Raw genomic sequence first — 72,089 nt, forward strand, 5'->3', positions numbered from 1 at the left:
TAAATACCTGTGATTATTTGTACTACCTTAGTATGTATGAGCCCCAGTTATGGAGTAGGACCCTATATGCTGGGCACTGTATAAACAGAAGCCAAAAGAGTTCCTTTCCCCAAAGAGCTACAATCTAGGACAAGAGATAGACCTAAGGGGGAGTACAATGAGACAATAGGGGTCAGCCTGATGGCCTGTGGTCACAGCTCACCAGCGACCTAGCCGTTGTCAAGTCTTTCACAGGCATCATGTCAAAGAAGTGTTTTAAGGAGGACAATGAGTTAGTTTTATGGCTGTTTAAGGGGAGGTCTGAGGGGCAGCATAGGGAAAAGCACAAAGGAACTTGTTTGAAAATGGAAGAAGTGGGTGGTGGTGGGGCTAATGCTATGGGCCAGTTGGAGGTGGGAGTCAACATCTTTGTTGGAAGGTGCTCGGTAACCATGGTGATAGAGGGCCTATAAGGACCTAAGATGTATAGCTCGATTGTTCAGTAGAGCCCTAGCTATAAGCAGTTTCCTTCCTCTTCCCCGATACCCTTGCTATGCAGCTGTTGCAATGTCTGTGCCTATCGAAAAATAGTAGTCTCTCTCACAGTTGGTCTTTCTCAACCATGACTTTTAAGTGGATGTGTCTTTGGAAACTTTTTTTATCTATATCTTACTCTGAGGTGCTGCAGTCTCTGGCTTTACACTCAGACAGGGTAATGCAATTTAGGTGGAGAAAATTGTATTACTTTTTACAAGATCCTCTTCCCACCACTAAGTGTCTGCCCCTTGTGGGGAATATGTTTTCACTTCCCTGTTCTGAGAATGCTGCAGGCAACATTGCCAAGCCAGATTTTTCTCTGTCAAGTTTTTGCCTGTTTGTGAGCTTCTAGATGGGTTTTGACACTGGGTGTCCAAGGGCACAAATATCAAACAGCTCTTTCCTCTCATGGTGACTTCAGACGCTTTCCTTTGTTGGTAAGTACAATCTGTTGGCAGAGTATTTGCACAGTAAGCACCATGTTGAGTGAAGGTTAAAACAAGTCAGTCCCAAAGCACAGTGCATGTTGTATGGAAATTACATTTGAACCAGCTGAGTGTATGGGCGGGGGGGATGACATTTTACCCCTGGTTAGCATGGAGCCAAGTGCCAAGAAGATGCCAGGTTCTGTAATGGGCAGCATTTTTCAGGTCTGTGAGATAGTTTGTTACTAGTCCCCCTGGGGTACCCGTTTAAACTTGGAATATGTATCTGTTGTGAGCACAGTTCTGTCTTAGATGCAACCTTTTTATTCTTTCCAAGGATGGTTTCCAAACTTTCCCCAGTGCTGGTTCCAAATGGGTGGAGCAGGTGGCAAATGGCTTCTTTGCTTGGAAGTGAGTGAGGGGGCAGTGCTCCTTTGCTTGTCTAATTATTTATTTACCTCACTATGCACAGCATTTGTTTTCTGCCGAAGTGATTCAAGCATATCATAGCCTTTTGCTTTAGCTCCTTTATCAATTTGTTTTATTGCTACGGTTCAGTGAGAAATTTGTCTTGGCCTTTGCAGAGCAGTGAGGATGTCATCTAATATTATTGAGCTCTGGTGTGCCTCTCCCATGTGTTTTCAAGATTCCCGTTTATCATGTAGAAAGCAAGTGATGAGCAAGTCTGCACCGAAGGAAAACCGTATTCTATGCTCTCGGCTGGGCAGAATAGCCTATACCATTCTCATGTGGCAGCTTGAGATAAACGTATGTGGAGGCTGACATTGGCTGGGGGTAACTGGCGTTCCACAGCACACCATCATAGGGGGTGCAAATGCTCTTGGGTTTTTTTTAAGGGACTTTTTTGAAGGTAACTGAGCTTCAGAGAGATTTTAACCAAAATGTCCACTGATTTCAACAGGAGCTAGAGCAGGTCCTTTGCATGTGCTCAGACCCCTGTCCTCCTGGAGACACACTCACACATGTAAAGCACTAACAAATGCCACTGCAGTGTCTTGGGGGCTTCTTAGATGATAGGTTTTGTCAGCCCTAATAGACTCTAAGGCCAGAAGGGACCATCATGATCATCTAGTCTGACCTCCTGCACATCGCAGGCCACAGAACCTCACCCACCCATTCCTGTAATAGACCCATAATCTCTGGCTGAGTTACTGAAATCAAGTCATGATTTAAAGACTTCAAGTTTCAGAGAATCTACCATTTATACTAGTTTAAATCTGCGAGTGACCTCTGCCCCAGGCTGCAGAGGAAAACAAAAAAACCCCAAAAGGTCTCTGCCAATCTGACCCAGGAGAAAATTCCTTCCCAACTGAAGGACATAAATCCACACCGTGTAGAGGTCAAGCACAGGAGTTTATTATGTACAGCGCTGAAAGAGTGTCACCTTGCTTATTAGGCTCAGAGACACTGTCAATCAATTGATTACAATGGAATATATGGATTTTCCATGGGTGGGGGAAAGTGACGGGGTAGGCAGTTTCACTTCCCCAGATAGGTCTCGCAGCAAAACCTGATAGCACAGTAGCCAATGGTCAAAGGTTATATAATGTTTCCACCCGTGGTCTCACATTGACAAATTAACATTTAACAGTTAATTAGTACTTTAATAAATGTATTGGTATAAAATATATATATATATGTTGAATTCTGATTTGGGGTCCATAGGAATGAAGTAGCTCCTTTGATTGTCCGACAGATACATATCTAGGGGTAAAAGCAAAGAAACAGTAAAAGTATATAGCAATAAAGATTGTCTTTCAAGTTGTTCATTTGTGTTTTAAGGCAGGCATTGGTCCCTGGAAAAGGGAGGTGGGAGGAGGCCATATCTTATACTGACATGCTTGAACCTTTCATAAACTCAAGGTTGGATGTGTGGGAAGAACATCTCCCTACAGAAGAAACTGTCACAACAGAAACAGGGCTTCTTTGTTCTATTTGCAACTTTGAATAAGACACAATTATTGCCTCCAACATCTGGCGTTTTGCTGACCAGGCATATCTTAACAAAGCAAGGTTTTCATTGGTTATTCTGCTTTCTCTTAGCTATTGCTAGGCCTCTGACCTCTTGACCAAACTTTGGGCCTGTACACAAATCCATATACCAGGTTATTACATCAGCAATGGATTTTTAACCCTTTACCAACCCCAGATATGGCAATCAGTTAGATCCTGAGCATGTGGGCAAGACTCACCAGCCAGACACCTGGGAAAGAATTCTCTGTGGAAGATCCATGTGGCTAAATTCTGCTCTAGGCGTCACCACTGCAAATACACAGTGCAAATACACTGCAGTTAGTAGAGCTACTCTAGATTTCCCCTCATGTGTCTGAGAGCAGAAGCAAGCTTATTCCCCCACTCCCACCAGCCTACCTGATATCCGTCTGTCTCGCAGCACCCTACGCCTGCTAACTCTCATTACACCTCAACATTTCTCATGGGGACTGGCGCATCTGTTTTATTCGTCATCAGGTCCTTTAAATAAAGGACTGCTAGATATTGTAACTCACTGGTGGGTGCGTGTGCCAGGTCCCCACTCTGTGCCGCTCCACTGAGGGAATGAGTTGCTACAGGCCAGAGCCAGGGATCTTTGGCTGCTCATGCCATTAGCTCTGGCAGTTCCCTGGCTCAGTCCCTGTTGTGTCATTCAAGATGGCAGCTGTCAAAATATTCCTGCTGAACTGCACTTTCGATTGGCTGCAGTGACCGTTCTTCCCTGTTGGTTGGTTGTTTGTCTGGCAGTAGGGCCCAGCAGCCCCAGTCAGGATTGGGAACTTACAGCCCAAAAAGTGGAGAGTCATGAGGGGGATATAATATAAGGAAGGGGAGGAGAGGCAGGATGGGCCAGTGGTTAGTGGGCTAACCTGGGACTTGGGAGACTGAGGATTGATTCCCTGCTGTGACACAGACTTCCTTTGAGACACTGGACAAGTCACTGAATAACTTCCCACGTGGATGTGCCCTACACGGCAAGCCAGGGAGCGACGGTCCTGTATGGCACTGCTGCAGTGCACTGAAAATCCTTGTGCCTGGCTCGATTTGCACACTCCAGGCCTACTTCTGGGTGATAGTAGTACCATCTGGGACATCACTGCACAGCAAGCTGGTGTGCTGTGCATTTCCACCCTGGCTTGCTCCACGGTAATGGCCTGCATAGACAAGCCTCTAGTCTGTCTGCACCTCAGTTTCCCATTGGGAAAGTGTGGATGATAACCCTTCCATCCCTCAGAGGGGTATTGTGAGGGTAAATTCACTGAAGATTCTGAGAGGCTCAAATACACCGGAAAAAAGGGCTGCATACGTACCCACAATAGAGACACAAAATTGCATAGAGTGGCAGTGTGAAGGCATCATAGCCTTCCCTCAGATGAGCGAGCAGGAGACTGTGATGAATTCAGAATAACAATTTCCTTGGGAGATGATGAGCATTTGCTAGAGAGGGCACAATGAAGCTGTCAGTGTGTGTATATGTGTGCTCATTTCAAATTCCGAGCTACACTCTTGATTACAGCATCCTGTGTTTTCTGATTTGCCAAAGATGTCCTACCTCTGTTCCCAGAGTTGGCCCTGTCAACAGGCATTTTCAGTCATGTTTCTGGTGGGCAAAGGAGGCAGAAGGGGGAAAGGTATCAGATTTGTGCTTTTGCTGACCATCTACGCTAGGGATCTCATTTTAAAGCTCCCCAGCTAAGAGTTGGGGAGAGTTGATATCTCCCTCTTTGCACATCTCAGACTTGAGGCAGCAAAACTGATTTAATTTCAACTCCTCTGCTTCTAACGAATGAACAGTAATATTTGCTAGTTCTCAGCAGGAAATGTGAATACTGTGTAACTTTGCAGATATAGGCGGGCATATGGCAGGAATGTCTATAATTCTAGGCATTGTGACAAGACACCCATACAAATGAAACTGAACCCTGGGCAGTAGTTACTGTAGCTTAAAGGAATGTTATTTAATACTTATTAATGGAACTGTTGAAGCATAAACATTCACAGCTTTCAGCTTCTGAAATCACAGCACAAAGCGTTAGGGCAAATCATTCCTAAGGGTCCAGCAGAGGATAGCACCCACATCTTTAATCGAAGCCTGTGTGTAGTCAGGGACAGTATGATGCGGCACATAGACCGGGGGGAGGTAACCTGGGCTATCCAGGCAGGAGTAGGAATCTCAGGAGTTTCCAGGCAGCCTGTTGCCAAGGCTGAGGGAAGGGGGAATACCAGTGTGAGGAAGGTGTAGACACCACTTGGTACAGACTCGATCCTCAAGTCCCTTAGGGTCACTGACATCAGTAGGAGTATATACCAAGTAAGGACTGCAGGATTCTTTCTGGCCAGGTTTCTACCTGGCCCCATCACCATAGTATATGAGTGTCTACAGCTGTGGAAGGGTATGTGGCGCTGAATCCATGAATGTGGCATTGTAATGTACCAACGCTAGGCCTGAGCCCAGGGCAGCCAGACTCCCTTGAGTGGAAAAGCCACACTCTGGTGATGGATGTCAATGGTGGGACTATTTAAATTTAGAAATAAGGGGTGTGTCAGAGGAGTCAGGGCCCAGCCTACCTCCGACAGCTACACAAGGGGGAAGGAGGCAGCTCGGGTTCACCTGGGTGTCGATAGCACTGAGTCACTGGAGGCAGTTAAGTAAGCAGGGAAGAACCTGGGCAAGATCAAAGGACCTCAGTTAGTGGGGGAGCTCCTGAGGAGACAGGAATCTGGCAGAGGGATGGCAGAGAGAGGATCCCTCCAGCAGAGTGGGGAGAAGCTGCCAGAGAATCCAACCCTCTGAAGAGGGAAAAGCAGGGCGAGAGGCGGGGAAGCCTACAGAGAAGGAGAGGTCGGAAGTAGCTCAGGGAGCAGTGAGGGACTGTGCAGGACTGGTTCTGGCGGGCCCAAACAAGGGCCCTGAGTTGGAAGGCCCCTGTGGAGCGGGTGGCCTGTGTTCCCCACCTACTCCAGCCAAGGACTCTGGAGAAGAAGGCTCTAAACTCAGGAGAACTTTGTGGATCAAGATCCCACCAGAGCCATGGGATTGCCAACTCTCCATTGCCCTGAAGGGGGAAAAGACTATTAAGGACCTGGCTGGAGGGTCATAACAAGGACTAGAAGAACACAGAACTGAGTGTGATAGCACATGGGTGAGAGTCAGGTTGGTCTATTATCCCATCCTGCCACAAGGGGGCACTAACAGACAAAGGCCCCATATTACAGGGAGTTGAGAGAGTCTCAAGAGTGGAATCTGAAAATAGCTGTGACGAAATTTGCCAGAAAGACTAATTCACCAACGTGAGTCTGCTGTGAGTGCCTAGCAAATCAGGTGCTCAGTCTGCAAGTGTAAGGAGGGACAATGCAGGGACCAAGTGAAAGCATTGGCATGATTTTAAAATACAACAGATTCTCATGTTTTGTCAACCCTGGCACCCCCAAAATGGAATCCCTCCGAGACACTGGACTTTACGCCAGTACCAGATGTTGTGCCAAAGTAGCCATTTATTTGAATTTTGACCAAGTATTTCCTCTTTCCTTTTACTCTTAAGCTCAGTATTACCAACCTCAGACATTCAAACAAACGTGTCAGGCCTCCCAGAATCATGACATCGGCTTAACAATCACATTAAAATACTTTTGGGGTTTTTTTTTATTTACGTTCTAGTTTCTGAGCCTTTAGGGTGCACTCAGGTCACATTTTCATGGTTTTCTTTGCACCTGTGAGAGCTAGAAACTTTCTTTGTTTACAAAACCAACAACAAAACACATGAACAATGCCCCTGCCAGATTCTCATTCAATAACAACTCCAAAAGTTGGGGATTTAAGAAAAACACTAATTATGGTGAGATTCCTGATAAAATCATGATTGTTAGAAGCACTCTGGAGGAGAATTGTTATGCCACCTCAATTGCCCCCCCCCCCCCCCCCTGCAATCTTAGGCTAGGTAGGGACTGTTTTACCCCTGGTATAATGTAGAGCAGTCTAAGGGCTTCTCTAAGTTGTGCCTGGCTGTAATTACACCCAAGAGGCTGTTCTGGCAGCTGGGTTCATTGGAGCACAGTGGTGATCCATTGATACTCCTGTTTTTAACATTCTCCATACAACGGGAGGTGCATCTGGGCTGTTTTGCCAACTCTATGCCATTGGGGAGGAACCCACAGGGAGCAGGTTATGCAGAGCAACTGGGGCCTTAGGAATGGGTGGTGAGGGGAAGGATCTAGCTTGCCATGTTTAGGTTGTTTGGGGACACTCATGCTTGCTATTTTCTGGAAAGTAATTGTGTCTGGCCAGTATGGCCTCATCTATGCAACATGCTTGCTCTGCCAGTCAGCACAAGTCTGAGTTGGACAAACTGCAAGGCATGATTTAAGGCTCATCTGTTCTGTCTGGCTTTTAATTAGCTACCAACTATTCCTGTTGCTAAGGGGTTAGTGTTTGGTTTCAGTGAGTTACCTACTCGAGTGATTCACGTTTATTTGAATGCATTCGTTTTAGATTGGTTTCCGAGTAGCAGCCGTGTTTGTCTGTATTCGCAAAAAGAAAAGGAGTACTTGTGGCACCTTAGAGACTAACCAATTTATTTGAGCATAAGCTTTCGTGAGCTACAGCTCACTTCATCGGATGCATTCAGTGGAAAATACAGTGGGGAGATTTATATACACAGAGAACATGAAACAATGGGTGTTACCATACACACTGTAACGAGAGAGTGATCACTTAAGATGAGCTATTACCAGCAGGAGAGCGGGAGGGCGGGGGGGGGGGGGGAGAAAACCTTTTGTAGAGGTAACCAAGGTGGGCCATTTCCAGCAGTTAACAAGAACATCTGAGGAACAGTGGGGGGGGGGAATAAACATGGGGAAATAGTTTTACTTTGTGTAATGACTCATCCACTCCCAGTCTCTATTCAAGCCTAAGTTAATTGTATGCAGTTTGCAAATTAATTCCAATTCAGCAGTCTCTCGTTGGAGTCTGTTTTTGAAGTTTTTTATTGTAATATTGCGACTTTTAGGTCAGAGATCGAGTGACCAGAGAGACTGAAGTGTTCTCCGACTGGTTTATGAATGTTATAATTCTTGATGTCTGATTTGTGTCCATTTATTCTTTTACGTAGAGACTGTCCAGTCTGACCAATGTACATGGCAGAGGGGCATTGCTGGCACATGATGGCATATATCACATTGGTGGATGTGCAGGTGAACGAGCCTCTGATAGTGTGGCTGATGTTATTAGGCCCTGTGATGGTGTCCCCTGAATAGATATCTGGGCACAGTTGGCAACGGGCTTTGTTGCAAGGATAGGTTCCTGGGTTAGTGGTTTTGTTGTGTGGTATGTAGTTGCTGGTGAGTATTTGCTTCAGGTTGGGGGGCTGTCTGTAAGCAAGGACTGGCCTGTCTCCCAAGATCTGTGAGAGTGTTGGGTCATCCTTCAGGATAGGTTGTAGATCCTTGATGATGCGTCAGAGAGGTATTAGTTGGGGGCTGAAGGTGATGGCTAGTGGCGTTCTGTTATTTTCTTTGTTGGGCCTGTCCTGTAGTAGGTAACTTCTGGGTATTCTTCTGGCTCTGTCAATCTGTTTCTTCACTTCCGCAGGTGGGTATTGTAGTTGTAAGAACGCTTGATAGAGATCTTGTAGGTGTTTGTCTCTGTCTGAGGGGTTGGAGCAAATGCGGTTGTATTGTAGAGCTTGGCTGTAGACAATGGATCGTGTGGTGTGGTCTGGATGAAAGCTGGAGGCATGTAGGTAAGCATAGCGGTCAGTAGGTTTCCGATATAGGGTGGTGTTTATGTGGCCATCGCTTATTAGCACTGTAGTGTCCAGGAAGTGGATCTCTTGTGTGGACTGGTCCAGGCTGAGGTTGATGGTGGGATGGAAATTGTTGAAATCATGGTGGAATTCCTAAGGGCTTCTTTTCCATGGGTCCAGATGATGAAAATGTCATCAATGTAGCGCAAGTAGAGTAGGGGCGTTAGGGGACGAGAGCTGAGGAAGCGTTGTTCTAAGTCAGCCATAAAAATGTTGGCATGCTGTGGGGCCATGCGGGTACCCATTGCAGTGCCGCTGACTTGAAGGTATACATTCTCCCCAAATGTGAAATAGTTATGGGTGAGGACAAAGTCACAAAGTTCAGCCACCAGGTTTGCCGTGAGATTATTGGGGATACTGTTCCTGATGGCTTGTAGTCCATCTTTGTGTGGAATGTTGGTGTAGAGGGCTTCTACATCCATAGTGGCCAGGATGGTGTTATCAGGAAGATCACCGATGGATTGTAGTTTCCTCAGGAAGTCAGTTGTGTCTCGAAGATAGCTGGGAGTGCTGGTAGCGTAGGGCCTGAGGAGGGAGTCTACATAGCCAGACAATCCTGCTGTCAGGGTGCCAATGCCTGAGAAAGCTTATGCACAAATAAATTGGTTAGTCTCTAAGGTGCCACAAGTACTCCTTTTCTTTTTTCGTTTTAGATTGAATTTCAGGGCACTCAGATGCCACCCTAAGAAATGAAAAGTAATATAAAGAACAAGTGGAACCCATTGGTCCGAGTGCGTTGTGTCTCCATAGAGGATGTAAATTTGTTACAGCCCCAGTCACAAAGCCTGGCTGTCTGTCTGCAGCTACAAAGGCTCATGATTTTAGCTCTGGAGGTCCCCTTTGTGGCCCAAGATGGCATGTGGCCCACACACGTGGTACAAATGATCCAAAAAGAACATAGGCCCGCATTTGCAAATGTTCACATGCAGTTTTGCCCAATGCATGTGTGTAACTGGAGTTGCAAATACACATAAGCGCAGCACCCCAAATTGCAGCAGCCATGGCTCAGACACACCAGCAGGTATGCACAGATGTACATGTGTGTTTTGCTCGCATGCATGCATCCAAAAGATTGGGCCAGAGATCTGAAACACAACCCAGCGAAAACAAATCCTACCACACCAGAGAAACAAACATATCACAAAACTTAGCACCCAGAAACACTCCTGGTTCTCACCTACAGTGGTTTAACACCACTGTAAGTCAGGAGAATCAGACCCCAAATATAAGCCAAACAATATTGAAAAGAGAGAGCCATCTAGTCACAATCAAGGAATGTCATATGTGTGTTGCTGGATGAAATGGTTCTAATGAACCTTGTGCCGCCATACAAGGATCTGTACATTTTGTTCCCCAGAAAATCTGTTACACAGAAGGGCAAGATCCGCAGCTTGTGTAAATCAGCATAACTCCATTTGATAGAGCAACTGTAATTCACACCAGTTCAGGATCTGGACCCAGGGGATTTAAGAATTCTTGCAATTCCTTCAGAAAACGTTGATACTGAAAACGGGCTGCAAGCTCCACCACCCTGGGAAAAGATTTGCTTGCAAACCCATACTAAATCCCCTTCAGAGGTTTGGCGTTTGGCGAGGTGCTTGAATCTGGGGCTGTTGGTTTCATTTCTTATAAGCAAACTATATTTCTGCAACTTTGATTTCAGCACAAAGGTGTCCCGCAGCGCTGCTGTAAAAGCAGAATGAAGGATTCAGCTGGGCTTTAAAATCTTTCGAGGCTCTTCTTTGTCTTGTTGGGATCAGCAGGTTCCTTTCAAGCCTAGCTGAAAAGCCTGATGGAAACAATAGGGGATTATTCCAAGACTTTTTTTTTTTTGTTAAGGCCAGTACCATTCCCCAGCTCATGACACCCTAGACAGCTGGTAAATATCATTCTCTATCAGCTAACTAATCTTTTTCAGCAGTGATCGACCACCTACATCTGACCACCAAATTTCCACTCTGCTTGCCCTGGCTGACATTTATTTAACAAAGAGCTGCTAACTGCTCTTTTATCAGCTCACGAAAGTTTAACGCAGGAGGGGACAAATGTGATGGGCACCATAGGGCAGACACTCATAGCTTACTCAGTACCTCTGGGCAGCCTCCATAATGGTTATACTGAACAGGAGCTGAAACAAACGTCAGGAAGCCTGTATGAATTTGTGAGAGAGGAGTTGTTGAACTGCTGTGTTGCTGGAACAAAATCAGTCGTGTCGTGCCTTCAGACCCTTTCTTGATGGATGGCTTCATTTTTTTTAAAGAAATTTAAAATATCCTGTGCAATGAAGGAAATATGATTTAATTTGGGCCTTTGGGTTTAGTTTGTATTTTGGTTTTTTTAACCGTATCTGCCATCCATAAGGGGAAAAGCCTCAAACTTTGAGGCGCATCATACTAGTTCAGTGCCAGTGTGTTCTTCTCCCTGGAGATTACTTGTCCCTGCTCTACAGTGTCTTATTGACAAGGTAAATGATACAGTATATATTTTTTCAGATATGCTGTATCAGCTGCAGTAAGGCCGTAAGGGGGTGGTCTAAAGAGATTGCAGAAACTCTCTAATTTTCTTTATCAAGTTCAATTTAAAGTTGCTTTTCTAGCTTTTATAAACACAGCCAGTCAGGGAAAGTCAGGGAAGAATGAAGCAATGTGTTGGTGTTCTCTTCTTCTCGTCTGTCTAATCACTGCGCTGGGGAAGCGTTGAATAGGCCCCTTAGCTTCAGAAGTCAAGATTTTTATTTTAAATCTACTGATTAGTTTAAATAAGTCTCCTTTAGCTCACACCTTTCCAGCCCGGGGTGTCCTAGGCAGAGATAATGGATGCTGCGGGATCTCTGGGTTGGTGGAAAGAGCCCCAAAGGTCTGTGTGGGCGTTGCATTCTCACAGCCTCTCTCCACAAGGATCATCGCTACAGATGCCTCCCTGCGAGGCTGGTGCACGCTTTCTGAAAGTCACAGCTGAGGGCAAACAGTCCCCACAGGAGGTGACCCCCCCCCACATATCAACATGCTAGTGCTCACTTGCCACTACTTCCTTCCCCAGCCTGGGGTCACCCAGTCAGAGCAATGCTGGGCTACTGAGCAGCAATGGATTGTATTGGTCAACGGGAAGGAGCAAGATCCCAGTCCTTACATGCTGAAGCCACAGGGCTATGGAACTGGTGCACATCTCCCCACATACAGACCTCAGCGGGTTATCTACCAGGACTGCAGAACACAGTGGCGGACTCCCTCAGCAGGCATTTCTGCCTCGACCATGCGCGGGAGCTGAATGAGGTATTTGGAAGGGTATGTCCCACCTGGGGTTGTCTGCAGATAGATCTCTTCATGACACCATCCACTGTGAAGAGCAGATGCTGCTGCTCAGGGGCAGGACTGCAATTCAGTGGGAGATGCCTTCGTCATCCCTCGGCCGTGTGTATTACTATATGACCATCTCCCGGTGCCATTACTCTTCGAGGACCTGAACAAGTTGAAACGGGAAATTACTAGCCATCCTCATAGCGCTATTGTGGCCAAGACCACTTTGATTTCTAGAACTGTCTTGCATGTCTCAACAGCTGCCTCGCCTCTTCCCCTTCCCCAGACACTGGATCTCATCACTCACCACGACTGCTTGTCACTTCATCTCAAGGCCCAGTGACTAGATGATTCTCTGGCCCAGAACCAGACAGCTCTACAGAGGTGCAGACAGCACTGCTCAATAGTAGGAAACCCACTACAAGGAAAATCGACCGACAGCAGTGGAAACACTTTCAGGTTTAGTGCAGCCACTGGTCTATACCTCCTCTTGAATCTCGTCTGACACACATTCTCAGTTTCCTGCTCAATAAAAGAAAAAAACTATAGAATTATTGCTGAGCTCAGGTAAGGTTCCCCTGGCTGCCACCACTGCCCCCCTTCCATTGAGAGGTGTTCAGTCTTCTTTCACCCATCCACTATGAGGTTTGTTAAAGCCTGTTCAAGCTCTTTCTTCCTGTCAGAGAACCTATTCGACCACATGACCTTAACTTAATCCTTAACATGCTGAGGAAAACCCTGTCTGAACCTGCGAGGAGCTGTTCCCTCCTCTTGTTGTCCCTCAAGACCTCGTTCCTCATCGCCATCACCTTGGCCAGGAGGGGAGCAGAGCTGGGAGTCCTCATGGCTGACTCACAGCGTTCTGTCGCGGCAAGGTGACTCTACACCCACACCATCGTTTCCCGCTCAGAGTTTCTTCAGAATGCCACGTTAGTCAGGTGATTCATCTACTGGTGTTTTATCCCAGGCCCCACTCTTCAAGCGATGAAGGGAGCCTGCCGACACAAGGTGTAAGAAGAGCACTTGCCTTTTACCTTGACAGGACTAAGCCCTTTAGGGCTTCTCCCTAGGCTCTTCATCTTGATTGAAGAATGAATGAAAGGGCACCTGCTCTCGACTCACAGACTCTATCAATGGGTTTTGGCGTGCATCCTAACTTCTTATGAGGGCTTTGGGGTTCATCCCACTCCCAGGGTGATTGATCATTCCTCCAAGGCTCAGTCTACTTTTCTCACCCTATTGAAAAACGTGCCCATCCAGATAGGGGCAAGGCAGCCACTTAGGCCTCTGTGCACACCTTCCCCCAGCACCGTGTCCTCTCATCTGCTTCCAGAGCTGATGCAGCTTATGGCGATGCTATTCTGTGGTCCATACTGAATCTGTCTCCTCAGCACCCTTCTCCATAATTGAGGTACTGCTCAGGAATCTCCTGAAATCGGAAGGAGAGTTACTTACTCCAGTTCCTGAACAAGGTTCTTCAAGATGTGTGTTCCTGGAGACAGGGGTCTCCAAACTTTTTGAATCGTGCACCCCCAGGGCCAGGTTTGGGGAAGCCAAAAAAAAAAGAGCGGCTGCCGGCGGGCCGCCCGAGACGGAGTGGGGGAGAGCCGAGCGGCCGCCGGCGGGCCGCCCAAGACGGAGCGGGGGAGAGCCGAGCGGCCGCCGGCGGGCCGCCCGAGACGGAGCGGGGGAGAGCCGAGCGGCCGCCGGCGGGCCGCCCGAGACGGAGCGGGGGAGAGCCGAGCGGCCGCCGGCGGGCCGCCCGAGACGGAGCGGGGGAGAGCCGAGCGGCCGCCGGCGGGCCGCCCGAGACGGAGCGGGGGAGAGCCTAGCGGCCGCCGGCGGGCCGCCCAAGACGGAGCGGGGGAGAGCCGAGGGGCCGCCGGCGGGCCGCCTGAGACGGAACGGGGGAGAGCCGAGGGGCCGCTGAAGAATCAAAGGTCCAGGAGTGCTACTGGTGCCGTGCCGGCGGTGGTCCTTTGGCAGCGCTCCTCCTGCCACGCACCCCCACGGGTGGTCTTGCGCACCCCACTTTAGAGACCACTGCCCTAAGAGATGCTCCATTACCTGCCTTCCTTGCTCTCTGCCTCAGTCTTCTGACTGGACTTCACGTCTGAGAAGGAACTGATGCGGGGTGGACCCACTGCCACTCATGCTCTTGCCCTGGAGCGCAAGGGTGTGTAGGGTGCAGGCGCAGACCCGCTAACACTGCTAGCAAAACTCGCCAAGAGCGCCTGGGCAGTGCATGTCCGCAAGGGGAACCCCCATGGTGACACACATCTCGAACTCCAGTTACTATACACGGTAAGCAACCTCTCCCTCGTCCCTGGGAAATCCCGAGCAAAGAAGAAGTGCCTCCGAAGAAATATTGGATAAGGCACAGCAGGAGTTACCCAGAATTAGCTGAATATCTAGAAAGGTTTTGGGTTCAGCTGGGGCCGAGATTTAGACCAGTTCTTCATGTTTACTCCAGCATTGGTTGCTCATTCTTAAAGGCAGAGATTTGTGCCCACCCAGCCGGTAGCAGCTGTACAAGGAGGGTTGGGTTTTTGGCAAACACAAAAAGGTAAACGCTCCCCTTAGGCCTATCATGAATAATAACAGGCTTGCCTGGATACAGCGCTCTCCTTGTAAAAATCCTTTCAGAGCGGGAGGGGTCAGAGGGGTCAGGCTGTAAAATAAACAGATAAGTGATGGTGCTCTGACATGCTCCACCCCTCTCATGGATGCTGCACGGAGATGCCACTTGGTAGATCAGACAGATCTTCCTAATATCACCCTCCAGCTTCTTTCTGGTGTGCTTTGATCAGAACTGAAAGAGTCTGCCATGCTGACGGCTGGGTTCAGAGTGAACGCCCCACTGAGGTAAATGGGGGAGTTCATGCTCTCCCCAGAGCTATTGTCTCAGCTCCCTGCTAATTCAGGCAGGCAGCTCTTCACCCTTTGAGATTTGGCTCACATTCTGAAGGTGACCTTTGTAATCAGAAGGGCAGGTGACTGATTATTTTTTAATTTGATAGCATACATTTTGAAGCACAAGAAAGCAGCTACCATGGAAAACGAATGGGTCATGGACAAGTGTGAGCCTCCTCTCCCCAGCTCGTGGGCACACACAGAGGTTTCCGAAAACTCTGGTGCTTACGTAGGTGGGTGGTAGATATCCTCTGACATCTTTCAAGTCAGTGGAATGCTCATGACATTGGAATCATTGTGAAGCAGCCAGCACGTGTGGGAAGTGCAGACAGAGGTCTCCAACAGAGATTTGCAAACGTGCCTCTCATGTAGCTATTTGAAATGCTAATTACTTCTAAATTATCTTGAACAGCCTGCATGGCCTTTACCCAGGAAGGACTCCTCCTTCTTTACATATGGATGCTTTTTTCATAATGAGATTTGTTTTTATTTCAGATTTCCAGGGCGGATGCTGCATTATCGTGATGGGTCATAGCCATTTACATCACTCGTCTTATTACATAAGTGCATGGCACCATGTGGATGATGCATCAGCCAGAGACTCTGTTAAGAGCAGTTTTCAAAAAAATACAGGGGAAGAAAAAAGCTTCTTTCAGAAAAAGCAACTTTTAAAATATTTGACTAAGGAAACATTATTACTTGCATGTACCTCCTAGGGGCCGATTCTCGGCCCAGACAACCTGCACTCGGTGCAAAACCGAGGGGGCCAAAGGTGACTTAAGCTTGAAGTTGGTACTCAGAGGGGCTCAAAAGAGCTGCAAAGATTCTATTCTATATAGGTTCTAGGGCTGTCAAGTGATGAAAAAAATTAATTGCATGATTAATCACGCTGTTAAACAATAATAGAATACCATTTATTTAAATATTATTGGATGTTTTCCACATTTTCAAATATATTGATTTCAGTTACAACACAGAATACAAAGTGTACAGTGCTCACTTTCTATTTATTTTTATTACAAATATTTGCACTGTAAAAAACGAGTATTTTTCAATTCACCTAATACAAGTACTGTGGTGCAATTTCTTTATCATGAAAGTTGAACTTACAAATGTAGAATTATGTACAAAAAATAACTGCATTCAAAAATAAAACAATGTAAAACTTTACAGCCTACAAGTCCACTCCGTCCTCTTTCTTGTGCAGCCAATCACTCAGACAAACAAGTTTGTTTACATTTGTAGGAGATGATGCTGCCTGCTTCTTGTTTCCAATGTCACCCAAAAGTGAGAACAGGCGTTTGCATGGCACTGTTGTAGCCAGCATTGCAAGGTATTTACATGTCTGATGCGCTAAAGATTCATATGTCCCTTCATGCTTCAACCCCCATTCCGGAGGACATGCATGCATGCTGATGATGGGTTCTGCTTGATTAATGATCCAAAGCAGTGCGGACCGACACATGTTCATTTTCATCTGAGTCAGATGTCATCAGCAGAAGATTGATTTTCTTTTTTGGTGGTTCGGGTTCTGTAATTTCCACTTTGGAGTGTTGTTCTTTTAAGACTTCTGAAAGCATGCCCCATACATCGTCCCTCTCAGATTTTGAAAGGCACTTGAGATTCTTAAACCTTGGGTTGAGTGCTGTAGCTATCTCTAGAAATATCACAGTGGTACCTTTTTTGCGTTTTGTCAAGTCTGCAGTTGTGCAGAATATGTTCTTAAATGAACAACATGACAATATAACATGAAATATATGGCAGAATGTGGGTAATACAGAGCAGGAGACATACAATTCTCCCCCTCAGAGTTCAGTCACAAATTTAATTAATGCATTATTTTTTTAATTAGTGTAATCAGCATGGAAGCATGTCCTCTGGAATGGTGGCCAAAGCATGAAGGGGCATATGAATGGTTAGCATATCTGCCACGTAAATACCTTGCAATGGTGGCTACAAAAGTCCCATGCGAACGCCTGTTCTCACTTTCTGGTGACATTGTAAATAAGAAGCGGACAGCAGTATCTCCCGTAAATGTAACTTAGTGATGGGCTGAAGAAGAAGTAGGACTGAGTGGACTTGTAGGCTCTAAAGCTTTACATTGTTTTGTTTTTGAGTGCAGTTATGTAACAAAAAAACCCCTACATTTGTAAGTTGCACTAATTTTTTTAATCACAATTAATGTTTTTGAGTTAATCGCGTGAGTTAACTGCGATTAATTGACAGCCCTAATAGGTTCTTGTACCACATTCATGACCATAGTATCTGAGCTCCTTCCAGTAATGCATTAAGCAATGCGACTAACATTGTGATGTGTTTTTTGTTCTCTCATCCTTTGCTCAGGAGAAGAAGCATGTGGAGTGTCTTATCTTGGTGGGTTTTTATTTTATTTTTTAAATAAATATACCTGTTGCTCTGTGTTAGAGAAGACATAAAAAGAAGATGGTGAGGTTTGTAGCAGTCCTTAGATCTTGGGAGAGTTCATTCCACAGTCTCGGACTGCCCCCGGAGAAAGTTCTGTCTCCCGCACCAATGAGCTTTAGTCTCACTGGTGAGCGTTCCATTGTGCCGGAGGAGTATACTTGTTGATCATGGTCTTCATCCTGGAGCGTTAGATGATCCTAAAGACATAATGGGCCCAGGTCATGGAGTCCTTTGAATATATGGGCTGAGGCCTTGAACTTGTTCAGAAATTCTATGGGAACCCCTGAAAAGAGCTGAGGGCAGATGTGTGGTGTGCACAGTCACCTGTGTTGTTGATGAGATGGCACCGCCGTATTTTGTACTAGTTGGAGTTTCCTAAGTGCTGAAGGATTCCTGCCCAGATATATTGCGTTGCTGTAATCTGGGCTGAGAGGTGAGGAAGCCATGAATAACTGTGGCCAGGTCATCATCTGTCAGAATGGGACAGAGTCTCCAAGCCGAGCAGAGGTGGTAGAAAGCATTACTCACAGATGCTTCTGTGTGTGAGCTCAGCATCAGCAAGGAATCCAAGAATACTGTGACTGTACACTCTTCAAAATACACTCTTCTGCCTTGTTCAGGGTCTTTTTTGAGATAGGGAGACCAGAACGCCATGTTGTAGTCAAGGTGTGGGCATGCCATAGATTTATATACTGGTATTATGATAGTTTCTGGTTTGTTTTCATCCCTTTCCTAATGGTTCCTAACATTCTGTTCGCCTTTTTGACTGCCGCTGCACACTGAGCAGATGTTTTCAGAGAACTATCCACAATGACTCCAAGATCTTCTTGAGTGGTAACAGCTAATTAAACCCCATCATTTTATATGTATAGTTGGGATTATGTTTTCCCATATGCATTACTTGCACTTATCATTGACATACAGAATGGTAAGTAACTTGTGTAGTTAGTTTCATGTCAAGTATCGTATCAGTGGAAGTGAAGTTATTTCCATTCAAGAGAAAGTTTCTTGTTTTCCTGCCCTTTCACTAATGGCTCAGGAATTGTCATATCTTCAGGCCCTACATTCCCATTGTCTAACATACTCTGTCCCCTTATGAGCTGATTCAATGATCACTGAAATCAATGGGAGTCTTTGGTGGGCTTTGGATCAGGCCCTTCATGAATTTAACCCAAAAATCTAGTAAAGGTCAGGTTGGTTTGAATAATTCTCACCCCCAGCCCCCAACACCTCAGTAAACCCCTTGCCTTCCAAATTCTTGGTGGGCCTTTAGTCTTCCCATCCATCTCTACGTTCCTATCTCACATCACTTGTGGGGCCTGACTGAGGCCTCCTGTCACTTCATGGTTGAAAAGAGATGTAAGAAGCCTTCAGTTAAAAAAACCTGAGAGTGCACCAGAATTGAACCAGAATCTGGCTTTTGGCCTACCAGATAGACTGGAGATCTGTTATACTCCATGTTGGAGGGTGTAGGGATGAGAACCTGTGGGGAGAGAATTCTGAAGTTCTATGGGAGCTTTGAGAGGAATCTGTGTGGGCCTTGTTGGAAAGGACAAAGGATCATGGACGTGCAGCACAGAGGATGTGGAATGTTATAGCCCTGGTTCCTCCACAAGATGCCCTGCTTTTCAGACATGCTTCTGTGCAACATGCATCATGTGTGTATGATGAGTGTTACCTGCCATGCCATGGATGCTGAATGTTACATAAAAATACGTGTTCCATTTCCCAATCAATAGCAATTTAAATCAGCTTCTTTCTTTAACTTTAGGATTTTTTTTAAATAAATGCCTTTATTTTGTCTTCGATGAAGAGAATCTTTAATTCTGTGAGCTACGGTGGATGTTTATTCCTGTGGCTTCCATGTAATCTAGAAACTATAGAGAGTTTATACTTATGTGTATAAATAGAACATTTGTTTGTGAGCTGTAGTGCAGTGGGAATTCATTTTGGAAGGATTCTGTCTTTTGTAAGTTCTCTAAAAACAATTTTTTTTTAATTTTTATTTTTTTGGTATTGCAACGATGCTAGTCGCTCCAGCTGGGGCCCCATTCTGCTAGGTGCTGTGCTCATCCATAATGCACTGAACTGACTCCATAGCATAATGTGGTAGCCTGTGTAGCCCACACAGGTGGTGAAATGGTTAATGTGGGCCTGAAAAGCCACTTAACCCATCTGGCTGCACCTGAAGGGTGGGCCAGACCTACTTAAAGATAAAGCCCATCTGGGTGGGTACTATAAAGAGAGGAAGCACCGAGCAGAGTAGGCTGTGGGGAAAAAGGGAAGGAACTCCGCAGTCCCTCACTTGCCATGAGACAGTGGAGAGACTGGGAGGGATCCTTCAGGTAATCTAGATATGGACACAGGAGTTGGAACTAGAGGTGCTGTTGAACCCCCTGGCTTGAAGTAGTAATAACAACCCAAATGCAGGGTTTCTGCCTTCATCACCTGCACTATAAAAATGGTTCCAGCATCACTAGCAACGGAGCTCGTTTACTGGTGTGACCCCCGGGGTACTGAGTGCTGTGGCGTTGTATCAAGGCCTGTGGTCATCATGTTGAGCCCACTGGAGTTGTTGTAGTAATGGCTATGAAGATCTCCTCAGAGCTCTGGTTTTTCTTTCTAGTTTTGGGGCTAGTTGTGGAAAGTACCATGATCATTTCTCACTTGACTTCTGATGGCACTGAAATGTGGCTTTTTATTAGAATTCTTGTGCAGTGCCAGCTTCAGGGAGCTGAGGAATTTTAACAAGTTTTGCCATGATGGATATCCCTCTGGGCACAGAGCTGCCCTAAGAACTATAGATGCTGAATATTTTAACGTTGGATTTGAATTTCCACAGATACATGGGTTTTTCTGGAGTCAGAGTGCATATCTGTGACCTCTTGCCTGGAAAGTGGTCAGTATTATTATGTTACGTTGTGCACTCATCATGCAGAACAGTGCTTCAGATGGTACCTCCATGGCTAGTTAGAGATGGTATTTATTAAAGATGAGTAGAATTTTGCTGAGATGTTAGAATAATGTAAAAGGAATTAAAACAAACAAACAAACACCTCAATGCAAACACTAATGCGGTACCTGGAATTAGCTTGAATGGTGGGGTTGAAATTCTCCTCTGCTGTCGCAATTGTCTCTGCATGAGAGTGAACTCTTGACGCTTGTTTCATTTCATAAATATATTGTAATTAAACAACACTCATAATTGCTCAAGCAGGCTGGCATCCTGTCTTTTGTGCAACATCTCTATTTGATGTGGGTTTTTTATAAAAATAGCCATGGAAGTAATTCATTTTGAAATTAAACACGCCAATTGTGACTGCGTTCAGTGAGGAGTAGGTGTCTTTGAACACCCACCACCTACATATCTCCCAAATAAAGGCATCTCTCCCTGATGGTGGCAGCATTATCCTCATGGAAAAACTGTTACTGTCCGAAAGAAGCATTTTGGGGAAGGATGAGGAAAATGCTATTAAACCTGCAGACACCTGGTGAAATAATGGCTCCATTAAAGTCTGTGAGAGTTTTACCCCTAGAATCATAGAATATCAGGGTTGGAAGGGACCTCAGGAGGTCATCTAGTCCAACCCCCTGCACAAAGCAGGACCAATCCCCAACTAAATCATCCCAGCCAGGGCTTTGTCAAGCCTGACCTTAAAAACTTCTAAGGAAGGAGATTCTACCACCTCCCTAGGTAACGCATTCCAGTGTTTCACCACCCTCCTAGTGAAAAAGTTTTTCCTAATATCCAACCTAAACCTCCCGCACTGCAACTTGAGACCATTACTCCTTGTCCTGTCATCTTCTACCACTGAGAATAGTCTAGAACCATCCTCTTTGGAACCCCCTTTCAGGTAGTTGAAAGCAGCTATCAAATCCCCCCTCATTCTTCTCTTCTGCAGACTAAACAATCCCAGCTCCCTCAGCCTCTCCTCATAAGTCATGTGTTCCAGCCCCCTAATCATTTTTGTTGCCCTTCGCTGGACTCTCTCCAATTTTTCCACATCCTTCTTGTAGTGTGGGTCCCAAAACTGGACACAGTTCTCCAGATGTGGCCTCACCAATGTCGAATAGAGGGGAACAATCGCGTCCCTCGATCTGCTGGCTATGCCCCTACTTATACATCCCAAAATGCCATTGGCCTTCTTGGCAACAAGGGCACACTGTTGACTCATATCCAGCTTCTCGTCCACTGTCACCCCTAGGTCCTTTTCCGCAGAACTGCTGCCTAGCCATTCGGTCCCTAGTCTGTAGCGGTGCATTGGATTCTTCCGTCCTAAGTGCAGGACCCTGCACTTATCCATGTTGAACCTCATCAGATTTCTTTTGGTCCAATCCTCCAATTTGTCTAGTTCCCTCTGTATCCTATCCCTACCTGCCACCGTATCCACCACTCCTCTTAGTTTAGTATCATACACAAATTTGCTGAGAGTGCAATCCACACCATCCTCCAGACCATTTATGAAGATATTGAACAAAACCGGCCCCAGGACCGACCCTTGGGGCACTCCACTTGATACCAGCTGCCATCTAGACATGGAGCCATTGATCACTACCCGTTGAGCCTGACAATCTAACCAACTTTCTACCCACCTTATAGTGCATTCATCCAGCCCATACTTCTTTAACTTGCTGACAAGAATACTGTGGGATTTCACCCATAGTGGGAAGAAAAACTACCCAGGGTTTGAGGAGTGAACACATGTTTGGAGGTGCTGAGAACTTGTGATAGGGACCTCTGTATCTTTAGAGAGTTTGTGCTATTGGACACCCAGGGGTTTGTCTTGCTATCAGTGTGCCTCACTGTCAGAATTGTATAATGTATAATAATAATTGCCTAGCTGCAGAAGTTTGAGTGTGCGGGAGACTTGCAGGAGACCTAGTAAGTTGCAGCTGTGTCCTTTGAGTGCTCTAGTTTCTGATGACTTGAAGGGGCTGGGGCTGGGGTTAGAGAAGGGCCTGCCTGCTCAATGGGGATATTCTAATTCCAAGGACCTCTAGGTTGAGCCTGGTGATGCTGATTAAATCATGTCAGAGGCACAGCTCTGCCAGCAGGAGCAAATTAAGCCAGTTGGGTCCCAGCCTACACATTGGTTGCTCTACAATGCCCACACTGAACTGATTTAATTACAAACCCCAAACACACAGGAAAGCCTGGGAATGGGACTTTCTGCTCGTTGCAGAGTGAGCAATTGCTAAGGATCTGGGGAAAATCTGTGGGGGGGTCTGGAGGTTTGCTCATTTCCTGGGAGCAGGGGAGCACCAGCCACGGGCTGCAGTGTGCTAGGGTGGTGAATCTCAATGCAAGTGAGGGAGAGGGGAAGCAAGGTAATCTTGTCCTGGCTCAGAGGTGGAGGAGATACCAGCTGCCTGGCAGTTCTGGCTAAATTTTCAGAAGGCTTCAGATGGTGGGAGAGGGATGTGGGATATAGGGAAAAAGAGACAAGGGGAATGAAAGAAAAGGAGAGGAGACAGGAACCCTGCAACAGAGCCTTACTAGTTGGAGATCAGAGGGGCTATAGACAGTTTGTTGCAGAGCGACATCTAGACCTATGCATACCTTGGACTTATAGGGAACTTTTCATTTTCTAAGAGCAGAACAAATATTGAGGGCCAGTCAGTGAGATGATGCATGGAGTTAGGAATCTCTCAGTAGGAGAATCTGGTCCATTGAAATAAAGGGAGCTACCTGTGAAGTCAGAGGTACTGCTTATTGTGAATAAAGATGGCAGAATGTCCCCCTTAATGTTCATAGCAGCCCAGTGAGGAAGGCATAACAGCACTAGACTCATAGTCTTTACAGCCAGAAGGGACCATCATGATCATCTAGTCTGACCTCCTGCACATCGCAGGCCACAGAACCCCACCCACCCTCTCCTGTAATAGACCCCCAACCTCTGGCTGAGTTACTGACATCCTCAAATCATGGTTTAAAGGCTTCAAGTTACAGAGAATTCACCATTTACATTAGTTTAAACCTGCAAGTGCCCTGAGACCCATGCTGGAGAGGAAGGCGAAAAACCCTCAGGGTCTCCGCCAATTTGAGCTGGAGGAAAACTTATGGTGATCAGACTCTGAGCATGTGGGCAAGACCTCCCAGCCAGACACCTGGGAAAGAATTATCTGTAGTGACTCAGCCCTCCACACATGGTGTCCCATTACTGGCAGTTGGAGATATTTCCTGCTAGCAGTCACAGATGGGCTACATGCCATCATAGGAAGTCCCATCATCCCATCCCCTCCATAAACTTATCAAGCTCAGTCTTGAAGCCAGTTGTTTTTTTTGCCCCCATTCTTAGAAGGCTGTTACAGAACTGCACTCAGGTGATGATTCGAAACCTTTCATAGAATCATAGAATATCAGAGTTGGAAGGGACCTCAGGAGGTCATCTAGTCCAACCCCCTGCTCAAAGCAGGACCAACCCCAACTAAATCATCCCAGCCAGGGCTTTGTCAAGCCTGACCTTAAAAACTTCTAAGGAAGGAGATTCTACCACCACCTTAGGTAACGCATTCCAGTGCTTCACCACCCTCTTAGTGAAAAAGTTTTTCCTAATATCCAACCTAAACCTCCCCCACTGCAACTTGAGACCATTATTCCTCGTTCGGTCATCTGCTACCGCTGAGAACAGTAGAGATCCATCCTCTTTGGAACCCCCTTTCAGGTAGTTGAAAGCAGCTATCAAATCCCCCCTCAGTCTTCTCTTCCGCAGACTAAACAATCCCAGTTCCCTCAGCCTCTCCTCATAAGTCATGTGTTCCAGTCCCCTAATCATTTGTGTTGCCCTCTGCTGGGCTCTTTCCAATTTTTCCACATCCTTCTTGTAGTGTGGGTCCAAAACTGGACACAGTACTCCAGATGAGGCCTCACCAGTGTCAAATAGAGGGGAACGATCACGTCCCTTGATCTGCTGGCAATGCCCCTATGTATACATCCCAAAATGCCATTGGCCTTCTTGGCAACAAGGGCACACTGTTGACTCATATCCAGCTTCTTGTCCACTGTAACCCGTAGGTCCTTTTCTGCAGAACTGCTGCCGAGCCATTCGGTCCCTAGTCTGTAGTGGTGCATGGGATTCTTCCGTCCTATGTGCAGGACTCTGCACTTGTCCTTGTTGAACCTCATCCGATTTCTTTTGGCCCAATTCTCTAATTTGTCTAGGTTCCCCTGTATCCTACCCCTACCCTCCAGCGTATCTACCTCTCCTCCCAGTTTAGTGTCATCTGCAAACTTGCTGAGGGTGCAATCCACACCATCCTTCCGATCATTAATGAAGATAATGAACAAAACTGGCCCCAGGACCAACCCTTGGGGCACTCCGCTAGATACCCGCTGCCAACTAGACATGGAGCCATTGATCACTACCCGTTGAGCCTGACAATCTAGCCAGCTTTCTATCCACCTTATGGTCCATTCATCCAGCCCATACTTCTTTAACTTGCTGGCAAGAATACTGTGGGAGACTGTGTCAAAAGCTTTGCTAAAGTCAAGGAACAACACGTCCACTGCTTTCCCCTCATCCACAGAGCCAGTTATCTCGTCATAGAAGGCAATTAGATTAGTCAGGCATGACTTGCCCTTGGTGAATCCTTGCTGACTGTTCCTGATCACTTTTCTCTCCTCTAAGTGCTTCAGAATTGTTTCCTTGAGGACCTGCTCCAGGATTTTTCCAGGGACTGAGGTGAGGCTGACTGGCCTTGTAGTTTCCAAGATCCTCCTTCTTCCCTTTTTTAAAGATGGGCACTACATTAGCCTTTTTCCAGTCGTCCGGGACCTCCCCCGATCGCCATGAGTTTTCAAAGATAATGGCCAATGGCTCTGCAATCACATCCGCCAACTTCTTTAGCACTCTCGGATGCAGCGCATCCGGCCCCATGGACTTGTGCTCGTCCAGCTTTTCTAAATAGTCCCGAACCACTTCTTTCTCCACAAAGGGATGGTCACCTCCTCCCCATGCTGTGCTGCCCAGTGCAGTAGTCTGGGAGCTGAGCTTGTTCATGAAGACAGAGTCAAAAAAAGCATTGAGTACATTAGCTTTTTCCACATCCTCTGTCACTAGGTTGCCTCCCTCATTCAGTAAGGGGCCCACACTTTCCCTGACTTTCTTCTTGTTGCTAACATACCTGAAGAAACCCTTCTTGTTACTCTTAACACCTCTTGCTAGCTACAACTCCAGCTGTGATTTGGCCTTCCTCATTTCACTCCTGCATGCCTGAGCAATATTTTTATACTCATCCCTGGTCATTTGTCCAATCTTCCACTTTTTGTAAGCTTCTTTTTTGTGTTTAAGATCAGCAAGGATTTCACTGTTAAGCCAAGCTGGTCACCTGCCATATTTACTATTTTTTCTACACATCGGGATGGTTTGTCCCTGTAACCTCAATAAGGATTCTTTAAAATACAGCCAGCTCTCCTGGATTCCTTTCCCCCTCATGTTATTCTCCTAGGGGATCCTGCCCATCAGTTCCCTGAGGGAGTCAAAGTCTGCTTTTCTGAAGTCCAGGGTCCGTATTCTGCTGCTCTCCTTTCTTCCCTGTGTCAGGATCCTGAACTCGACCATTTCGTGGTCACTGCCTCCCAGGTTCCCATCCACTTTTGCTTCCCCTACTAATTCTTCCCGGTTTGTGAGCAGCAGGTCAAGAAGAGCTCTGCCCCTAGTTGGTTCCTCCAGCACTTGCACCAGGAAATTGTCCCCTACACTTTCCAAAGACTTCCTGGATTGTCTGTGCACCGCTGTATTGCTCTCCCAGCAGATATCAGGGTGATTGAAGTCTCCCATGAGAACCAGGGCCTGCGATCTAGTAACTTCCGTTAGTTGTTGGAAGAAAGCCTCGTCCACCTCATCCCCTTGGTCTGGTCTACAGCAGACTCCCACCACGACATCACCCTTGTTGCTCACACTTCTAAACTTAATCCAGAGACTCTCAGGTTTTTCTGCAGTTTCATACCGGAGCTCTGACCAGTCATACTGCTCCCTTACGTACAATGCAACTCCCCCACCTTTTCTGCCGTGCCTGTCCTTCCTGAACAGTTTATATCTATCCATGACAGTACTCCAGTCATGTGAGTTATCCCACCAAGTCCCTGTTATTCCAATCACATCATAATTCCTTGACTGTGCCAGGACTTCCAGTTCTCCCTGCTTGTTTCCCAGGCTTCTTGCATTTGTGTATAGGCACTTGAGATAACTTGCTGTTTGTCCTGCTTTCTTAGTATGAGGCAGGAGGCCTCCCCTCTCGCACTCTCCTGCTCCTGCTTCCTCCCGGTATCCCACATCCCCACTTACCTCAGGGCTTTGGTCTCCTTCCCCCTGTAAACCTAGTTTAAACCCTCCTCACTAGGTTAGCCAGCCTGCTTGCCAAGATGCTCTTTGTTAGGTGGAGCCCGTCTCTGCCTAGCACTCCTCCTTCTTGGAACACCAACCCATGGGCAAAGAATCCAAAGCCTTCTCTGCAACACCACCTGCGTAGCCATTCGTTGACTTCTACGATTCGATGGTCTCTACCCAGGCCTTTTCCTTCCACGGGGAGAATGGATGAGAACACCACTTGCACCTCAAACTCCTTTATCCTTCTTCCCAGAGCCAGGTAGTCTGCAGTGATCTGCCCAAGGTCATTCTTGGCAGTATAATTGGTGCCCACGTGGAGAAGCAGGAAGGGGTAGCGGTCCGAGGGCTTGATGAGTCTCGGCAGTCTCTCCATCACATCGTGAATCCTAGCTCCTGGCAAGCAGCAGACTTCTCGGTTTTCCCGGTTGGGGTGGCAGATAGATGACTCAGTCCCCCTGAGGAGAGAATCCCCGACCACCACCACCCGCCTCCTTCTCTTGGGAGCGGTGGTCGTGGAACCCCCAACCCGAGGACAGTGCATCTCATGCCTTCCAATCGGCGGAGTCTCCTTCTGTTCCCTTCCCTCAGATGTATCATCTAGTCTACTCTCCACATTAGTACCTGTGGAGAGAACATGAAAATGGTTGCTTACCTGTGTCTGCGTTGCTGGTACATGGACGCTCCCCTTTCTTCTGCTGGAGGTCACATGCTGCCAAATTTCTTCACCGTCCTTCTGTCCCTGCTGCGCAGCCTGCTCTGAATCTTCAGAACATTCTGAACATTCTTTGCCTAATTTCAACCCTAAACTTGTTGATGGCTAGTTTACGTCCACTAGTTCTTACATATATCTCACACTCAATAATAATTGATAGCTTCCAGTTGTTGGATCCAGTCTGTCAATGGGGCTGGGGTACTGAAAGCCGTCACAGCCTCCATTTAAATACTCACAAGATCCGGAAAATAAACACCTTGGACCTACAGGACAGTGCCCTGCTCATTCACACAGTTTTGTTACTCTAAATTGGTATGTTGCCTACCTGGATCCTCGGGACCTGAACTGTGACACATTTTTACATCTGTGTAGAGCACCACGCACTTTGTAAGCACTACACAAACAATAATAATAGGTTACCTGCATTCCCTACTGGGTCTTTTTGTGAGCTTTAATGAACTTGCACTTCTTCTGGAGCAGGCTAAGATGAACGCAAAGCAGTATAAACATTTGGAATGCTGTATTTTCAAAACAACCTGGAAGCTAATTTACTGCAAAATATTTGTCCGGTGAAAACATAATTTTCTTGGGAGAATTCTGATGGTGGGATCTAGAGACTGGAATGACCTAGACAGGTTCTCATTTTTTCTTCTAACAGCAATAAAATACTTGGAGCAAGTTCAATTTCAGTGAAGAAAATCTATCCAAGGAAGCTGCCTTGCTTGTCTTTGGATGAGGTATTGCCCTTCAGCTAGCTTCAGGATGTGACCAAAGCCCTTTCCCTGCAGGACCCAATGGATGAAGACAACATGTTTAAGGAACACTCTGTAATCATTCCCATGAGGCCTCAAACTGGGGAATGGGAGAATGGTGACAACAGCTGTTTTGTAATGGTCTAGAATTGCTGTCTTCGTTTCCCATAATTTCCCACATAACGAGCACCTTAGCATTGACTGTGTTTTTGGAAGGAAAGTGTCTGTATCTATTAAAAACAAATGGACTGCTGCCAGGAGTGGGGGCAGACTGTGACTGGTAAAAGATGATCTGATGAGGAGTGTTAACTGCAAAATGAGATGTGAATTTCCCTCTAATAGTTTATGAGACAGGACCGTTGTGAAAGCTCTCAAGTGTGCTCCCAAATCCAGCTCTCAAAGCAAGGAAAGTAATACAAGTGCAGTTATTGTTAATGTTGATGATTTCTTGTTAATTATCTGGTATCTGAGCAATTGTTTGAAAGGCACAGGGTATTGTTTGAGACTTGCTTTGTGTTCGTGTGGGTTTTTTGTGCTCCTTTTTTACAAATACCCTGACTCAATGAAAGTCTGCATCTCTAAGATAGACTCTAAAGGGTACATTCTCTTCTTGATACATCCAGAAAACACTTTTACACACTGAATACAAATAGAAAACATACTCTTAAATGTTGTGTGCCTTGGCTGGGACTTCCCAAAAGATGACAGAATTTGAGTGCAGCTATTCCACAGGCAGTTATTTTGTCAGCATTTTATTTTGTCTATTTTGTTCTAAATTCCCATTTAAGTAACCTTACAATTCTTCTAATGCAGGGGTGGCCAACCTGGGGCTCCGGAGCCACATGCGGCTCTTCAGAAGTTAACATGCGGCTCCTTGTCTAGGCACCGACTCCGGGGCTGGAGCTACAGGCGCCAACTTTCCAATGTGCCGGGGGGTGCTCACTGCTCAACCCCTGGCTCTGCCCCAGGCCCTGCCCCCACTCCACCCCTTCCCGCCCCCTCCCCTGAGCCTGCCATGCCCTCGCTCCTCCCTTTTCCCCTCCCGCTCCGAGCCTCCACGAAACAGCTGATAGGGAGGGATGGGGAGGAAGGGGGAGGTGCTGTTCCGAGGGGCCACCAGTGGGTGGCAGGCGCTGGGAGTGGGGAGCTGATGGATACAGTATTCTTGCCAGTAAGTTAAAGAAGTATGGGCTGGATGAATGGACTATAAGGTGGATAGAAAGCTGGCTAGATTGTCGGGCTCAGTGGGTGGTGATCAATGGCTCCATGTCTAGTTGGCAGCCGGTATCAAGTGGAGTGCCCCAAGGGTCGGTCCTGGGGCCGGTTTTGTTCAATATCTTCATAAATGATCTGAAGGATGGTGTGGATTGCACCCTCAGCAAGTTTGCAGATGACACTAAACTGGGAGGAGTGGTAGATACGCTGGAGGGGCGGGATAGGATACAGAGGGCCCGAGACAAATTAGAGGATTGGGCCAAAAGAAATCTGATGAGGTTCAACAAGGACAAGTGCAGAGTCCTGCACTTAGGATGGAAGAATCCCATGCACCACTACAGACTAGGGACCGAATGGTTCGGCAGCAGTTCTGCAGAAAAGGACCTAGGGGTTACAGTGGACGAGAAGCTGGATATGAGTCAACAGTGTGCCCTTGTTGCCAAGAAGGCCGATGGCATTTTGGGATGTATAAGTAGGGGCATAGCCAGCAGATCAAGGGACGTGATCGTTCCCCTCTATTTGACATTGGTGAGGCCTCATCTGGAGTACTGTGTCCAGTTTTGGGCCCCACACTACAAGAAGGATGTGGAAAAATTGGAAAGAGTCCAGCGGAGGGCAACACAAATGATTAGGGGTCTGGAACACATGACTTATGAGGAGAGGCTGAGGGAACTGGGATTGTTTAGTCTGCGGAAGAGAAGACTGAGGGGGGATTTGATAGCTGCTTTCAACTACCTGAAAGGGGGTTCCAAAGAGGATTGCTCTAGACTGTTCTCAGTGGTAGCAGATGACAGAACAAGGAGCAATGGTCTCAAGTTGCAGTGGGGGAGGTTTAGGTTGGATATTAGGAAAAACTTTTTCACTAGGAGGGTGGTGAAACACTGGAATGCGTTACCTATGGAGGTGGTGGAATCTCCTTCCTTAGAGGTTTTTAAGGTCAGGCTTGACAAAGCCCTGGCTGGGATGATTTAGTTGGGGATTGGTCCTGTTTTGAGCAGGGGGTTGGACGAGATGACCTCCTGAGGTCCCTTCCAACCCTGATATTCTATGATTCTATGATTGGGGGGGCTGCTGACGTATTCCTGTGGTTCTTTGGCAATGTCCATTGGTAAATTCTGGCTCCTTCTCAGGCTCAGGTTGGCCACCCCTGTAATGCTTATGTATCCTCTATTCCCGTAGTGTCATTCTATGGCCTCTTTATAATAGGTGAACAATAATCATGTTCTATATGTTTATTGGATAGATTTTTTTCCTGTGCCCTCTTCATAAAACTGCACTCCTTTTGCACCCAACCTTCAATGTAGTCATAGTCGTAGATCAATGCTTTCCTGCTTTTGGGTGCTGGTACATTTCTTCGGGTTCTGTTCCTGGAGTGGTTCCTTTCATGGACAGAAGTCGGAGTTTTCCATGTGGTCCAAGTTAGTTGCTTTGCAGGCATGGAAAATTTTCTTCATCTGCAACCAAACCCTATAAAATTATAGCCAGTACCCGTGTATCTACTGGAGCTGGTAGAAACTTTTACAGAAAAATATGTTTGCTATAAAAATAATCTCTGTGATCAAAATGTAAATTTCCACTGAAAATGTTCAGTTTGGTCAAAACTTCCTTTTGTTTAAAAACAGCAGCAGCAGCCTGGAATACCTTCATGGCGTTTACTCCCCACCCCTTCACTCCCTTTTGCAATGGGAAAAGGAAAATATGGAGGGGAGGGAAGAGACAAAAAACCCCAGGGCTTGCACTTTAAAAATTTTCTTTAGTCAAAACACAGAAAAAAATTAATGGAAAAATTGGATGGAATGAAATATTTTAATTTCATTTGAAATGTTTCATGGAAAATTATAGCATTTCCCCTTGCACTGTTCTCTCCCTGGGGGGATGCCTGTTTAAAAGTGCTTTTAGCGGAGTAATTTACATGTATCTTTGGGTTAAAACTGTTCTGTGAGGCATCTCTCAGAACTACTTAACAACCCGTGGTCTCTGCCATCTCCTCGGGCTATATCGTTTTTTTCCGATTGCTTGCTTTCTTTCTGTTCCTGGCCTGCTGCGCACCATGCAAACTCAGGGTGCTCACCGAGTGCTAGTTCTCATGCTAGGCAATGGACACCACACCCAAGGTGCTAATTGTTTTAATGGCAACGTGCTGCAGCACCCGTGCCTGGCCTGCCATGGAAAGGAGGCACAGGTCCGTAAGAGCAGGTGTTCAGCTGCTTAACGCTCTTAAGTCCTGCTCCGGGAGCCCTAGGATTTCATACGTTTTCTGTGACTAACATGCTGTAGGTAGCAGTCACAGAACCTGGTCTGCGAGAATGCACACTGTATTAGAGCCATTCATCTGGGGCGTGGTGCGTGCAGGGTAACGATGTGTGCAATGGGGTTTAAAAGGTCCTTGTTTCATCTTAGAAGCCACGATACGACTGCCAAGAAAAGGAATGTTCACGGAAGCTCAGGTCAAGATTTTTCAAAGACAGGAACGTAAAATCCATAGTTGGTAATTACCTGATTTTTCACAAGTGCTCAGCACTACCCGCTTCCATTGAAGTCAGTGGAAGCTGATTTTGGAAATCTTGGCCTTGGTGTGTCTAACACCACAAATAGGAACCACCGGCGTGTTTGCCTAAGGAACCCCCCGGGAACTTTCCAGGTTTTGGAATGTTTCAGAAACGAGCAAGAGAAGACGCTCAGCTCCCCGAGTACTTCAGAGGGGCACACGCTAGTCAGGTTGTGGAAGAGGCTCGCTTTGATGCAGCACAGGGGACTGATTTCTCTATTGCCATATGTTAGCTTTGCAACAGGTACCACAGCAAGACAAATTGCTTAAGCTTGTATTGGTGGCTCTTCCTTCTCCCCTGTTTTGACTAATAAAGCCTGCAGGTATTCAGGATTGGAGAACAGAACCAGAAGGAAAAATTAAAGGAAACAATTGCCTGCCTGGAGATAGCTGTCTGAAATTCAGAACGCCTGCCTGGCAGAATGCAGCCCAAGTCAGTCTAAATGCCACTTCTCAGTGTTTTCAGGGCAGCTTACCAGCCCTCACCCATCGTAGCTACAATTCTTTTCCCTGGCTGCTTTGCCATTAGCCAGGTAAAATAATGACCAGACTCTCGCATCAGTACTCAGCTGGGATGAGGAGATGGGAATTTCCCCCCTCAACCCTTATAAACACAATTCACTTTACATATGTAGCTAAAGAGATGATTGTGGCGGGACAGCCGTAAGGGAATGAGTCACGCCTCCGCTAGGCTCCAGCCAATCCACGAGCCAGGGACTGGCCTTGTGCCTCCCAGCTCAGGCGTATAAGCCTAGCAGGAGCAACAGCAGATCAGGCTGCTCAATTTCACTCCACGGCTTGGAACTTGCTCCTGACTGTGGCACCAGATTTCCTGAGCCTTAGCCTGCTTTAGCCTTGTTCTTGCCCCAGCCCTGTTCCTGGTCCTGCGCCTGTTCTTGTCTCGTTCCATTTCCACCCTGGACTCCTGATTCTGACCACTAGGCCTGACGATCCCCATCCCAGTTGCTGATAACAGCATTCTTATTCCTCTGAAACACCAGACACTGGTGGAGGCAGGATACCAGGTTAAATAACTGACCAATAAGCACTGCTCTGCTCTGGTATAGCAATTCCTGTGTTCTAGCTCTTTGCTTCAAAGAATATTGAAGTATTATGATGCAGAACAATGCACATATGACCCATTGAAGTCGATTGCTCAGTATTCTATTTCGTTCTCCCTGCCCCTCCACTTCTGTTTTATCTTTCTCTGGTGAGGATGTTGGTATGTCTTGCCACACTGGGCTTAGCATATATTGCTTTTTCTTATTTTTCCCATGCAGAATTAAAATATTAGTACATTTCTTAGGATGTAATAATATAATAGTAGACTCCTTTGTCTGGAATGTGTTCTTAAGTATTACCTTGGTCAGTAATTTAATTTAATTGGAAGTGCCAACACTCTGACATTGTTAAAGTTAATGACCCAAATGCTTTACAAGACAAGGCACATTTACTGGCAAATGGATCTTAGTAATTCTTCCACTGAACAATGAGAATAACAGGTTGCACATTGATCCACAAAGCCCTACTGCAGGGTCTTTATTTTGGCTTTCGCAAAACGCATGATGTCTCTCTCCATAAACTCATTATTGCTCAGAGGTTTTTTTCTCAGTTCTATCATATTGAAACTGTATCATACTGAATTTCAAGTGATTCTTTTCCATATGGTCCATAGATTTCACTCCCTATACGGAAATCTGTGGCACCATGGAGGATGACTGGGAAGGGTAGAACAGGGCACGATCTTCCTTTCAATTCTCTAAATGTTAAGCAGGATTGGTCAGCAGCTGTCTGGGTGCCCCGTAAAGCATTTCAGGTAGAGGTATGTGTGGGCTGAAATTCAGTACTGATGCAGTAAAGATCAGCTGTACAAATGTCAGTGAAAAATTGTATGAAAGGGGAAGAGGAGATGTATCTATTGCCAGTCACGCCACGCAGAAAGGGCCAGATTCAGTAGGGTTGAGTAGGGCCTAAGGTGCTGACCCCAAAAGATGCTGCTGTAACTTGGAGCAGCAGGAATTCCGTGGCTTTTTGTCGCCGTTGGAATCCTGACTTTTGCGGACACCATGCCGCTGTGGCTGGGGAGCGATAGGCAATGTCTGTGTGGTGGGGGTGCCACTCCCGAATGGTGCAGGGAACCAGTCGGGGAAAGGAAGGGGTGGCACTCTCAGTGCACATTGGCAAGAAGCCGTCACATTTGTTTGAGAGCCAGGAACCCTCATTGCAGGATGTCTCCTGGTGTCTGAAAGAAACGGGGAAAACCCAAAGCAAACAGTGAAGAGAGGCAGGGAGATGCTAGAGTGGAGGAGTGGCATAATAAGAACATCACAGCTCTTCTATCGGCGCGGCTCTCCCCTTCCACTCCAGTGCTACCTGCATTTACCAACCCAATGCTTTGCTGCCGCAGGGTGGTCCTAGCCCTCAGAGGGAGCAGGGACCGTCCATTTGTGCTAGGTCAGCTGACCCCAATTAGATTTAAAAGAGATCAGCTGTGGGGAAGGAGTAAACACAGGACAGGACACCTGGTGAGTCAGAGATAGGGAGCTGCAAGAAGCAGGAGCAGCTGGAAGTCCCTCGGTGAGGGGAGGGGAGCGGAGAAGAGAAGAGAGGAGAAGACCTTGGGAGCTGTACCCTGGGGTGGGCTGAGGAACTGTTCTTTGTTTGCTCTGCCTGTATTTGGGACACAAGCCTCCTGGAAAGAGATGCTGGGCGTGGGAGTGGGTCCTTTGGGGAGAAGGGCAACTTCTCACACCTGTAAAAAGAAAAGGAGGACTTGTGGCACCTTAGAGACTAACCAATTTATTTGAGCATAAGCTTTCGTGAGCTACAGCTCACTTCATCGGATGCATATTGTGGAAAGTGTAGAAGATCTTTTTATATACACACAAAGCATGAAAAAATACCTCCTCCCACCCCACTCTCCTGCTGGTAATAGCTTATCTAAAGTGACCACTCTCCTTACAATGTGTATGATAATCAAGGTAGGCCATTTCCAGCACAAATCCAGGGTTTAACAAGAACGTCTGGGGGGGGGGGGAGAAACAAGGGGAAATAGGTTACCTTGCATAATGACTTAGCCACTCCCACTCTCACAAATCTTGGGAGACAGGCCAGTCCTTGCCTACAGACAGCCCCCCAACCTGAAGCGAATACTCACCAGCAACCACATATCACACCACAGAACCACTAACCCAGGAACCTATCCTTGCAACAAAGCCCGTTGTCAACTGTGCCCACATATCTATTCAGGGGACACCATCACAGGGCCTAATCACATCAGCCACACCATCAGAGGCTCGTTCACCTGCACATCCACCAATGTGATATATGCCATCATGTGCCAGCAATGCCCCTCTGCCATGTACATTGGTCAAACTGGATAGTCTCTACGTAAAAGAATAAATGGACACAAATCAGATGTCAAGAATTATAACATTCATAAACCAGTCGGAGAACACTTCAATCTCTCTGGTCACACGATTACAGACATGAAAGTTGCTATATTACAACAAAAAAACTTCAAATCCAGACTCCAGCGAGAAACTGTTGAATTGGAATTCATTTGCAAGTTGAATACAATTAACTTAGGCTTGAATAGAGACTGGGAGTGGCTAAGTCATTATGCAAGGTAACCTATTTCCCCTTGTTTTTTCCTCCCTCCCCCCTCAGACGTTCTTGTTAAACCCTGGATTTGTGCTGGAAATGGCCCACCTTGATTATCATACACATTGTAAGGAGAGTGGTCACTTTAGATCAGCTATTACCAGCAGGAGAGTGGGTTTGTGTGTGTGTGGGGCGGGGGGGTGAGAAAACCTGGATTTGTGTTGGAAATGGCCCAACTTGATTATCATACACATTGTAAGGAGAGTGATCACTTTAGATAAGCTATTACCAGCAGGAGAGTGGGGTGGGAGGAGGTATTTTTTCATGCTTTGTGTGTATATAAAAAGATCTTCTACACTTTCCACAGTATGCATCCGATGAAGTGAGCTGTAGCTCACGAAAGCTTATGCTCAAATAAATTGGTTAGTCTCTAAGGTGCCACAAGTCCTCCTTTTCTTTTTGCGAATACAGACTAACACGGCTGTTACTTTGAAACTTGTTACACCTGTGCTATGTTGTTTGTGATGGAGTCAGATTGCAAGACTTTGCCCCCTCAGGGGCCTGATGGACGTGAGATATGTATCTCATGCAGCTCCTGTACCCTGGTGAATGATGTTTGAAATAACTAAACAGCACCATTCTGAGAGCACATTAAACATCGATAGGACCATTAAAAGTAAAAAGCTGAAATGCAACAACAAACAAGATTCTTGAAGGGTGGAAATTGTATCCCAAGAATAAAAACAAGGAGTTTTGTTGGCTAAATAGAAATGACTGTGCCGTGACTGATTTTTATTGCTAAGAATGATATTCTAACGATAATTAACTCACAAAATGCTGAAGGTCATGTCCTGGGAAAGTACTTAGATACTAGATTTTATTGTCTTTATCTGTCAGGGCAGGAGTTGTCTATGAATATCATAGACAAGCATAGGTTTTCATTTCCTTCAATTTAGATACAAATCAGCAGTTCAGGATGACTTGTGTGCCAGAGGCTTAAGGCAATTAGCAAACTAACTGGCTAAACCACTGACCATAATTTCTGAAAGATCTTGAAGAACATGGGAGGTATCAACCACTGTGGAGGATGGGGGGAATGCCACAAGAGAAAGGTAATTCTCGTGTTGGTCACTGGGAAAATATTGAAACAAATATTAAGGGAAAGCAAGCTGTAAGCATCAAGAGGTTAATGGCATCAGGGATAATAAACAATACTGGAGTATAAAGAACGAATCAGAGTGGACAATTACAGCAGTACACACAGAAAATGCACTTGGTGGACTAAGAATTTAATATACCGTAGTGCAGTGGTTCTCAGCCAGGGGTACGTATATCTCTGGGAGTACTCAGAGATCTTCCAGCGGGTACACCCAGTCCTCTAGATAGTTGCCTAGTTTTATAACAGGCTACATAAAAAGCACTAGCAAACTCAGTACAAAGTAAAATTTCATAGACAATGATTTGTTTATATTGCTCTGTATACGATATTCAAATTCATTTATTTTATAATGAGATGATAAAAATGAGAAAGTAAGCCATTCGTCAGTATAGTGTGCTATGACACTTTTGTATTTTTATGTTTGATTTTATAAGTTTTTAAGTGAGGTGAAACTTGGGGGTACACAAGACAAATCAGACTCTTGAAAGGGGTACAGTAGTCTGGAAAGATTGAATCATAGAATATTAGGATTGGAAGAGACCTCAGGAGGTCATCTAGTCCAACCCCCTGCTCAATTGGTAGGACCAATCCCCAACTAAATCATCCCAGCCAGGGCTTTGTCAAGCAGGGCCTTAAAAACCTCTAAGGATGGAGATTCCTCCACCTCCCTAGGGAACCCATTCCAGTGCTTCACCACCCCCCAGTGAAATAGTGTTTCCTAATATCCAGCCTAGACCTCCCCCACTGCAACTTGAGACCATTGCTCCTTGTTCTGTCATCTGCCACCACTGAAAACACCCTACCTCCATCCCCCCTTCAGAGAGTCACTGCTGTAGTGTATAGAAAAAAAGAGGGAAATAACGGGAAGGAAAAAGATAGGAAACACAGGAAGGAGAGTGCGGAGCTGTGAGAACAGGAGGCAGAAGGAGACATTTACTTACAATAAATGTGAAGCATTTGGCTCAGCCTGAATTAGGAGGGGATCCTGTCTATGAAAATCGTCAATAAGGCCTGTTTTCTGTAGCGGAGCCTTTCAGATAAGGCACTTTCTACAAACCCAGCTCTAGTTTCTTTGATTAATTTTTAAACATTATGCTGTCAGCTTTTATTTCCAATAAACTTGAGCTTTTAATTGGACTGAAACTTATTAAAATGGAATCTTTTGTCAGTCTGACTAGTTCAGATGTGCAGGTATTGTTAAAGTAGGACAGAGCTGAATATTGCACTAAAGCAACATCTCATTTGCTTGTGTGCTTTGAAAATATCAGAAGATTTGCACTTCAACCTTGCTGAATTATTGCTCTTCAGAATCTCTTGTCTCTAGTTATTTTCACATGACATTTGCATGGTCATTAATTTTCAGTTTTGTTTTTCCAATTAAATGGTCTTGCTGAAAAGCACAGGTTAGGGGTCTGTTCAGAAGTGCTAAGCAATCAGCTGCACATCTGTTCATTGTTAAGATGACTTGCCTGAAGTATTGTACTAAAAAAAGTTAACGGCCAAGTGTTAGATGCAGAAGATGGTTACTGTGGAGCTAAGCCTGGCTGCAAACTCAAAAATAGAATTGTTTACAAATTTAATAAAGTTTAGAACTCTGAGAACATTGGCATAACTAGCATACAACGTGAGGAAAAGCCTCAGAAATAAGGATGTATAATTAAACTGGTGGTAGTAGGTACCAATTCTACTGCCACGAAAGTTTATGCTCTAATAAATTGGTTAGTCTCTAAGGTGCCACAAGTCCTCCTTTTCTTTTTGTCAGATGAGTGTGAGCAGACCCTGGTCCCCATGCACAACTCTACTGAAATGAGAACTGGGATAATTGTGGCTGCCCACAGAAGCTTGAAGTGGATCAGCGATTTTTAAATACACTAGACTTCAGGGTGTTCCACATTGGGGGCTTTCTAGGGATAGGAGCCAATTTGAAGTTTGCATGTGGATCTACATTAGGATTCTTAATTCTCCTCCAAATTCAATGGCCATGTTTTGCTTTGAGTCTATAATCTCTATCAGATCCTGGAAACTGGTGACAGGGGATGGATCACTTGATGATTCCCTGTTCTGTTCATTCCCTCTGAAGCATCTGGCGTTGGCCGCTGTCAGAAGGCAGGATATTGGGCTAGATGGACCTTTGGACTGACCCAGTGTGGCTGTTCCTATGACCTAAAAGAAATTCATCATTTTTGCTTGGTTTTGCTGAGTTTTTGCATAAAATCTTTAGCCAATAGGGGGTAACTTGTGTGCACAGGAGAACAAGCTCTGAGCATGATAATAGATGGCGTGCTTCAGGTAAGCTATATTAAAATTCTCCTGTAACATCCCCAGTGTTTCCAAACTAGATTAGGTTTTCAGTGCCAAAGAAACCATTGTTTCAGAGCTGCCTCTTAAGAGTGGGGAGTGTTTTGATATTGGTACAATCGGAACTATAAAACTCTATTAATAATCTTCAGACAGGACTGAGTGGCAGGGAAGTCCCAGGGTCCCTGAGCAATCTGAACTGAGCAGAAGCCCCAAAAGAACTAAAGAAGTTAACTCTTAAGGCTTCACTTTATGTGCAATACTTATCCTGAATTCGTTGTGAAATTTGGCCACCCGGAGACAATAATTTAATATAGTTCTCTGGGGACCTGACATATACATCTTAGCTATTGAATGGCAAATCCTGCCCCTGCCTCTGCAGCCCTCTGTTCAGTATCACTGCATAAGGGGAATAGGCTAGGGTGGGGCATTGCACACGCCCTGCTTGGTGAAGAGTTCTTCTCCAAAGGGGCTCCCAGCGTGGCCTTGTTAGGAGTACTGGAGTGGAGCCAGGGGGTTCTCTGGTATCTAGCTCTCTGTCCCCTGCCCCACTGTAGGGGTATGTACAGGGCGAGGCATGACCGCTCCAAGGAGGCTCTGTGGAACATGAAGGATGGAATTGTTCCCCAGATATGCAGGCTGGATGCTGACATGAAGATGCGACCTTAGGAGCTTGATCCAGAACTCACCGAGGGAAGTAGAAAGACTCTCAGTGACTTTAGTGAGCTCTGGTGCCGACTCTGTGCACCAGAATGAAAACAGCAGTGTAACTTAGCTTTTTTTTTTTTGTATTTAGCATCAAATACAACTTGCACACATCAGTGTTTAAATATCCAGGTGCATGTACCCCTGGTTGTTCCAAACAGGGTGCATGGACTTTGCATACATTATGGGCCAGGACATCTGGCAGAGGGCTTGGAGTCAGGACACCTGACTCACTTTGTGACCTCAGACCAGTCACTTAAACCCTACACCTCATCCAGGGTGGGCTGAAAACCTTTTTTGCAAAGGCTAGTTCGGGTTTTCAATTAAATGGCCTTTTGTGGTAAAATATCTGTTTTGTGTATTTCATTTTAAATCTACCTTTTGTCAACAGACATCCTCCCCTCCACCAAAAAACCTGAGAAGTTTTATCTGACAACCAAAGAATTTTGATTTGGAAATTTCATTATGGTAATTGGGTGCCTCACACTACTATTATTTGTAATGTGTTAGTGGCTGGGACCACCCTGTCACAGGTCAGAGCCCCCTTGCACTAGGCCAACACAGAACAAAAAGACTGGTCTCTGCCCAAAGCTTACAACCTCAGTAGAAGACGAGAGACAACAGATAGATACAGACAGATGGGGAGAGCACAAAGAAACAGGGCACTCATATAGGTTAACATGAAGGGCTGCGGTCTTAGAGCACCAACTGCCTAACTGTTAGGTTTTTTTTTTTAAGGCACCACTGCAAAGGAGAATTCTAAGGAGGGTTTTGAAGGAAGACCATGAGGTCGCTTTGGAGCTGTTTAATGGGAACTCTTCCCAAAGGACAGCATACTAGGAAGCATGAAGGTGATTGTTTGAAGATTTAACAAGTCGGTGATGGAGGCTGGCATCATGGGTAGGGAGGAGGAGGGAGACATTGCAAGAGTGAATGAGATGATACATAGCTAAGGGATTAGCTGTGAAGGGCCGTAACTGAATGTAAGATGTAATAGAGAAAGGGGGGCTGCTGGAGGGGTGCAAAGAGAGTGGGGACATGGTCAAAGCAACAAGCTTGGGAAATGCTCTTTACGGCAGAATTTGAATGGGTATCAGTGGGGCCAGACTGCATTTGTGAAGGCCAGAGAAGAGAAGTTGTCCCAATCAAAATACAAGTTGATGAGAGTCTGGACATGAGTTTCAGCAGTGTGGTTGGATAGGAGAGATCACTAAAATTACACTATGCTGAAAGAATAGGCTAAGTTTAAGCACAGCTGGGGTGTGAAGATGTAGGGAAAGGGCTGAGTTGAAGAGGACACCCAGGGTATGGGCCTGAATGGCAGGCAGGAAGAGCTCTCTTTTAGCCATGTTGAACTTTAGCTGACTGCTAGATGTCCATGAGGAGATGTCAGAGGCTGAGATTTTTAGTTTGGACAGAAGCAGACGGGTCTGGAGCAGAGCTGTGAGTTGTTGGCATAGAGACCATATTTTGTTATGAATTTGTAGTTGCAGATGAGATGACCCAGGGATAAGGGGTAGAAGGGAAAAGAGAAGGGGACCAAGGACAAAGCCCCTTGCAGCCCCCACAGAGAATTAGTTGGGAATTGGTCCTGCTTTGAGCAGGGGGTTGGACTAGATGACCTCCTGAGGTCCCTTCCAACCCTGATAGTCTATGATTCTATGATAGTGTGTCTTTGTGTGAACATGCTGAAGGCGCCATTAGAGATGTAGGAGGAGGGTCATGGAAACCAAGGAAAGACAAGATCTCCAGAAAAGGAGTAGAATCAGCAGTATGAAGGCACTGACAGCTCACGGGGAATGAGCATGGAGTAGTGGTTTTGGCCAGGAGGAGGTGATTAGACTTTAGCAAGAATAGTTTGAGTGGAGCACAAGAGGTAGAAGCTGGATTGGGAATTGAATGGAACTGGTGGAGAGGAACTCCAGATAGCGTGTTCAGTGAGCTTAGAGATGAAAGGGAGATAGAGCAGTAGCTGGAGAGTGAGTAGGGTCAAGGCTGTAGGTTTTTTGTTTTTTAAGATGGAAGGGACTGAACCATGTTTCTATTGTGCGGGGTAAGAACTGGAGGAGCATGAGAGGTGAGGGAGGGTATGAGAGTGGGCAAGAAGGAGATCAGGGGAAGGGATGGGGTCTTACTGCGGCAAGTGGAGGAGTTACAGGAGAACAGCAGCTGAGAGACCGTCCGTGACTGGTGAGAAGGAGGGGAGAGTTTTAGGAGGGGAAGGTCACCTCACATTTTGTCAATTTTTCTTTGAAGGAATAGGTGAGCAAGAGTAGAGGAAGCAGGTGTTGGGTGTGAGTCAGGTGGCTGGCAGGGCAGACCTTACGATGGGGGAGAGGGGCATGTAGCATGAGGAGAATAAATAACCATACCAATGGAAAGAAAGGGAGAGAGAGCATTCCCCCACTCCCTTCTATGGGCTGGATTCTCCAGCCAGACTACAGTTCCCACAATGGCCAGGGACTCCCATGACGCACCATAGGGGTAGTACACCAGGGAGACCTTGGAACATGATGGGAGATGCAGTTCAGCCGGGCAGCTCCGCTCTTAGGGGTGAATGGGGCACGAGGCACTGAGACAGCATTACTAATTTGAAATTTTCAGTTTTACCTAAACTTTTTGGCTGAAAATTTTCAGTTTTCATTTTTTTCACTGAAAACTCAACATTTTCCAGGGGGAGAAGGGATGGAGGTGAGAAATTGTGGCCAGCTCTAAGTTTAGCTTCTCCATCTGTAAGTTAGGAATTACATTTGCCCAGCTACAAAAGGTGCTTTGAGAGCTTTGTCTGATGAAGCTCTGTGTAAATCCAAAGTATTGCTCCAGGACATGTGTAAACACCTGTAGCCGACACAGCAGAGGCCATATGTTGAGTTGCAGAAGTGCTTATTTTCACAGAAACAAGCTAATTTGTGATCTACTGACACTGTTAACCAACTCTTCTTCCATGTACTGTTCGTTTCTCTGCACAAATGCTCAGATGAGATACTGAACTCTCCTTTTGACATCTCCCCTCCACAAGAAAAAAGCGTTGCTGCTATTTTGAATCCTCCGGAGCTCAGTCCTAGGACCCTGTTATCCAACAGGCATGTCCAGACTTATGCGGGAGATTGAGAAGCCAGGGACTGCAGTTGCACCAATATATGGATGACGCCCGGCTATGCAGCTTTCTGCTACAGTACAAGCAGTGCTGTCCCGGCCTGCAAAGAAAATCAAATGTCGATGAAAAAATAAGGGGCTTAATATCATTCCAAGTAAGATGGACGTGATATTCACAGGAAGGCAGAATGTTTGAGTCCTAAATGAGTCAAGTTTGTCAGTTAGTTATTATGCAGCCTCTATATGCCAATCTAGTGGGGAAGATCTTGAAGATGTAACTGGGCCATAGTGCTATCAACATACTGATGATGGCTCCCAATAACAGAACAGCAAAGATGACTCCTTAAATTGTTCCCTGTTAGGACATGATTTAAAATGAGGGCTCGGGGGGAAGGCCCCTGGTCTCTTTAAAGTCCATGGAAGTTCTCCCCTCAAGTTTAGGGGAGCCAGGGTTTCACCTTGGGTCTTTTTACTGAAGAAACTAATGCTCTTTCTTAGTGCATCTGTCTTGTTGTGCATGAATCCACAAATATGAGGCCACCAGGAGTTCTGGGTGTTCAGGAGTACAGAAAGAGGCCCAGAGTTTGAATGAACACTTTATGATCTTTCACTACAGAAGGCGCAGTACATAAATAGTGAGAGGCTGTTTTTATGAGTGGAATCCAGCAAGTTATACCTTCATAGAGACACATTTGTCCTGGTTCTTCCTGGGTTATAACTTTGCGTATCTGCACCGATAATCAGCTCGCTGTCTCTACAGAGGCTTTACTAGGCTTGTCATCAAGTAGTGCAAATCAAGAGATTCTGTAGTTGGTCGATTTTGAATTAGTGAGCTTGACAAATGTTTTCATGCGAGAAGGCAAGCTGCCACATTGTGCTTGGTTTAACATGAGCACATTAGAGTGACAACGCTGGATTTAGCCTTAGTTATCAACACTTTCCACCTACGTTGGTCTAAGTAATTGTCCTGTTTATGTTCTGACAGGTTAAAATAATGTATGCTAGAATGAGAGTGAAGATGAAAAGCCGCCCAGGAGGGTTAGCAATTGTTCCTAGCAGTGACAAGCTGGGTAAGCTAGATGTATGGATAAATTGCTGTTGCTCCAGAGGTTATTCCTATTAGCAGGAGACCTGTAAGAAACCCTAACAAGGCATTAATACAGTACAGCTAGTAAAATAAGCTTGTCTGTCCTGTCCAGAGCTCAGGATTAATGGTGCTTTCCAGCGTTTTCTTGATGCTCCACTGACAGGTTGTGATAGACCTTTAAATGAAACGAAAGCTCCACGAGGCGGTTGGAATGAGTTGAGCAACTCTGAAGATTTAAAAGCTAATTTAAAAAAAAACATTTCTCTGAGTTGTAAACAGTCTCTTGGAAAGGCATTCTTGGGTTCCTCCCTGCATGGAGTCCAATAATACCATAGAGACTGGATCTCAGGAAAGTCTATATTTTCACATCAGATTTTCTCACAGAATAAAAACGTAATTTTCTTCTTTAAGCCATGCTATTGGGGCTCAGAAAGATTCATTTATACAGGGGAGATGCAGCATCCTCTCCCCCCTGAAAACTGGTGCCATAAATGTTAAGAAAAATGGACGTAAAGTGCTGCCCATGAGCTCAGTCAGACTGGCCCTCAGGACACAGAGGTATGCTCATGCAAGAGCTCCTGGTAGAACTGGAGTCTAAAAATGTCACTCATCTTGCTACCTAACTCCCAAATGCATGGTCTGTGTTTAAGAACTAGAATGAGGTTTGGCTCCTTCTTAGGCTAGTACAAGAATTAAAAAACCCATTATGCGCCTCCTACCTTTGCAGCAGGCATTTGTGAGTTTGGAGGAGATGGCTCCATGGGGTGTGATAAGTATCCAGTCTGGATTTTCTGGAACTGTTAGGGGGCTTATTTCTTTACCCACTTCCTTCCCTGGTCCTTTTTACATGAACAGAGAGCAACAATACCCGAAGTCAAAGGTGCAAACAATTCGATGTTTATTGGGGTGAACTTCTAGCATGCATGATTCCAGTTTCCTTCCTTAGTGTCCTCCTTTCCAGCTCTCACACCACAGAGCCTTACACCTGTGTCCTTGTTCCCATTTCTGCCCTTAGCCAAACATGATTCCAATTTCCTTACCCCCATTCCCTGTTCCCATCTCCCCCTTTAGCAAAACATGATTCCAATTTCCTTACCCCCATTCCCTGTTCCCATCTCCCCCCCCCTACACCCCCACCTCCACACCCACCCCCTCACTTCCTGATTGGCTGCAGACTATATAGTAAAACTTGAGTTCTGCTTAGCTATTTTCTAGGCACTTCCCTTTCTCTGGAGGTGATAGGCACTATCAGGACAGGATTGTATTCCTAACAGCCCAATAGCACCTTCTTTCAATGTGACTAGTTTGGAATGTGAGGAGGTGACCGGTCGCTTCCCAGCTTATGGCTGCCTCTGCTGCTTAGCCAAAGGCCTTAGCCTAAGCACAGGGCCTCAGACTGTCACAGTGAGGGAAGGCCCTTACGCCGGCAGGCAGTGATTTTGATTCTTTCTTTTATATCCCTAACTAGCCAAGTGATAAGAATACACCTAAATTCTTAAAGTACAGGCCTTTGCAAACAGGCCTGAATATCTATATCCTAACAGGAACCATGCTGAATTATCCTGGTAGAGTTGACTCTGCTCTTTGCCCGTCCAAGACAAATATTTGCAAAAGGAATTCCATTTGTCTCTAGGACTCAGTTGGTCTGACCTTTGTTTCTGCGCTTATCGGAGAGGAGAGAAAAAATCAGTTTGACCATATTTTTTTCCTGTGCATTGAAAACTGGCAGAAGGAAACAAAGGGGCATGGGGAATGGCTGGTGAGCAAGGGGCCTAATGGGGTGCCGTGGCAATCAGTGTGAAGGCCTGTTGTAATTAATACTTTCATTATTGATCTTGAGGAAAACGGTATGCTAAAATTTGAACTAAATCGGGAGGTGGTGTGAGCAGCAGTGAGGCTGGAGAGTTTGCTGGAGGGATGAGAAATGGGTGGAATATTTAAAAAAAAAAAATAAAACTCTGCCTTGGGGAAAAACCCTCAATACATCTGGGGAAAATACTCCTGAGTGGGCAGGGGAATCCTGAGAAGCAGTAGTGCTGACAGAGACCTAGCGGTGAAAGGCCACATCTCCAGCTCGTGGAAATTACTACAGCTCTTCTGATTTCCATGAGGTAAGGCTGATTCACATCAAGGGAGGATCCAACCTGCAGACTGTTCTGTATCCATATTTTTCTTTTATCCAGTGGAGAGAAAACAGTCCAGGAGGGATCGTGGGGAACAGACAGGTGGACAAGAGATGAGAAACATGAATGGGATGGTGGGCATGTTACTAAAGGCTCCAATTCTGCTGCCTTTACTGATGTAGAGGAGTATCTTCCTGTGAAAGCAGCCCCACCAACTTCACTGGGACAACTTGGGGAGCAGCATGAGTTAAGGAGGTATAACTGAGCCTTTGCCTCTACCTACAAGTTGAAAAGAAGTCCAGTTAATGACACCGCCTAAAACAGGAAAACGTATTTAGTTTGATAACTTCTTGAATCCTCCTTGCAATAATTAGGGTACAAAGCTCTTCTCCTGTGAATTGGCTGTCTCTGTGGCACTCTTTGCAGCCAAGGAACCCTTATGAATGTAGTTACATCGTTATTCTGACATCATCTTAAAAGGCCTTTCTGCAGATGGTGTCTTGGGTTGGACAGAAAGCAAGGAGAGCTGAAGCTCGTGCAATTGTGTCCATGAGCATGAAATCAGGGAGAACCACACAAAAATAAAAATGTTAAGTGGGGAAATTAGCATTAAGGACTGTCATCTGCTTTAGTTTTATTCTTGTTTTGATCTATTGTTTTCTTATTTTTGAAATAAAAACAATGAGCAATTTAAACGCCATAAAGTTAGGAGGAAGATTCTAAACTAGATGGCATAGCTGGCGCAGGGAGGTGACGAGGGGTGGGGTAAATGGACACCGTGCTGCATCCGGAGCTGAGGGTTAAAATGTAACAGACGGGAAGCTCTCTCCCCAAAGAGCCATGTGCTTCTACTTTCTGTTTGGGTGCTGTGGGTTGGAGATACTTTGAATCCCCATTAGCAGATTGTGGCCAAGTGTCATAGATTAGAAGGCCTGAAGGGATCATGTGTTGACCTCCTGCATAACGCAGGACATAGAATGTCTCCAAAACAATTCCTAGAGCATATTTTTTAGAAAAACATCCAATTTTGACTCTGAAATAGTCAATGATGGAGAATCCACCACGACCCTTGGGAAATTGTTCCAATGGTTAACTACAATCATTGTCAAAAATTTACACTCTATTTCCAGTCTGAATTTGTCTAGCTTCAACTTTCAGCTATTGGATCATGTTAAACCTTTCTCTGCTAGATTGAAGAGCCTGTTTTTAAATATTTGTTCCCTGTATAGGTACTTATAGATTGTAATCAACTCATCCCTTAATCTTCTCTTCGTTTGACTCAGAGCTCAGTCTGTTTAGTTTACCACCGTAAGACATATTTTCTAATCCTTTAATCATTCTCATGGCTCTTCTGTGAACCATCTCCAATTTATCAACATCTTTTTTGAGTTGTAGGCACCAGAACTGGACACAGGATTCCAGCAGCAGTTGCACTAGTGCCAAATACCGAGGTAAATTACCTCTCTACTCCTACCCAAGATTCCCCAGTTTATGTATCCAAGAATATCATTAGCTCTCTTAGCCACATTGTCACTCCAGGAGCTCATGTTCTGCTGATTATCCACCATGATTCCCAAATCTTTTTCAGAGTCACTGCTTTTGTGCCGTTGTGTAAGTATGGCTGACATTCTTTGTTCCTAGCTGGGTAGTGTTTCCATGGAGAAATGCAAAGCCCACACCTCATCGCAGATTGATTGTGCAACTCTTAATCAGATTAGTGAGCATTTATGAGTACAACTTTTTTGTGTAATGGTTTGCACAACTGAGCCCACCAATCCTGAACAGGGAGTGACAGGAAAACAGGCTGTCTGTAGTGTTCAGGACCAAAGAAAGTCCATCCCCCTGTAAATTCTGACTCTCTGGCTGAGAAAAATGTTTTTCACATTGGTGGCTTGGACTAAAATACCCTAAGGGCGCAGGGCTGCTAGGTTGTACAGAAAAACCAATGCGCAAAGTGAGATCGTACACCCAACTTGAGGGCTTTTCTCTGTTTGTCTGGATATAATGTGATAACTTTGAACACCACAGCCAATCAACCCCAACATTTCAGGAGGGCACATTCTAGGCTTCAATGAGCAGAAACCTATAGAGTCTGGTGAAAACTGGAAAAGCCACTAACACTTAAAACCTTGCTCCTCACGCTCCCTGCTAAGACCTGCCTAACAGCAGGGCTCCCCTGCTGGCAGACGGAGAGGAGCATGAAGGAGGCATTATACCTTCTTGCCTCTCTTAATGTGCTGCCTTCCAAATGCTTGCCCTCACTCGGTGTCTCCTCCATCTGGGGGGGAAGGCAGGTACTTTGGGGGCAAATACAGAGCCCCAGACATGGAGAGGAAGAGAATGTGGGGCACACTGAGTCCCTTGTATGGGGGAGGGGGAAATTTAGGGAAAAAGAGCCCCAGATAGTGTTTAGATGTCCCGATATTGGGGTCTTTGTCTTATATAGGACCCTATTACATGTTAGACCCCCCGATCCCAATTTTTCACACTTGCTATCTGGTCACCTTAACCCCAGGCATGGGGGAAACATACAGAGCCCCTAGTGTGGGGGAGAGGGAATGAGACCCTGACATTGAGGGAGAGTGGGGGACCCTTGTATGAGTGGAGCAGAGGGGTGCATACCCATCAGCTTTAATCCGGTCTGTGATTGGCTGCCATTAATAGCTTCCAGAACAACAATGCAAGCGGAACTATGTATATATTTACATCGTGCTTTTCTGTCAGACATTTTCACATCACTCTCCCAATCAGTTTTACTCCCATCCAAATGCCCTTGGAGAGTTCTTCTGTCTCCTTTCCTTTCAGCCAGCTGGGGCAGGCCTCTTTCAGTAGGCTCCCGATGAGTGTCTGTCATTGCTCTCTCTTCTGGTCCAGTGGGGAATGATGGCCACAGTTTTTCTAGCCTCAGCCTCCACAGCTCCATTCTCCGTTCCTGGGGAAGCCAAGCTAAGATTCTGCCCCCTGAATAGCTTCTCAGATATGGTCTTTAAACCCAGGAAGCCACTTGCACGTACAGTTGGATAGCACACAGGGCCCAGCCTACCTCCGCTACGAAGGGTGCAACGTTCTAGTAAATCAGCCACCCCTTCCTATGCAGAGCCCTTGGACTAGCTGCCACTTTTCAAAATGGGCTGTCACAATGGATCTAGCCTCCACAACAGCGACGTAGATGAAAATACATGCCGAGGCACAGCATAATCTTAGAAGTGTCTTAGGGCATCCACACCAGTAACATCCTGCCTTTTCTCCCCCTCTCTACCAGCGGAGAGAAGTTCGATTCTGACCTTGGAGGAACCAGAACTAGGACTGAGTTCCAGCATGAATAGAGGCTGCAAAGTAGGTTGCAGCCTTCACATTAGGACTAAGTGTGGAAGCCGATAGAATCACAAAAAGCTTTGAGTCTTGGTCCATAACTCAGCCCCCAGATTGCTGCCAATGCAAGCAAGGAACACAGAGACACATGGAGGGATGAGGAGAGCCTCTCTTGTGAGGCAAGGCTTGTCCCTGAATTATCCATGAAGGAGCTCGCACAAGCACTTGTGCAGCAGCTAACCTCAGTGAGGAGAAAGCCCCACTTACAAATAAATGTAAGACATCAGGGGCCTGATCCAAAACCATGGAAGTCAATGGGAGTCTCTCCATTGACTGCAGAGAGCTTTGAAGGAGGCCTGAACTGCTGATCAAAACCCTAATTTCCAGATTCAGGCACCTGTATATTCATGGAGTTAATTTATGTAGACACTCCATAGTGAGAATGGAAATATGGATCCCAAGCCAATGCAATGAAATAGCAACTAGCTATAATATGCGATGCTTATCAAAGACTCATGGACAATGGATTTATTTTATTTCTCTGGTATTTTAATATGTGTAATGTGCTATAATACCTTCTACCATGTGAACGGTGTTGGTTTGCTTGGATATTGGTAGGATCAGATACTTCCTGCTGTTAGAAAATGCTGAAAACTAGTGCCAAGCAATGGCTTCTTTGATTTTAGATGCTTGCTGTGTTGAATATCACACTTAAATAGGAAGTTAAACTGACTAGGTCAACTGCACCTTGTGTTTCACTAAAAGCAGAAAATTATTAGTCTCATGTTTATTCACGTGCAAGTTTACACCTATAGGAGGCACACAGTGTAAATATTTAAAATTATCAGCAGAGGAGGAAAATATTGTTGGAACATCCGTCAGAAGAAAAATAGGGGCGAATATTTTTATTTTATTGTGAGTGATCACAACTAACCGCTCTCTGAAATCTTTAGAGAAGCCATTTCCATGCAGCCCAGTGCTGTGGCTCCCGGGAGAGTGAATATCAATTGAGAAGTACATGGTACCATTTATAAAGTGAGAGAAATCATTCTGTCAGACAGGATATAGGTATCCAGATTAAGCAAGTGTCAAAATTATATGGTCTCTCCAACAGCAACTGACTCTCAAGAACAGACGAGGGATCGGGGTTATAAGAGCAAACCACAGTAGGTTGTAATTTAATTTTGACAGCAAGTAACTACAGTGCCAGTCACCAGACTAGCAGAAATGATTTCCTGTCCCTCCCCACCCCTCGACTTTTATGCAGTGAACACAAGAGCTCTGTCTAGAACTGCACTGCACAGAAACTCCTCCCAAAGGCAGGTACTGACTAAAGTGAATGTGTAGGAGGCAACTTTGAACCCTCACAAATAAAGAGAAATTTCTAGCCCCAAGAGTATTAGTAGAATTAGCTTATTTCAAAGTGACCAAGTGGGTGGGGCAATATTTTTTTAATGGATTAACTTCTGCTGGTGAAAGAGACAAGCTTTCGAGCAACCGAGCTCTTCCTCAGGTCTGGGGAAGGTTCTCAGTGTGTCATAGCTAAGTACAAGATGAAACAGATTGTTACGCATGAGGAGTTAGCCCATGATGCAAGAGACCCTTCAAGATGAAGTGGGCAGCTAACATGTCTGCAGTCATAAGACCAAGGAGGGTTCGTGGGTTACAGATTGTTGTAATGAGACATAAAACCAGTGTCTGAGTCCATGCTTTTTAGCATCTAACAAAGTTACGAATTTAAGCTCCCAGGCTTATCTTTTGAAAGTGTTGTGCAGGTTTCCTTTGAGGACAAGGACTGAGAGGTCTGATATGGAGTGAACTGTGTGTGAAAAGTGTTTGCCCACAGGTGATAGGGTGTCTTGTGTGTCATCACTTTTGTGTGTGAGTTCACAGGGGCACTGATTCAGAGCCTGACCCCGTGCCCAGTAAACGACTCAGCGGAAAGACTCCTGTTCCAGTTGGTGCTGGTCAGACTCAGCTGGGCCAGGGAGCACTTTGACTTGGAGCTTTCGAAATAATGGCGTGTGGGCCTTTGATTTAATCCAGAGCCTGAGCCTGCAAACGCTCACTATTGAGCTCATAGCACTGGGCTCTACACCCAGCAGTGTTCACAGAATCTGGTCCATGTTTATTAGTGTAACCAAAAGGGCCGTGCTGTTTATAGAGAATCCCAAAGCCCTGAGCTGGACTTTAAAGTGGGGCTAACCAACAATTTTCTATCAAAACTTTTTTTTTTGTTTTTTTTGGTTTTTAAAAAAAAGAAAAGAATTTTAATGGGAAGGGTTTGCTGTGATTGAAACTGTTCGGTTTCCCATTGGGAAAACCCCCTTTTCTGAGGGGGAGGGGAGGGTTGGCCAAAAACTTCTGCCTTGGTTTTTGCTTTTGCTTTTGTGGCATGTTGATGAGCAGTCAATTTTCTGCTGCCAATTTTGACAAAACATCTTTACACTTTCTTATAAAGTTTTCCATTTAAACCCTTGCGCGCCCCCCACCCCTCCCCCCGCCTGCACGTTTTCTGGCCAGCTCTGCTGTACAGGCCAATCGGTTGCGCCATGTCCCTCATGCGGATGAAGGAATCTACCTCTGGCCTTTGGTACAGAAAGTAAGAAGGTTTACTAGAAATTCGCTCTGGTGCAGAGGCCTAGTACAAGGCCTCGGCTCTGCTTAAATCTCTCTGAAGTACTATTTTGTGCTAACCCCTTTCCAAGGTGAACTTCCCTCTAGTGCAAATCAGCAAGGTTCCACTCCTATTGTTCAGCACACTTGACCTTTAACTATGAATCTTTTTTTTTCTTTACACACTTTATTGTTCAAGAACTTCTGGTTGAGAGATACTCTTGATACCATTCATCCCGTGTGTCTCGGTTTGGAGTAATAAGAGCTCGGCAAGAATCAAAAGGTCCGTGTGACGCATTTTTTGACACTTAAAATAAAATGCTACATTTCTTATTTTTTTTTCCACCTTCCTTGACAATGTGATCTGTGAGCAATTTGGTAAATGGATTGAAAGTTTGTCTGGCTGCACTGTACTTTCTGTAACCTCTGCTGTACTTGCTATTTTGTAACTTTTAACAAGTGCAGTAAATGACAAATGACATCCCTGGAGGTTCACTCATTCCCACTCTCAGAGACTCATGAAGTACCGTTTAAGTTGATTGATTTTTCAACACCAGCTGCAGCACTGGAAGACGTATCAGACACCACAAAGGACCCAATAACTACAGAATTCAGCAATAGCAGAAAAGGTGAAACCAGCACCACTTGTTTGCACTTGATCCTTCTAGGGTTGCCAATCTTCCAGGAATGTCCTGGAGTCTCCAGGAATTAAAGATTAAGCTCTAAAGATTGTCATGTAATTAAACCTCCGGGAATATGTCCAACCAAAATGGGCAACCCTAGATCCTCTCTTCTAACATTCTTCTAATGGTGAAAGCTTAGATTATAGAAACCCTGCAGCTCTGAAAACATTCTAACCTGGATTCTCCTTTTACTTGCTCCAGCATAGCTCCAGATCAATAGTTACTCCTGATTCTCACTAGTCAGAGTGAGAGCAGAATGAGAAGCACTGTGCTGCACTGCGGAACCTCGTGGGCATGCAGAAATCAGGACAGGTTTGCAGACCCTGATGCCTGCACAGAATCTCGCTGAAGGCGGTGAGGCTTCACATTGGCTCAGCGGTCTGACCTCATGCATTCGATTGCAGGTTCGGGGTGTGAGCGGCGGATTCTGCCCTGATGTGAAACCTCCACACTTCTGGACAAGACTTGAAGATTACACTTCAGCAAATGTTAATCACGGCAGCATTTGCACAACACTAAATTGAATATCCTTTCCGAGACAGTCACACCAATCAAAGCCCATTGGCATCCCCACATCGTATTAGCTCAGTGGTTCCCAAACTGGGTTTCATGAACCTCTGGGGGTTCACAAAATATTGCAGGGGGTTCTGGGGAAAAAATTCCTAATAGCAGACAGAGCTGTCCCTAGGGACTCCAGGCAACACGGGTCCAGCAGCCGGAGCCCCTGGACTTCCAAGAGCTAAGCAGAGCAAAGCAAGCATATCTGTTACACTGAGGAGATTTAAACTTTAAGACTCCTTAAATGAAATGGATAGGGAGGTGGATATTTTGCTGTTTTTAAAATTAAATAGGCAGCTAGTATTTGTTTTTAAAATGATTATGAAGAACAAGTTTAAGCTTTGTTGTAACGTGCGTTGTTTACCTGGACTGCTCAAGACCTGAGTACTTGTGTAGGAAGAACAATTTGAGTTGGTATCTTAAATACCTTCATGCTGTTCCACATCTGATACTCCTTAACGAAACACAGGAGCCTAGTCTTATAACAGGCTTATTCAAAGTGATACAGGCCTCGAAAGCGAGATCTTGGAAGAGTGTTGCTGTTTTCATAATGTAATACAAATACTGTAATGATAAATAATAATAATAAATAGTGTGTAATAAGCATGCCATAAAAACAAATTTTATATTTCCAAGATCACTGCTTTTATAATTTATACTCAGGTAAAGGAGAAAATCCCTGGAAATATTCATTTTTAGGAGGGGGTTTGTGAGACTTGACATTTTAGTGAAAGGGGTTCACAGGTTGTTAAAGTTTGGGAACCACTGGGTTAGGTGCTCTGTATGACCCACTACTTACAACTGTGCATAATAGCTAAATAGGAAATGTTTAACTTTCCCCACATCGGAAGGATAATGGAACTAGAAATGAATATAAAATACTCACATTTGTCTCTGATCATATTAACATGGGAGTAGACAGGACCTCTTGGGTCATCAAGTCCAGTCTCTGGCTACTGCAGGCAGCCCTGTTATATAATCCCATTCTAAAATATATCAAGATCTATTTTATCTCTAGTCTGGTTGTTTGACCCCACTCCTCCTATTGGAAGGCTATCAAGTAGCGTCGGCATCATTCACACTTCAGCAAAATACAACAGTAATAGACCAGAACCCTAAAGTATCACTAATGTAAACACTGACGTTTTGGACTGTAACTGTAGGATGCTGTCGCATTTCTTATGGAAGACACCACTCTTCAGCATTGTGTAAATTTGGGACAGGGAAAACAGCTGTCTTCAGGGGGCTACCCTGCACATCTGATCAGTTTAAAGATCGCCCGTTCTCCTGCAGGCTGGAGAAAGCCTGCACAATTTTGATGGAATTTGATAAGCAAGGGTGTGTGCAAGAGAAGTGTATACAGGTTGCTTATTTTAGGGCTCAATTATGCAACCCCCGCTCCTGTTGGAATGCTTGCATGAGCACCCCTAGGTAGTAATAAATATAACCCCTTAGGCTGGAAATGTGATGGAGAAGGCTAACAAAGCAGGACATGTTTCTCAATATGATTCCTATTGTTTAGCCATCTAAATAATTTTCTTTGAGATGGATATTTTTTCCTTCTCAGTGTTCCTGTTTGAATTTATGATTTATGAAAGAGAGACTTTTCCGATGTAAGAATATTGCTTTGAAAATTGATTCATTTGCAGATAGAGTTGGAAGGATTATTTTGACTGTTCAGTCCCTCATTCTTGGAGAATTTCACCTCAGTGAAAGGCCTATGCATCACTTATGGTCTTGCTTTGGCCCTCTGCCCAGTGGTGAATGTCATCCTTGAAGTCCCACCCTGTATTCGCTGTGCACCACAAACAGCCAAGCAATCAGGGAGCTTGAGGGGCGGTAGCGGATCCTGCATGTTACAAACAATCCAGACAAAGGCCAGGCCATGAGAGGACTACAAGCATGCCGAGATTCCAGAAGCTCTGGAGAGCTGTTCATTACAAACAATAGCCCTGATCCGACACGTCAGCAATTTAATAGAATTATACATCTGAATAGTCCCATGGAGTTGATGTAAACTGTGTTCACAGATTTCATGTCAACACTTTACAAAGGGTTCAGAGAAGAGCTATAAGAGTGATTCATGGCCTGGAAAATTCACCTGACCATGTGAGACTTAGAGTTGAATCTGCTCTAGCTTGTTAAAAAGAGACTTAAGTGACTTGATCATGGTCTATAAGTACCTACAAGGAGAGAGGCTTGTGAGTCCGAAGGCTTGTCTAAACACACACATTGTATGGCACAGCTGTACCAATGCAGTTAAAGCAGTACAAGGCTCCAAGTGTGGATGCAGATACTGATATATAGGTGCTTCTACTGTGTAACTTATTCCTATAAGGGAAGGGGAATACGCTTCAGTGATACAGGGCACCTTGATGTAACTGTGCCCTCACAAGGGGTTATACAAATACATCTATTTGGGTTAGAATCATGCCCAGTGACCAAAATAGTCATACTGTGTGTAGACCAGGTTTCATACAGGAGGGCGCTTTGACATCACACAGACATAACTGTGGAAGTCAGCAAAGATCATCCTGGAAATATGATGAATGTTTTTAACAGAGGGGGTGTCTACATGCCAATGTAAGCCTAGCATTTGGATGCAGGCTCAAGCCTAATCCTGCTTTTGTCTACACACAAATCATGCTAACCCAGGGGTCAGACCCAGGACCCCACAGGGATGGAGGCTCTGAGTCTAAGTCAAGCTGGGACCCAGGGTTCAAGCTATATTGCTTTACAGTGTAGACATAGCCCCTCTGGACTGGTGCTCTGGGACTCCACCAAAAGTATTCTGTGATCCTATGGGCCAACTTTTTTGTTCTCTGGACAGTCAAGTTCAGTCATGGTCATGGTTTCTCCACACAGCACCACAGACAAAGGGCTAGTGTGGCCACAATTTGGGAGGGCTGTAGGAGGTCTGGGGTAGGGGTGACTGGACTCCAGGTCACATAATACCGTGTAGTCACTGGAGCTCCAGGTGGGGACCCAGGATTCAACGATTCCTAACCTGCAGTTACAAATGAGGGTAGATGCTCAAACCCTAGGTTAACAAACCCAGGGTCTGCTAACTCGAATTCTGCTCGCCCTGGGCTCATGTTGCAGTGCAGACATATCCAAAGAGGGTGATTAACCCCTGGAACAACTCACCAAGGGATGTGGTGGATTCTCCATCTCTTGGATTCTTGAAATGATGGCTGGGTGCATTTTTTATTTAAGATTAAGCTCAGTGGAATACTCAGGAGGTGAAATTCCATGACCTTTGTAATGTGGGAGATCAAACTAAGTGATTTCAGTGCCCCCATCCAGCCTTCAGAATCGTCACTGATACTCGGGATTCTGGGAACTTCAAAAGATACCCTTACAGCTGTGAAATGTTCTGCACTGCTTGCATTTCTGTGCAAAACATTGTTGTGATCTCTGTGCATTTTCCCTATTTATGTATATTTTTTTCCCTTGCATGTAATTCTTTTTATAGCTGCCTTTTTTATAATGGTCTCTTTTGTATCCTTCCTACACTGTAATCATTTCTTCATCATTTCCTCTTGTTGCTATGTGATGTTCCTGTGTTTTTTCTTTGGTTTTAGCTGTTAGTATTGTTTTATCTCTTTCTGCATTTTTATAAGTCTCTCTCATTTGGGCGTTCGCTCACACTCGCACAGAAAAAGACAAGGGATTTCATTTTCTCAAATAACAAGGAAGACTTTTAGTTTTTTTTGTTTTTAAATAAATTGCATCTGAAAATTACAACTGGGTTTGACTGAAAGGTTCCACTTAGCCTCTTCTTCCTGGGATAATACATTTTCTTCTGAGCTGACTGTGGCTTTTGTCCTCTTTAGAACCACAGAGATAATTTTCGGTCAGTTGAGACAAGGCTGATGATTTAGTTGGCCATAGGTGGTGCTTTGGCTTCCCAAGCTTCAGCACTCACCACTGCAAAAATATATGCAGCTAAAAATATAGCTGTACCTGAAGTCTATTGCCTAGAAAAACAAATGCAGCAGATTTTCAGTGAGGGAGGCTAGGCTGGGGACATGAGGACAATAATTCTTGCTTTGCAAGTCACTGCAAGGCTAAACTCCTTGTTTTTGAGAGAGTTTTTTAAACGTTAAATTTAACTGAATTGTCTGCCCCTAGGATGTGCCCAGCAGGCTGAGGCAGATTCACGGGGTGGGACCTGGGTTTGGTGCCTTAGCTTAAGTTATTCACTGTGTGTGATCAGCTAGAAGCTCTTAGTATACAGCCCCTCCCTCCTGGTAACCTTCTCCGATTTTCCCCCACCCCCCTGGTCCCTCAGGGTAATGCTCGTCCAGGCCATCAGGATGTTCATCACTAAAATCCACTATAGACCCTAATTAAGCCATAAAGAACTAGACCTATTCTGCCCTTAGTTCTTAAAAAAGAAATTCTCATTGACTTCAATGTGACCTTTGAATGGGGGGCGGGGGAGAGGGTAAAATATAGTCATAAGTGATTTGCCCAAGGCCAGGGATAGACTAGGACTTGGGAGTCCCTGGCTCTCAGCCCTGTGCTCTGGACCCCTCTGTGTCTCATTTATTTTTCCCGGTTTCTAAGAGATCTGTCTACCTGCTGGGCTAGAACCAGCGAGGGTGCCCCCTTCTCCATTCTCTCCTATCCCCACCACCAGTTTCCTTTCCAAAATCCAGTGTGCCGGAGCTCTTAGTGTCATGAACTACTGCTGAATTTGCCTCATGCCTGTGGCATTACTGCAGGTCCCTTGGGCTGATGGAGACATGTCACCCAATTGTCCACAGGTGCACTCAAAGGCAGGTTAGTCCCAATGCTGCGCTAAAGAACGTGAACCCCCCAAATGGCACGCACACCTGCTTGGTGTCCCCAGAAAAGGTGAAGATCAGCTGACTGCAAGTGCAGCTAAGGCAGGAGTCCCATCATGTCTAACATGTCCTAACAGGGTGTGAGTGACAGCCATGGGAGAATCCTAGAAGCTCCAAGACATAGCATAACTAATAATGCGCCATCCCCAAATAAGAAGCAGAACAGGACAGGGAGTTGGAGTGAAAGGACTCCTAGTCTGGGAGTTAGCTGAGAGCTGAAAGGCAGTGTTAGAATACACACATGGTGACCATGCTAGGTAATGCCTCACCGGCTGATTCATGGTGGATGTGGCAATGAGGAAGCAAATAGCATTTGATGTCTGGGAAGCAAATTTATCATTAAGTGCTGATGGGCAATTCCATGCAATGAAGCACGGATCACACCTGGCTTATACATGCGCTAAAACGGCAATGCCCTCGATCACATGCAGGAGAACACGTTCCCCACCATGACCAACATTCACATGCTCAACCTCCAGCCCCTCCTATTGTGAACCAAGGGAGCTCTGGAAATGTCATTTAGGTGCCTACATGGGAGATGGACTCTCTCGACAATATTACCTTGTGGATGTTGTAAATCTACTTTCACTTATGTCCCCGTAATACAATGGTGGTAGGCACTGTGAAGGCAAACACCCTGGTGGCTTTTTGGTCCTCTTTGACCCTCCCAGTCCAAGGCTCCCTTCTTCCAGGATCTTTGTTTCCCAGAAATTTTTTCTTGCGCTGGCCCTTTTGATTTGGAGGAGCCAAGTAGCAGCAGCTCCGAAGTGGCCATTTTGCAACTGAAAGCTGCATCTGTCTCTTCCAGCTGGCAAGTGCTAATTAAGTTCCCCTTTTATTATTGCTGAGGAGATAGTATGGTCTCACAGCAGTCACTTCCCCGTGGGGAGAGGAGTGTGCCCTGCTGCTCTGGCCAGCAGAGCGCATACAGTCTTTTCACTCTGCAACTCTCCCTTCTGCCGGGAACCTGCCTGCTTTCTATGCACTGGCTGTACGGCCCCAACTGCACCCAGTGACATCAGGCCCGTGTCCCTGCTTTTGTCTAATTTATCGGGCTTTGCTCATGTGGTGTAAATTATTCCTTAAATCAGGGTTTGTGCGAATGATCATGGGGACAGTTGGACCCAGTTTATTGGTGGGGAAAGTGCTCGTAGCTGTAGTTAACTTCAGCTGCTTCTTGTGCCACCGCACTTACCAGGTGCCTCCAGGATCGATTATGCCGTGATCCTCCACTGATGTCCTTGACGTGTCCACTTTGGAAACCGCTGCAGGAAGTCTGCACAAAGGTTTATTGATCCCTCTCTGACTTGGAGCCAGACCTTTCAAAATGCCTCAGTGCCCACAACTGGGGCCAGATTTCCCCACGAGCTCAGCTGCCTTTTAGGCAGGTGGGTGAATGTGGCTGCTGAGCACTTCTGAACATCCTGGCCATCGTCTGTGTTCGTATTTGAATTGAATTGCCAGGCAGCTTTCTCCAGTCGCACTAGCATTTCATTGTTGTTTCTTGTACAGTTTACACTAATTTTCACTATTTTTACATGTTGCCAAATTCAAGTTCCCACAGGCGTTTGTTCACAACACTTTCATAGCTCAAGTATGGAACCTTCCAAACTTTGTTCAAAAGTTAACACTTGTGCCACATGAAATTCAGTGCTGCAGAAGTGTTCCAAAACCCATTCAAGTATTACCAGGTCAGCAGAAATGGGTTCCACGTGCACAGTAAATATTGCCTACCAAGACTCTCGACATTTCCTCAGCATGAGCAGGAGGCTGCATGGGTGATAATGGGTCAGCAAAATCTTACTCTGTGAACTGATGAGATCCAGGCTAAAAGCTATTGGTAACTGCTCAAAGATAACACACATATGGTGTCTAAATATATGAGAGTTCATCTAGTCCAGACTCCTGCACTGAGACAGGACCTAGTATACTTAGACCATCCTTGACAGGTGTTCATATAACCTGTTCTTAAAAACCTCCAATGATGGGGATTCCACAACCTCCCTAGGGAGCTTAACTACCCTGACAGTTAGAAAGCTTTCCTAATATCTAACCTAAGTCTCCCTTGCTGCATGTTCAATTTGATTAAATTTCATTTAAAAAAAATCAAAATGTTATGCTTTTATGACAAACTTATTGCCAATTTGCTAGGAAAGTAATTATTAGAGATTAACTGATATGTGAGGAGTGTGGAGGTCCAGGACTAGGCAGCCGTCTTCTTCCCGGCCACCATGTGACCCTCCCCATCCCATTTCTGAAATTTTGGCTTGCAACGATGATAATGATATCATATAATGATATATATGATAACGGTATAATTTTGGAGATGCAAATTAGTTTCTAAATATAGTAAAATTCAGTTTAAAAACATAAATATGAATTTTTATCCCATTAGCCAAAGAGCCATGTGCAGAATGCTTATCCAATGCAGGTGAATGAAACCCTAGCATGCTCACTCCAGGGCTAAGATTGCTTTCTTCATGAAGTTTGTTTAATAAGAAGTCATTGAAACTTGTTCTGTTGGTCTATAGTGTAAACCACCCAATCCTGGGAGGGGCTCAGCACTTGCAATTCCTACCAAAATAACAGGGTCTCAGGAGGATCCAGCCCACTGCTCCTTTTACATGTTTTTTCATAATCATTTTCCATAGTGCTCTATGGACAGCCACTCAGGTCATCTTATCCTGGAACTTTGTCCTTGAACATTTTAAGTTTAAGGAAAAACCAAGTTACTAAATTGTATCAGTAACGATGCTAAGATCATCTGTCATTTACTAAATCAAAATGCATAGGAACAGAAGAATTCTTCTAATGAAGCTAATTGACCATGAGCCAATAACAATGGATTTTTTGGGGGGAGGAGGGTATCTTCTCATTGACATTAGTATGGGTAGCAAAATTGACCTATGGTCTGTAAAGTATCATGGAATCCTAGAACTTGAACATGAGAGAGCTCCACTAGGTCAATTTGTCCATCCCTGGTCAATGCAGGACTGCTCTCATAGTTCAGCATATGCTTTGCCTTGTCTAGTTTGAAATGATTAAATCAATGGGACTTCCATCTCTGATCTAATGGGACAGTCAACATTTACAGTCTCTATCTTCCCTGATATCCAGCCCCAAATTCCCTGTGTTGGGTTTCATCCTTTTATTACTAGGAGAGCTAGTTGGAAATTTTCTGACAGAAGGGTCTTCCATTGGAAAATGCAAATTGGTTGAAAGCAAAATGTTTTTTTGTGAAAATGTGTCAATTTTGATGAATGTTTCTTTAGAAAGAACCATTGAAAAAAAGTGTTTTGAAAACTTTTCAATTTTGTTTCAAAATGCATTTATTTCATTTTTAATGTTATAATAATGTCACAATTGGAATGAAACATTTCAAATTTTATCAAAATGAAACATTTCAATTGATGTGCATTCTTTCTTGTATTTAATTTCATGGGAAATTACAATATTTTTTGTCCATTTCAGAACAGAAAACTTTTTGAAACCTTGGATTTTCCTATGAAATAAAAAATCAATTCCTGTCCAATTGCCTGTTACATCCTCTTGGGCCACCCAAAATATTGTCTTAGTTCTCAGTGTCAGCACCCTTCAAATGCAATTAAATTTGTTCACGTTGAGTTAGGCGGATCCTAGTCAAATCCTGCCTTGGTTTACGTTGGATTTAACTCAGAAAAGAATCTGATCCACTAAATTCTTCTAATTTTTCTGCATGTGCTAGTAAAGCAGTTCCACTCCTGTTGCTCTTCTTTGAATTCCCTCCAGGTTCACAACCTCTTCATGGCTTTAGGGTGTCTAGAACTGAGCTGTATTCTAGGAGTGTGCATAGTTGGTTTATCATAGCCCTGATTGTGCAGTTCCAAAGTAGAACCATTGCTGATGTATGGGACTGGCCATCTTGCCAAAGTGGGACTCCTCCTCCACCATGCTAAATGTAATTTGCAGCAGATCCTCTCCATTTTTCAGAAGATATTAGTGCCCGCGGTATTAAGTATTAAACAGTAGTTCTCCATTTATTCACATGAATGATTCAGTGCAAACTCCTGCTCTCCCATTAATATCCACTAACCTCATCCAGGGATAAAATTTGATTTAGTCCCCAAATTACCTCAGCTTGGAGGCTCTCGGCGCAATGTTGCCTAATAGTTCAGGGCTCCGTGAACGGTGATGCTACCTGAATAACAATGATGGCAGCATCTTTCCTGGAGACTCCAGTGGAAAAATCCAGTGCATATTGACAGACCCAAATAAATGGCTAAACAGTCTAATTTAATGACACCATGCATCTCAGAAATGTGCGTCTCCAAAATCAACGGGAATTGAAACGGAACAAGGCGGAATTGTCCTTGGCCAGATGCAGGTATGTCATGTGTCGTTTCAGGGGAAGGCTCAGGCAGGCCCAGAGCCAGGCTTTTGGGAAGGGGAGGGAGCAAACCCTCTAAGCAGGTCCTAAATGCTGTATGACAAGTGAGACAAACAGAACTGTACGGAGTGATGGCGGGCTGGGGGGAAACCGCCTGGGGAGATGTAAAAGGGGATGGCAGCCTCACTGCCTCAGAGGGTGTGCACCCCATTAGTTAATAGGGTTCAGGCCTAACTGTTGATGCACGATCACATTAATACAGTGCCCAGAAGTGCTTCCTTCTGTCTGCACCAGCTTAAGAAGTCGTATCCTTTTTCTCCGACCTGGACCTGGCTACTGTTTTGCCACTTCAGGGTTTGACTCCTGGCACGTGCTCTGAGTGGGGTTACACCTTATATCCCTCCAGAGAGTGGGCCAGCGGCCCAACGCAGCAGCTTGCTCTGTGACTGGTGTGTCTTGCTGGTAGCAGATGGTGCCAGTGCCCTTGTGGGTGTCTGAGGTGTTGGCTTTGACCTGTAACCCTATCCATGGATGTTGATTTGCACCGCTGCACCTAGGGTACGTTTGTGTCTAGGCTGCCTAGAGCACAAGTGTGGGGACAAGTGGCCCCTCTTCTAGCTCTTGTGCACCCACAGGGACCCTCCTTTCCCTGTACCACACTAGAGAGCATCCAGGACACAAATTTGCTGCATCTTGCATTAAGAAAAAGGGCGGTGGGAAGATTATTTTCTGAGGGCCCTTGGCTCTGATCTCCCCACCCGCCCCCGAAACAACCTGAATTTGCTCTCAGGACACGCTGCTAAAGCTGCCTCTGTGATAGGCTTTGGATGGAGTGAGGTGGGAATTTTATTATGTTTACTGCCTAGTACATTAATTTTTCTTAATTTATTGGGTTGCTGGGTGATTTGGTTGTTGTTGTTGTTGCTACTTATAACGCTGATTGGTAGGGTGCCTAGAGCTCACGCACAGGGGGTTTTGTATCGTTTTTCAATCAAAGAATGAATAATGTTTTGGATCAGCAAAGCAGTGGAAGCAGCTGACATCCAGAAGAGGGTGAGCAGACCAGCTGCTGCGTTAGTTCTCTAGTTTGGATCCCATTGGTTATCTTAAGTGCTTTCCTTATCATCTCACTTCAGAGACCACTGAAAGCAGGATAAGCATTGCTTGGCCGGCCGGCTCTGCAGCAGACCCCTCTGCAACAGCTCAAGGCTTGCAAGAGCTGGAGTGGGGCGTTGGTTCATGTAACCATTCAGTGAGGAGTTCATCTCATTTAAAAACATCTAAAGCTTCACAGAACAAAAGGCAGAAAGTAATCAGAGAAGTGGGGGCAAGAACATCCCACCGTAATAGGCTGGACAGGAAAGCAGAGATAAAATTTCTACTAGCAATGGATTCCGTTCAGATAAAATATTAACTGGCCTTCAGCCTGCTCCTCCTCAAGTGGGCAGGTTTGCACTACTGTAAGGTTAGACATGACTTGGGTAGGTACCCCCAGCTCCCCTATCTGTACACCCAGATCTCCTCTGCCTCACTCCTAGGCACATCCAGCTCCCGGGCTGAACACCCTCACAAGGAACCCGCCTCTCCCTTACTCCCCACATTCACCCTCATGGTTGCAGCATTTACAAGGCACAGAAGTTTTAGTGACTTGTCAGTGTTCATGGCGTGGGGGCGGGAAGTGATACTATCTGATGGGTTTGCCACCAGCTTCCATTAAAGTCAATGAGCAAGAACGATCATGCCCCTTCCCCTTTTGACATACCCCCTGCACCAGGAGGGCCAGGAGAAGATAGTCTAGCCAGCCATGTTGGATCTATGCCAGCCAAGGAGTCTCAGTACTCCCATACTGAGGAAATTCTCAGCTGCCCAGGGCAGGGCAGACTTCCCGCCCCTTTGCTTTGTGGGAGTGGTGCAGCGAGGCCAAAGCACGGACTGAGGATCTGGCCCAGTGTGTTTACTTGTGCCATTCATATTTCTGTTCTGAAACTCCTCGCCTACCTAACTGTTATACACTCAGCTAGAGAATTGTAAACTACTACTAGAATACATCCAAACTTATTGTCCGACCAGATGGGTAATTCTTCTCAAATCTTTCAATTTTTGGACATAATTTATGTTTTTTAACACATCGCAGCCAAATCAGAAAAAAAAAAATCCTGTTTGCTAATGCATCATTTTTGCAATCGCCAAATACTTGAATTTTTCTATAAGATCAGCAACTATTTATTCTACCTGAGTAAAACCAACTGCTGCGTAACCCTGTATTTGGAATGTACTGCCAATAGCATTTATCCTCTTACAATAGTAAGAAGGAAGGAATTATTTTGTAGTGAAGACAGATTTTAGGTGGGGAATATGGAGAAGACATTTGCCAAAATATGAAATCAGGCAGCAGATCTTCACATGGATTTTGCACGTTTGATTATGACTAGGGAAGTCCTGCTTTTAGAATGGCATTGGTGGGGCTCCATTGACTTCTGTGCGGTCTGATTAGGGGCTTTCGTTTCTGCATAGGATCGGGCCACGTTTCTGCTTCACACCCTTTGTGTTAATCCAGTGAATCTAATTTATTTTTTGCATAAGGAGTATTTGTATGACTGGATCTAGCGAATACAGGAAATTTGGTCTTGAGAACAAATTTTGCTTGTCATCCTATGCTATAGATAGATGCATAATTCATGAATTTCACACTGTTCATGTGTTTTTTGCAAACAATGTTCTTTGCATTGATTCAGATACCAAGCAATCTTTGCAGGAGACAGCAAATTACAATGCAAAACCAGTAAGCTAGTGCTTTGTGGTTTTAAAACAAAAAACAACAGCCAATTAATTTTTTTGAATCTTTTGTCATCACTAGCGTTTGAAAAGTCAGTGTTGCATACAGCTGTTCTCATTTCTTTACATTTTTTTTCATTCCTCAGGATAAATATCTAATGACCCAATATGAACAAAGTATGTCTATGAGGTTCTGTGGCTGCATATTTCCCGTGTCCACCTGCCTAACCAAGAGAATCAAAGCATGGAGTCCTGATGCTAGAGCAGTGGTGGGCAACCTGCGGGCCGCATGTGGCCCATTAGGGTAATCCGCTGTAGGGCCGCCAGACAGTTTGCTTACATTTGCAGGGCTCCCAGTGGCCACGGTTCACCATCAAACAGGAACATAAGAATGGCCATACTGGGTCAGGCCGGCGGTCCGTCCAGCCTTGTGTCTTCTATTCTCACAATGGCCAGTGCCGGATGCATCAGAGGGAATGCACAGAACGGGCAGTCATTGAGTGAGCCATCCCCTGTCGTCCAGTCCCAGCATCTGGTACTCTGAGCCTTGGGGGTACCCAGAGCATGGGGTTGCCTCCCTGACTTAGTCATCTTGGCTGAATCCTCTCTCTTTTCCAGCTTGGCTGAGTCCTCTCTCTTTTCCACACTGATCAATCCCAGTCTTTCGGAAGCTTGCAGGGGAACAGAGAATTGAGCTGGGTCTGTGACTAGTGCCGTAATCCTCCTGTCTCTCTGGCCCAAGAGGCCACTTTACCCGCTGGAGTGCTTGAGTGCAGTACACTCTGGCTCTCCCCTGGGCATGCTGTTACGCTGGGATGAGGTGGCCAAGAGGAGTGAACTAGAGCTGGCTGTGCTAGCTGTACACCAGCTGTGGATTTCCCCCATGGCCTTGGCCAGCTTTACGGCCCGCAGGTGACACTGCAGCAGCACCAAGGGGCCCGGGTGTGAAGAAAACCGGTAATTGCTAGGTGCAATGGGCAGCTCCATGAGAATGATTCAGAAAAGCTCTTTGTGGCTCTTTGTGTAATCGTCTTTGCGGCGGTGACCGTGCTCTGGTCACAGCTAAGACAGAGTTCTTTGGATGACTTATTTTGCCACTGAGCTCATCTGATTAACATAAATGATCTGCTAATTATTCTTCAGCTGCAGTTTTTTCTGTAGCATTTAGAAATAAGATGAGGGGAAGAATCTCAAGCCTTGGCAACATATGTCAGAACTCCATGCAGGGGTGTGGGAGTGTGGTTTTAAAAGGCAATAGCAGAATGGGGCCTTTTTAGGAGCTGATGATTTTTTGAATTGTTAGATTCGCATAACAGTACTTCCCCATGTTAAAAATGCAAATAAGTGCTCATAATAGTTTTCAAAACTACAATTATATTCACATGCCCTTAGATCTGAAAAATAATGAATCATTACACCCTGGCGTTGCACTGACATTCCCAAACGGGTCTGAAAGCAACTGGAGTCTGAGGAGCTGTTGGAAAAACCTGCTGAGTGACTCAAACAGATTCCGATGGTAATATAGTCTATTCAGCAGTCTCGGCTTTCCACTTCCTAAAAGTTATTGGCTTATGTTAGAACAGCACCTCGCCTGGTGCGCGTGTGCTGCGGGGGGAGGTCCACAGGCAGAATCTAGTGAACTGAAAACAACGCAATCAGCCAAAGGAGTTTTGTGTTTTTCCATTTACTGCTGGGTTTAAGGGTTTATTTTGTAGCTGCACGAGAAGGCTTCAGTTCAATATCAGTCGCCTTCTGGGTGCAGAGAGGGGTTCAGATATTGAGTTTTAATGCATGATAAAATTTGTGACAACACTAAGCTTGCTAATATTTAGACCAAAAGCTGTTTTGTATGACATGGGGGACTGCATAATCTTGTGTTCAGTAAACAGGCAAAGTAAGTAATTTGTAGCCATTCTCTTTGATATCATGCTTTCTAGCCAGGGGCAAGGAAGTTCTGGGGGTTTTAATCCTCCCCCCTGCCAAACAGATGAATAGCAACACTTTCTTTGCTCAGTGGCTGAATTAAAATTGTCTACAATATCTACAGCCTCTCTCCCCTGCAGATAGAGAAGCTGAGAGTGGTGCTTTGAACAAGGGTGACTCTTCCATTCTGGATCTGTAATCATGTAAACTGGAAATACAACCATTGTCAGCTATGCACTCAGATTAGCCTGGCTGTTAAGTTCCCATTCTGGTATTTATTGTTGCACTTAGAACCTTTTCAGCGATCCTAAACAGTGTCTATGCCTTTTGCTGGTCCCGTGCACAGGGGTGAATTTTTCCCTATCAGTGTTTTTGTAGAAAAGTTTCAAATACCTGATCTGCTTTTTCTGCTGCTGCTCTGTCTTATGTTCTATCTAACCCTCAATTAAGCTACACACTAACTCCCATAGGTTTCAGAGTAGCAGCCGTGTTAGTCTGTATCTGCAAAAAGAAAAGGAGGACTTGTGACACCTTAGAGACTAACTGCTGGAAATGGCCCACCTTGATTATCACTACAAAAGGTTCCCCCTCCTCCCCCCGCACTCTCCTGCTGGTAATAGCTCACCTTACCTAATCTCTCTCATTGCAGTGTGTATGGTAACACCCACTGTTTCATGTTCTCTGTGTATATAAATCTCCCCACTGTATTTTCCACTGAATGCATCCGATGAAGTGAGCTGTAGCTCACGAAAGCTTGTGCTCAAATAAATTTGTTAGTCTCTAAGGTGCCACAAGTCGTCCTTTTCTTTTTACTAACTCCCATAGTTATTTGTGCTGGTGCTTATAGGTGGACTCACAATAATTATTTGTTCTTTTTATGGGTGTCAGTTCTTAGGGAAGGAATAGCTTTATTTTTAGGTTTATATTATTTGATAGCTACGAATAGCACACGTTGCTCATTAATGATGAGTTTTAAAGCTTTCAGTATCTTTTAAGGCTCAGCCCTTAGAATAAACCCTCAGCAGCTCCAAATCTTTCCTATCATTTGGGCAGGGATTTGCTGGAAGGTACATTCCAGACAGCTAATATAATGATGTATGTGTAACCCACATTAACAGTGCATGGCTCTTTGTCCCCGAGACGGGTGCATCCACGTGACAAGGTTTATACATTTGCTATGGGAGCACAGATGTTAGCTCGTACAGTAGATGCACCTGCTTTTAGATCGAGATCCTGGTTTCAATCCCTGCTAACCACCCATCATTACGTACAAGTTCTGTAGTGTGCTGTATAAAAATAATTAGGGTGAAATTCGCCAAGGTGAACAGAGTTCATATAGGGTCCTAGGCCACTTAAGGTGAGCCATTAACACAGAGCTTAACTGGTATATTGGCTCTCATGTGCGCTGTCTGCATTGGGGTGAGTTTCACCATCAGACCGGAACCCCCGGGGCTGAACTCCGTAGGTGAGCGCTCTTCCAACCTGCACATTAAATGTCCTGCTCTGCTAGCTCGAGCTATTAGGGCGTTGTCATAATAGCTGACAGTTCTTCACATGAGGCAGAGTCCGTTTTGACCTTCTCTTGTTGGAAACTGATTGCCAGTTTAGTTGTCCTTTTCTGCCCATTTGAGATGGTGATGTGAGAAATCAGAACTGACAGTGCATTTTCTATCGAAATCCTGGCAGAAATTGGGTAATCTACACATCTTTGTGGAATAATTCCAACCCCAAGCTGAAAAGAGAGGGACACAGGAGCCACACCGACAGACTCTGCATCTGAGTGAAATATGCTGCAGCAAAAAGTTAAGTCAGCAAAACTGCTTGTGACCCACATTTGAAAGGGGGAAACTGAAGCAAAGGATTGCTGGGGAAAGAGATTTCGCGTGACAGGAGAAAAGTGAAATTCTTTGTCTCTCTTGCTGAGTGAAAAGATGTACAACATAATAGAAGGAACGGTATGCTGCTTCTGAACCCAAGTAGCTGTCTGTGGGGCATTAGCAGCGTGAAGCTATAGCACCTGCTCTCAGTGAATGGAAAAATATTCCTTTGATTTTCAACCAGTGAATGGTCCCCTAACTAGAATCCCTTTTTGGTGGCTGTGGAGCGCTACAGGTCACATGCTGCTCGATCCTTGATTCCAGGTGCTAAATTGCACTGAAAGGTGGTAAATTGCTAACATCCATGAAATACTTCCCCCTCCCCCCACCTGCCCGTTACTATTCTGTATAAGTAATTGCTACGATTGTCAAAGGGATGTGCAGTCGGGAAGGGGAGAGGTGCTGCAGTCATGAATGCCCAGTAACAAATATATTCAAAGTTAAGTCAGAAAAAATGGCAGTGATCAGAGAAACGTAGGCACGGTTATTTACTTTTGTAACCTGGTTCACTATATACCACTCGAGTTTGATAACAATAGCTAATGACCTGCTTCTTTCAACTGATGTAGACAAACTTTCTTTTATGTTTTTACTTGGTCTCTGCTTGCTGCGATTGATGTTATCAATCATTGTTTTGCTCCCGTGCCTCTAAGGCAATGTCAGACATCATCTCACAGGATAAAACAACCAACACGATTTGCCAACCTACTCTGTACTGGACTTGACTGACAACCAATACAATAATCAAGACAACTCTGCTTATAGCATTTTCCCATCTGGTCCAGAAGAATGTGGCTTCTGATTGCTGTTGTTACACCAGTAATTTCACTATAGTGCCCTGCTAGGTGAGTTGTGCATTGTGGCTGAAATCCACATTCTCTAGGCCTTAAGTGATACATATGTCCTGTATTGTCTCTTGGTTCAGGTGTGAATTTCAGCATGTTAAAAATGCCATCCTTCTAACGAGTGGAAATCAAAGTATCAAGGGCACACTAACCTTTTCAGAGGTGCGGGAGGGCCTTTGGATGGAATGTGTGGTAGGCTTGGGTGACTCCAGCATGGACAGAACTAAGTGGTGCCATGTTGAAAGAGGTGCCCTCATGTACATAAAACATTAACTCAAGGTCCCCTCTCCCTGGATCTGGTGGATTTCCCAGAAGAAGTCATTGCATCCTACCATGCTATTTAAAAGTGCAGATGGTAACCTTGCACTGGACAACTTTCACCAATTTAAAAGAGGTACTAACATCCAAGGTTACTGTTACTGAAAGGGTAACAGCTGATATGCTCACTTTCAGAGTCATTGTACTCGGGGTCCAGCATCTAACTCATTATTTTTTAAAGTGTCTTGGGAGATACCATGAGTATGAAAAGCAGCCTATAAAGCCAGATTCTATTTTAAACAGTAAGTCTTCCTTCTGACTGAAGGTGATGTATTCGGGTGCTCAGTGTTCTTATTTGGGACCAAAAGGTTTGTCTTTGCCCAGCAGTGGTGTACAGTCTTTGCAATGCCTATGACTGCACTGGCAAGTTCTATGGCTCCCAAAGACTGGTTTTTGAATGTTATAATTCTTGACGTCTGATTTGTGTCCATTTATTCTTTTACGTAGAGACTGTCCAGTTTGGCCAATGTACATGGCAGAGGGGCATTGCTGGCACACGATGGCATATATCACATTGGTGGATGTGCAGGTGAACCAGCCTCTGATAGTGTGGCTGATGTGATTAGGCCCTATTAGGTCCCACACACCACACAACAGAACCACTAACCCAGGAACCTATCCTTGCAACAAAGCCCGTTGCCGACTGTGTACACATATCTATTCAGGGGACACCATCACAGGGCCTAATCACATCAGCCACACTATCAGAGGCTCGTTCACCTGCACATCCACCAATGTGATATATGCCATCATGTGCCAGCAATGCCCCTCTGCCATGTACATTGGTCAAACTGGACAGTCTCTATGTAAAAGAATAAATGGACACAAATCAGATGTCAAGAATTATAACATTCAAAAACCAGTTGGAGAACACTTCAATCTCTCTGGTCACTTGATTACAGACCTAAAAGTGGCAATTCTTCAACAAAAAAACTTCAAAAACAGACTCCAACGAGAGACTGCTGAACTGGAATTAATTTGAAAACTGGATACAATTAACTTAGGCTTGAATAAAGACTGGGAGTGGATGGGTCATTACACAAAGTAAAACTATTTCCCCATGTTTATTCCCCCCCTCCACCCCCCACTGTTCTTCAGAAGTTCTTGTCAACTGCTGGAAATGGCCCACCTTGATTATCACTACAAAAGGTCCCCCCCCCTCCGCTCTCCTGCTGGTAATAGCTCACCTTACCTGATCACTCTCTCGTTACAGTGTGTATGGTAACACCCATTGTTTCATGTTCTCTGTGTATATAAATCTCCCCACTGTATTTTCTACTGAATGCATCCGATGAAGTGAGCTGTAGCTCACGAAAACTTATGCTCAAATAAATTTGTTAGTCTCTAAGTTTCAGAGTAACAGCCGTGTTAGTCTGTATTCGCAAAAAGAAAAGGAGGACTTGTGGCACCTTAGAGACTAACCAATTTATTTGAGCATGAGCTTTCGTGAGTTACAGCTCACTTCATCGGATGCATACTGTGGAAATTGCAGAAGACATTATATACACAGACACCATGAAACAATACCTCCTCCCACCCCACTCTCCTGCTGGTAATAGCTTATCTAAAGTGATCATCAAGTTGGGCCATTTCCAGCACAAATCCAGGTTTTCTCACCCTCTGCCCCCTAAGGTGCCACAAGTCCTCCTTTTCTATCTACAGAGCGTTTCTCTCAAACCAGTTTCCTGATGCTGGCTTGCGTCTGTTAATTGGCAATGGTGATTTGATTTGCTTAGACTCAGAACAGAAAAGGTTTGTTCTTAAACATAAGTATCTGGAAAGAGGCTTGCACAAATTTCAGCCCTTTAACTCTGGTTTTCTGCCACTCAGCAAGTATTTGTAGGTGTTTGACCTGTTTCCTTCAAGACACGATAAGTCATTTTTAAGCCAATTAGTTCTAGATTCGCTTTGGCAGCAACTTGAGTTCAGCTGGAAATTGGACTGCGAA

Source organism: Chelonia mydas, chromosome 7, assembly GCF_015237465.2.
Source record: "Chelonia mydas isolate rCheMyd1 chromosome 7, rCheMyd1.pri.v2, whole genome shotgun sequence".
NCBI classification, from domain to species: domain Eukaryota; kingdom Metazoa; phylum Chordata; order Testudines; family Cheloniidae; genus Chelonia; species Chelonia mydas.